The 69,582-nt window shown below is 34.1% G+C and overlaps 9 protein-coding genes across 17 annotated transcripts; 6 read left to right on the top strand and 3 right to left on the bottom strand.

Annotated features, from left to right (window-relative positions):
• Positions 1-1,398: 1,398 nt before the first annotated feature.
• Positions 1,399-2,191, top strand: LOC144572881 (zinc finger protein AZF1-like). The gene has a single exon (XM_078322564.1). It carries the CDS (start codon positions 1,402-1,404, stop codon positions 2,041-2,043), a length of 642 nt encoding a protein of 213 aa, XP_078178690.1. The 5' UTR covers positions 1,399-1,401; the 3' UTR covers positions 2,044-2,191.
• Positions 2,192-4,063: 1,872 nt separating this feature from the next.
• Positions 4,064-8,103, top strand: LOC144572391 (uncharacterized). Of its 3 annotated transcripts, XM_078321950.1 has the most exons (4): positions 4,064-4,474; positions 6,071-6,250; positions 6,736-7,048; positions 7,139-8,103. In XM_078321950.1, the coding sequence occupies exons 1-4, from the start codon at positions 4,157-4,159 to the stop codon at positions 7,540-7,542; spliced, it is 1,215 nt and encodes a 404-aa protein (XP_078178076.1). In that variant the 5' UTR covers positions 4,064-4,156; the 3' UTR covers positions 7,543-8,103. The 3 variants fall into 3 exon arrangements, with proteins under 3 accessions (XP_078178076.1, XP_078178075.1, XP_078178078.1); XM_078321949.1 differs by having other exon boundaries at positions 6,736-8,103; XM_078321952.1 differs by having other exon boundaries at positions 4,076-4,279; positions 6,736-8,103.
• Positions 8,104-11,033: 2,930 nt separating this feature from the next.
• LOC144572278 (putative WRKY transcription factor 57) lies at positions 11,034-13,999 on the bottom strand. Its single transcript, XM_078321778.1, has 3 exons — positions 13,595-13,999; positions 13,156-13,299; positions 11,034-11,498 (listed from the first exon to the last, which is right to left on the bottom strand). Exons 1-3 carry the CDS (start codon positions 13,843-13,845, stop codon positions 11,159-11,161), a joined length of 735 nt encoding a protein of 244 aa, XP_078177904.1. The 5' UTR covers positions 13,846-13,999; the 3' UTR covers positions 11,034-11,158.
• Positions 14,000-19,925: 5,926 nt separating this feature from the next.
• On the bottom strand, positions 19,926-22,219 carry LOC144572276 (uncharacterized). 4 transcript variants are annotated; one of them, XR_013517708.1, is made up of 5 exons: positions 21,982-22,219; positions 21,750-21,816; positions 21,571-21,669; positions 20,733-20,800; positions 19,926-20,359 (listed from the first exon to the last, which is right to left on the bottom strand). XR_013517708.1 is itself a non-coding variant. In XM_078321777.1 (4 exons), exons 1-4 carry the CDS (start codon positions 22,036-22,038, stop codon positions 20,232-20,234), a joined length of 312 nt encoding a protein of 103 aa, XP_078177903.1. In that variant the 5' UTR covers positions 22,039-22,219; the 3' UTR covers positions 19,926-20,231. The 4 variants fall into 4 exon arrangements, 1 of the variants encoding a protein (XP_078177903.1); XR_013517707.1 differs by having other exon boundaries at positions 21,750-22,219; XR_013517709.1 differs by lacking the exon at positions 21,571-21,669.
• A 4,699-nt stretch (positions 22,220-26,918) lies between these two features.
• On the top strand, positions 26,919-27,401 carry LOC144572816 (uncharacterized). Its single transcript, XM_078322489.1, has 2 exons — positions 26,919-27,255; positions 27,333-27,401. Exons 1-2 carry the CDS (start codon positions 26,998-27,000, stop codon positions 27,399-27,401), a joined length of 327 nt encoding a protein of 108 aa, XP_078178615.1. The 5' UTR covers positions 26,919-26,997.
• A 3,540-nt stretch (positions 27,402-30,941) lies between these two features.
• Positions 30,942-33,742, top strand: LOC144572475 (SNAP25 homologous protein SNAP32-like). Its single transcript, XM_078322064.1, has 6 exons — positions 30,942-31,182; positions 31,981-32,378; positions 32,534-32,627; positions 32,762-32,889; positions 32,995-33,092; positions 33,471-33,742. The coding sequence occupies exons 2-6, from the start codon at positions 32,004-32,006 to the stop codon at positions 33,568-33,570; spliced, it is 795 nt and encodes a 264-aa protein (XP_078178190.1). The 5' UTR covers positions 30,942-31,182; positions 31,981-32,003; the 3' UTR covers positions 33,571-33,742.
• Positions 33,743-37,330: 3,588 nt separating this feature from the next.
• Positions 37,331-43,021, top strand: LOC144572275 (ARM repeat superfamily protein). Its single transcript, XM_078321776.1, has 3 exons — positions 37,331-37,587; positions 38,743-41,171; positions 42,004-43,021. The coding sequence occupies exons 2-3, from the start codon at positions 38,755-38,757 to the stop codon at positions 42,200-42,202; spliced, it is 2,616 nt and encodes an 871-aa protein (XP_078177902.1). The 5' UTR covers positions 37,331-37,587; positions 38,743-38,754; the 3' UTR covers positions 42,203-43,021.
• Positions 43,022-54,055: 11,034 nt separating this feature from the next.
• On the top strand, positions 54,056-59,119 carry LOC144572261 (putative galacturonosyltransferase 14). The gene is made up of 6 exons (XM_078321752.1): positions 54,056-54,761; positions 55,561-55,619; positions 55,721-55,876; positions 56,402-56,986; positions 57,472-57,774; positions 58,339-59,119. The coding sequence occupies exons 1-6, from the start codon at positions 54,545-54,547 to the stop codon at positions 58,624-58,626; spliced, it is 1,608 nt and encodes a 535-aa protein (XP_078177878.1). The 5' UTR covers positions 54,056-54,544; the 3' UTR covers positions 58,627-59,119.
• Positions 59,120-60,814: 1,695 nt separating this feature from the next.
• LOC144572274 (heparanase-like protein 1) lies at positions 60,815-66,738 on the bottom strand. Of its 4 annotated transcripts, none has more exons than XM_078321771.1 (10): positions 66,347-66,738; positions 65,099-65,323; positions 64,941-64,977; positions 64,637-64,820; positions 63,775-63,923; positions 63,087-63,320; positions 62,289-62,478; positions 61,983-62,108; positions 61,694-61,793; positions 60,815-61,259 (listed from the first exon to the last, which is right to left on the bottom strand). In XM_078321771.1, the coding sequence occupies exons 2-10, from the start codon at positions 65,306-65,308 to the stop codon at positions 60,870-60,872; spliced, it is 1,620 nt and encodes a 539-aa protein (XP_078177897.1). In that variant the 5' UTR covers positions 65,309-65,323; positions 66,347-66,738; the 3' UTR covers positions 60,815-60,869. The 4 variants fall into 4 exon arrangements, with proteins under 4 accessions (XP_078177897.1, XP_078177901.1, XP_078177899.1 ...); XM_078321775.1 differs by lacking the exon at positions 66,347-66,738 and adding an exon at positions 66,006-66,143; XM_078321773.1 differs by lacking the exon at positions 66,347-66,738 and adding an exon at positions 65,985-66,141.
• Positions 66,739-69,582: the final 2,844 nt, after the last annotated feature.

Raw genomic sequence — 69,582 nt, 5'->3', positions numbered from 1 at the left:
CACGGTTGTTTTTTAAAAAAAAAAAAAAAATTGAATTTTCACGTGTTGAGCTAGTCACCGTGCTTGTAAAGAAACACTTTGGAGGTTGCAGAACAGAAAATCTCTCGTAGTTTTGTAAACCTCTTCAACTATTTGTATGATCTAGTTAGCTTCCAATTTTATGAAAGAAGGGACAAAAGAATTCAAAGAAAAATGATTTAAGAGAAGGATCGGAGAATGAAAAGTTAGAGCAAATCGCAAAGACCCGGTTTTTTATTAGCCGGTTCACTAGTTTTTTTATTTAAAACTGTTTAATAATCCGGTTTATAACTAGTTGTATTGCATGTTGGTCTTTTCAGTGGACCGAACCGAAAAAGCTTTCGGATTATTTTTTTCGGTTAAACTACTAGTCCGGTCCGGTTTTAATAACACTGCTTATTAGTATTATTTTAATAGTTTAGACTACTTCCTAAAACTACTCAATAAACCGATTTGCGGGCCCGCTTCATCGACTTTCAATAATTAGTAAATCAATTCTGTTTTATTTTTCACATCTCCTAAGCATAAATAGATAATGTTATTTATTCAGTAATCTCCTTGAGTAGATTTTCAATTTTTCATAGATGATTTGCCATTCAAACAAGTTCAAAGAAACAACAAGCAAGAATTTTGAAGCAGGGTATATTGACCATGCATATCACGTTGAGTCACTGCTTTCCTAAAATTAAAAATTCAGTACTACCAGAACACCCGGTCCATGCATTAAATTTCCAAAATCAGCACCTCCCTCCTCCCTGTGACCCTGTCAACCGTTATGAATTATGATTCACTGTAGTTTTTTAAACTAAAAGAAGGGAGGGCCCATGGTTTTCATTCACTCAGGTTCCGTTTACCGGAACTCTGGTTCTCTGTTATTTTTATAATTGCAAAAGCATGCCATGGTATTTGGGTGAAAATAAACACACTTATTGTTGATGATCTTACGAATCAATTACAACGGGTCAGACTTTTCCAAATTGTAACTGAAATTATGGATAAGCACTAGCTTGCACATATACAACACGCATTATACACCTTTATCTCAAAAAAGAACAAAAGACCAGTACCACGCTAGACTTTCTACTCTCAATCTTTTACTAGGGTTCATCCCCTATATATATAACATAATTTATAATGGCCCCAATTTGCCACCGCGAGTGTGCTAGAGAAATAGAGAGAGAAGGGGGTAGAGAGCGTGCTAATCAAAATTCCAAGCTCACTTGTCAAGAGAGAAAAGAGGTAAGTGGAACTCTTTCTCTAACCTTGATTAAAATTTTACTCATAGATTGGTTCTCTCTTATTCTTTGACTTCAATTTTAATCTATTTTTATACATTGCATTTTAATTTGTTGTTCTCTTATTCAGATGGAAGCTGGAAAGCGCATGTGCAAGTATTGCAGGAGGTGGTTCCCCAACGGCAAATCTCTGGGCGGCCACATGAAATCTCACCTCAGCTTGACCTATCCCAAAGGAACACCTGGAGCTGGTACCTCATCACCGCCTCAGAAGAAAAGGAAGGCCCCTCTTTCTTCTTCAACTAGAGAGGAGTTCAAATGCAAGGAGTGTGGTAAGGGTTTCTTGTGCTGGAGGTCTTACTGGGGCCACATGAGGTGGCACCAATTGAGACAAAATGACTCAAATAATAATATAGATATAAATGAGAATGCAAGTGAAGATGCTGAAATTAACCATGCAGCACATATGCTTGTTGCTTTGTCCAAAATGAAGTGTTCATGCAATTTTTTTCCTTGTGCAAATGTTGATCAAGAGAAATTTGGGTTAGAAGAGATGGAGAGAAAGCATGAGTGCCCGGTTTGTCGTAAGATTTTTTCAACCGGACAAGCTTTGGGAGGTCACATGAGAGCTCACATGCCAACGGTGCCCCATGGTGCCGGTAAAACTAGGGTTTTGGAGGAGCGGCCTGAATTAGGATTTGATTTAAATGTTGAACCACCTGAGGATACTAGTCAACCTTCTGATGAGGTTGTAGTGTGGGAACATGATGCCAAAAATGTTGATTATTAATTAGAGTCCGAATTAAGGTTCTAGAGATTGAAAAGAAGTGAATAAAGATTGTTAGGTTTTCTTAGTTTCTTCTCTCTTTACATGTTTTGTAATTGGAGATTTTAAGATATTATCCTTTAATTTGTTACTATGTGAACCCTAGTTCCTGCCAATTATATAATTTGTGAAATATGCATGTGTGTTTAACTGTTTATCTTGCACTCAGTGATGATATCTTGCAAAGTATATTAATGTTATTATAAGGAATTAATGTTTGATTCTATACCACTCTAAAGGATCCAACTAATCATTCAGCAGAAAATTAAACCAGTCTTTAACATTTCATGATATTCAAACAGACAGGTAAAATAAAGGATTAAATTATTTATTATCTGATATTTTTCTTCAATGTTTGTTGTATTCCTCTTTTTCCTGTTGTTATATAGGCACTTCCATGGGCAAGACGTGATGCTTCAGTGAGTTAACAAGCAAAAAATAGTGATAAAATGTTAAAATTATTCCCGCTTTGATAAATTTCAGCTTGTCAACATTTCTATATTTTTTAGGCTTGATAACAGCAAAAAACCGCTGCACTAAATCAGTTAGCTAATACTTTCTCCACAGTAAACTAGCATGCGGAAACACAGCCTCAAGGATAGGAGTCTTTACCAGACTTAGCTTGATCTTATCAAAATATTCCAGAACAGGAAAAACTGACATCTTAAAAATATTGACACAAACTTAGCATTGCCAAAGGGAATATATATTCCTTGTTTCTTTTATTATTGATAAGCTTCATTATGCGCATTTCATAGAGTGCCAACATGGATGTGTTTGAATTGCATGCATTACGTCTGTAATTGTTGTTAGAGCTAAATTTCAGATTGCATTTTTGACACGTCACGTTGACTTGATCCCATATTAACTCGGTGACAATAGACTTGATTCTTTTTGTTTTCTGCTTCTCTTTTTTTAGTAACATGGATAATGCAACTTCTTCTGATTTGGATATCCATAATCCGTAACTGCTGCATTTCAGCTATTACACTGACATAAATTAAGCATTTGTACTTTCAGTACTAACTAATTAAGCACGTGCTTATTACGTATGGAACGCTAGGTCGGTCGCCCTTTTGTGTGTTAATATGCAACAGACAATTAGCATGTAACGACTGAAACAAAAGGTACCTTTTATTATTCAGTTCTTACTATATCTATCTAGCATTCATATATGCGAAAGGTCGATGTAGATGCACATTTAACATGGCCAAAGCAAGAAAATTACTGCACTGTCTTTTAAGCCATATACCTTGAAGGTTATAGTACTTCATTATTCACCTTTCGGAGAGCTCGGTTGGGATAAAAATGGTTTCCAAAGGGAGCGTTTTCATGGATGCTTAAACAGATTAGAGGGGCACATAGTATTGGCATGCACTGATTTCTCTGCTCCTAGAAGCACTTCAGAAATAATTAACCTACATGAAGTAATTAAAATCTACCAGCAGAAAGCTATAACCAAAGTTATGATCTCATAATTCAGTGCTTAAATCATAGTATTCTCAATAGGCAGAATATTTCGTTTTAGAGCATTTGAAGGAATTTCAGATATTGTATTGTCATCACCATCATGTCTCATTTGCTTATTCATATGGGAAATATGAGTTTACAATGATATCTTATGCTTTCCAATACTAGCAGAATATATAGGCTGATTTATTTATTTATTCATCTGACAGATCTAATTAATATACTTGTATTGAAGAAAAGAAAAAAATTAAGACGGACAATGTTGCATTCATAGGGTTTTGAAAGAATGTAAAAAGTGACCTTGGGTCTACTGTTTTATTTTCTTTAAGATTGAGCCTCAGGAAAAAAGGGGAGATCCAATATACCAGAGTTCACGCACTAAGGCCCAAAAGCCCAAAAGTTTTGGCAGATAAATGTCACCTTTTTGTCTTTTCCCATTTAAATTAGACACGTCATCAATTTAGTAAAAAATTTGTAAAAGTTTTGAGTGGGTTAAAAAAATCAATCTAATAAAAAAACACTTCCAGAAATGTAAACCTTTCACTCTTCGTTCTTTTTTTCCCCAAAGAAATTTCCTTTTTCTTACTTTATTTTTTGGTGATTCGCCATGGATTACAGTCACGAAACACAAGCGTCACACTACGCTGCACCTCCGGCCTATTACCCCACTTCCACCTCCGCTGCGGCTGTTATCGGCCCAGGACCTAACCCTAACCCTAGCTACGACCAGGTACAGGTTCAGGTCCCGGTCGCAGTCTCGCAGGGAGCTGACGCCTCCCTCACATTGCCTGCTGGATACACCGTTTCTCAATACCAGGCTGACCCGTATGCCTCCTATTACGCATCCATGCCAGCAGCCGCTGGCGGTGTTGCCCTCGGTGCTGCTTATATAGGCCCCATGCCAACTGTGGACCCAATTCATCCAGTGAGTTCTCTCTCTCTCTCTCTCTGTCTCTCTGGATTGTAGATTCAGCTTAGTGTGGCTTGTTGTTGAATTGCTGATCTGTGTAATTTCTACTATTATGCTCGAAATGTGTGTAGCAGACAATTCACAACTTTGATTTTGTATTGGGGATATTTCGTTAGATAGTAGATAGATATCTAGTTATTAGGTTTATGCAGCTTATGTAGGTATATGCAATTCTACTAGCCATTATATTTGTGTTATTTCAAATATATACTTCGAATATTGATTTGATATAAATGCTTGTTGTGTGAATGGCATGTATTTTACTTACGGATATTAACTAGTATTCATTAAAGTTGACATTTACTAAAAAGAAAATTAACTTCAAATTAAACGTGCTTTGGCATTGTGTGTTTATAGTATAAAATTTTGTTTGGTTTAGTACTTATCTGTGTCTGCTGTGAATATTCCAATGATTTTTCTGTTTGTCTGATAAATCTATTCTCTTTATTTTATTATCCAAATAGTAGATAGGTAGGTACCAGCCAGTATGTACTGTTGGTCTAACAGTGTAACATACTGATCCATGCTAGTATGTACCTATATGCCAAGTTTTGGATAAGCATTTGTGCCAGTTGGAAACAAGATTGTATCATCCAGTTATTGTATGTTGTGAAACATGCGAGAATGGTACAAACTTGCCCAACTGGTCCAAATTGCGGCCTTTTGACCTAGGATTGGCCCCTTTTCCAAGGTTCTCACCCCTTCTCAACCTTTCTTTCTAAAAGCTCCAAGGGGAGTGCCTCTACGTTCGAATTAGCTGATGCCCGGTATGTATATTGCTTTTCCCTGTTTTTTTAATATTAATATTATTTTCTCTTTTTGGATTTCCATTTATTAAGAGAAGTCGTTCTCACGAGTTTTTTTTTCAAAATAAGTAGATTCATCTTGTAATTGGTTGTTTTATCATTAATCTATGTAGAACAGCCTATTAATTTATACTTATCTTTAACCTACCTGTTTGTCTGTTTTATTAAATAATCTTCGATCAAGTCTAAAAACTGTCATTAGCTTGTGGATTACATCAATGGGGCAAAAATCTTACTCGATTTGGTGAAATTCCATGTATTTTCCTTTTGTATTATCCTTTTAAAAAATAAGTATTTCCAAAACAAAACGTGATAGTTTAGTCCTCTCACGAGTTTTGGTTAGAAGTTCACTTATTCATTAGACGGGATGAAAATCTGGATTTAATGTGCAATAAAGACCCCGATTTTTGGATAAAATTGTATGTTATAGAACTTGGTCTGTAGGTAAAGAAATTTTACTCGTACGTATTTATATAATAGAAGTCATGGATATTGCTTTAGTTGTGAGAACAACCTAGTTTCAGCTACCTCACCAATTTACCTCAGTACAGGTTCTGTAGTTATGCAGGTAATTGTTCCATCAAAACTCCAAGTATGCCTCAATGAACCTCAAGAGTGCAAAGTTGATTACCAATAATGTTGAGCACTAAGAGGAAACCAAAGGGAAAAATGTTGGCTGGCATTTGCAACATGGCCCCACCATCTAAAAAACATTTCTGAAATTTGATGTATTTTTGGTAAATAGTTGAAGAAAAAGAAGGCGAACCATGTAGTAACTGCACAGGATCTGGAGTCGAAGAAGCAGAAACTAATTGAAACCGGTGCTGATGCCAATTCAGTTCGTACTTGCACCATCTGCAATGTCGTCTGTAACAGTGACAAGGTGTTCGCATTCCATATTGCAAGCGAGAAGCACATCTCCAGGGTGGGTGGCTAACCAATTGCCAAACTCCCATTCTTCTTATTTTTTATGTTATCATGGTTTCTATTGAATGTTCTGGATGAATCTAGCTTTGATTTGATCTAGAATATGCATCCCTTGTTTGCATGTTGACTTGCAGAATTTTCTTTTTTCCTTTTAACCATGTTTGTAGGTTGGCCTGAAAAAGGGAATGGTTTGAAACTAGGATTGCCTTTTTGGTTGGAGATCTTCTTCTCCCTCATTTGAAACATAAACAGGATGTTTTGTGCCTTGGCATTACTGGAATAATAAAAAAAATCTTCAAAAAATGAGGAATTTAGACAATTGAACAAATTTTAGACGAATTTGCATATTGGTATATTGTGCATGCATTCAATTTGTCTTATCTTTTTCCACAGCACCTGCATGATTATATATTTTCATCCATTTGTTGAACCAAAATATTTGATATGGTTACAATTCTTTTTCTTTCCTTTTTTCATTTTTAGGTCAATGGAATTCCGCTCAAAGGGTTGACACAAACGTTCATGGGCCAACAAGCAGTTTACTCAGCCAATGTGTCCACCCCAAATAAGAAACTTAAAAGAAAGAAAAATAACGCGCCGAGCGCTGTGAAGGCCCCAACAGTGGCCCAATCTGTCTATTGCGACGTTTGCAAGATAACATGCAACACACTCGAAATGTATAACAACCATGTATCTGGCAAGAAGCACAACAAAAATATTAAAAACCTCACAGCAGGCGATATACCAATTCAATTTGTCCCAGTGAGGAGCCCCTCGCCTGGGACCCAAACACCAGGTACAAATGATAATGACAAACAATTTATCTTTTGCGACATATGCAAAATCACTTGCAACACCCAGGAGATGTATAACAATCATGTGTCAGGCAAGAAGCACAACAAAAAGATTAACCACACCATGGGTGATAGACCCATCCAATTTGTCCCAGCAACAAGCACCTCACCTGGGACCCAAACACTGGCTACAAATGATAATGACCAAGAGCATGTGCCTGCTAGTTCACAAATGGAACCAAAACCAAAAACGAAGAGCAAGAGTCTGTCGAAAGAGGATCTTGAGACAAAGAAGAGGAAGGTGTTAGAAAGTGGGGCCAATGGTGATGCAGTCAAGGTATGTGACTTGTGTAACATAGTTGTTAACGGCCCAAAGGTTTTCGAGTACCATTGCAAGGGGCAGAAGCATAAAAGTATGGTTAAGAAGCAAGCAGAGCACCTTGGTGGTTCAGCTGTGGCACATGATTCTGTGGCCTCTGATGTTGTCTCTGTTTAGATGACTGCTGCACCTAGCTAAATTTGTTGGTGACTGTGTAAATGGTGTAGTTTGCAGTTGTGTTTATGCAGTTATTTTAGTGTATTTGGTAAGCATGAAGGTGTGGTTTGTGGAAAGTGAAATCACCTTGTTTTGGAAACTAGAAAAATCTATAACAATGGTTGCAATCCTGTTTTGGTGCGCAGACAATATCTGCATCATCAATGAACAATGTTGGTGTTACATTTTGAACAGCAGACAATGTATGCGAACCAAAAGGGTGCACAAATTATGGTTGTGATTTCCCTAGTTTTAAAACTTCTGGATTCCAAGATATGATTCCAGAGTTTACCTTTTTATATAATAAAAAAAAATGTTTGTAGCAGAGTTAGAAGCCCAAATATGGGGATAAAGGGTAATGGTTTGGTTCTGTTTTCCTGTTTTTGTAATCTGTGTTTGCATTAGGCCTTGCTGCTTTACATTCTGCTTTTTATTTAGTGAAATGCTAGATATGCGCTACTCCTGTTGCTGTTTAAACTTATTTTTTAACTATGTTTTGATTATCGTAAGTTTTTTATTTAATTTATGGAGGTCCTGTATTGATTTATTTTTTTATGACGGAGAAGGCTTACAAGTATTTCACTATATTATCTATCGGGATTTAAACTCGAACATTTGGAAAGTCAATAGCTTGTCATTTGAACTGCTAGTTGATTCAGGAGTTCAAATTTTTTACATCTAATATAGCTGCATGGATATTTGATTTTTGTATACCTAAAATAATACTTATCTTTAAGCTTGAATTATCATTAGTCAAAAACATTTTTATAATTTACTGCATCAACTTTAAGTGTTTTATCATTTGGTACGCGGTTTCAACAAACCAAGCTGCACTCCAGACGGAGGGATGCGGAAGAAAGGAGAGGGAGAATGGTATGAGGGAGATGCTCACTTCAGATTGGCCCTGCTTAACAAATGGTACGAGGGAGATGCTCGCTTCAGACTGGTCCTGCTTAACAATTTCTCTTGCTTCAGAAGAGAAGAATCGGAGAGAGAACAGAGGTGAAGAAGCACTGTTCGGAGGGAAGAAAAGCTGTGTGGTGTTGATTTTTTGAGGAGTTCTGTCAGACTGTCACCTTTGACTTAGGGTGTTGATTTTTGACGAGTTTCTCTTTAATGAAAGGTTTACCTCTTTGTAATATTAACACTAGCTATTAATGCAATTAATGCATTGCACGACCGATAGCAACCAACTCGTCATGACGGAGACTGGACTAGGGGTTTTCACACGGTGTCCAGCTCCTTTATTCCAATTCTTTCGTAAATGGCAAGATACAAGTCCGAAAGTTTGCTGAGACGACCTGGAGATGACTTGGAGCTGATTAGATTCAAAGAAAAAGAAGAATCTGGATTTGGAATTCGTACCCCATGAGTTAACACAAATTTTGAATTTAGATCCGAACTGTCCAATTTAAATCGTACGAATGCTAAAGGATTATGTACATTATAGGCATTGACCAGATTGATCCGAATTCTAATCAAATGGTACGGAGTTAAACTCAAACGTGTATTAATGTAGATGATGCGGGCTCCTGGATTTGTTTACCAAAATTCCAAATCTTTCTTATCGGGCGAGGACCTAATTTTTCCTTATTAATAACATGTTTGTTCTTTGAAATTAAAAGTTAGCAATTGTAGGAGCGGATCATGTTTGAATGAAAAATTCTTTCAACCCTGCCTATTTTTTCTTTGGCTAAATACAATGTTTTTGTGGAATATAGCTGGTTCGAAATTCAAATGTGGATGAAAATTAATAGTTGAGTGGTTTGACTCTTAATTTTAATAAAAAAAGGAGGTTAGGACGGAGATTTCATTTTAGTATGGGACAAAAAAGTCTATATATAATTCTAGTTCGTGCAAAGACAATTTACTTTCCCCATTCTATCTATTTTTCAAAATAAGAATTCAATTTATAACAATTTAATTTTGAAGTAAAATATTACTATTAATTAAAAATAACTCTTATTTATGTAGTAGACTTCACCCACTAAATTTATTATATCAAATAAAAGAAGCGTACACAAAATAGGGGAATATTTATAAAAAAAATATCAGCTACAAGGAACCTAAAATGTAAAGAATACAGCCTTCTCTTTTTTTTTAAACTGTACAGTGTACATGTACAAGTTTCTAATAGGGCCCCATACCAAATAGACCGAAATTTTTATAAATGTCCAAAAAAATAATGAAATTACGGAATCTATCCCGGTTTGTAAAGAATTTTGAAATCTACCCTATCCGGTTACCCAATAACCGGAATAAGCCCTTCTTTCCGGTCACCCAATTCCCGAATTTATTACTTTGGTCCGGTTAATGGTTAACCGGAAAGAATTTGAAATTCATAAGGTCCAGTTGATGGTTTACCGGTTTTGTAAATTTTGCTTTTTTTTTTAAACAGAATTTTTTTTATTTGTTGTATTAAAATATTAGAAATGTTGTATATATTTTTCTGAAAATAGATGGAATACAATATAATTTGATTTATTAGAAAGACTGCAACAAATAACCCGGATCAATATTTTTTAGGCTGGATTTTTCGCGGCTGTAAGAAAAATTAATATATTTCTTTATGTGTTATTGGAAAAAAAAATGCATGGATTGTGAGTTATTGATCCCGGTTCAAAAGTCACTTCTAGGTAAATCCAGAAAATATTGTCATGCTTCTATTACATTTAATTTATAAAAAGTTGTATCTATTTTTACAAAAAAAAAAAACTTTTAGCTATTTAATGATTGTTATTCAAAAAGAATTATCAAAATAGATACAACTTTTTATAAATTAAATGTACTAGAAAGATCACAAAATTTTCTGGATTACCTAGAAGTCACTTTTGAACCGGGATCAATAACTTAGAATCTAGGCATTTTTATTTTTTTCCAATAACACATAAAAAAATATATTAATTTTTTTTACAGCCGCGAAAAATTAGGCCTGAAAAATATTGATCCGGGTTATTTGTTGCAGTCTTTCTAATAAATCAAATTATATTGTATTTCATCTATTTTCAAAAATATATATTCAACATTTCTAATATTTTAATACAACAAATAAAAAAAATATAATATTTCTATTTTAAAAAAAAAGTAAAATCTACAAAACCGGTAAACCATCAACCGGACCTTATGAATTTCAAATTCTTTCCGGTTAACCATTAACCGGACCAAAGTAATAAATCGGGGAATTGGGTGACCGAAAAGAAGGGCTTATTCCGGTTATTGGGTAACCGGATAGGGTAGATTTCAAAATTCTTTACAAACCGGGGTAGATTCCTTAATTTCATTATTTTTTTGGGCATTTATAAAAATTTCGGCCAAATAGCTGGTGGGTGAAATTAATTAGGAGGGGGGGGGGGGGGGGTTAACTTTTAAGCATATACTATTTTGAATAAAAAAAATATACAAATATTCAAAGTTTCCATGAATTATTTTTGTTGTATCTAACAAAAACTATCTACAAAGAGCAAAGGAACTTAATATTGATCCTGTCGGTAATATCTAATTCTGTATCAATTCCTACCTCCCGAACTACGTTTACCCCATATTGTTTAGACTGCTAATTAAAATGAAATTAATTTTTCTAGGCAGGTGGTAAGCCAGTAAATACAATGTTATCCAATAGACCTTCACTGCCTGAATTTCCTACTACACCTCCAATTTCCTTTTCAAAATAGGGCTGCCGAGCATGGTAAAATCCTTGGTAAATTGCTTGCAAGTCAGTCTGTGCTGCTGGAGCCGGTGCAACTCGTTCTAAAGTAAATGCAGTTGCATTTTTCATGTATTCGTTGCTACGTGGAGTGATGGGTGTGTAGTGGCAGTGCCGACCTTCATATGTTGTTATGACGATTGATGGGTCATCAGCGGAGCGCTCGACCCGCTTCTTTACGGTGCATTTGTTGATCGTGCACTTATAGTAACTCCTGTTTTTTAATCAAAAGATAAAAGCAGAATTGTTAAGACATTAATTATTTAATTACAACAAATTGGTTCAACGACCCTTCGAACTATAATAATACATATTGGTAATTTTTTTGAACTATCCAATTGAATAGAAGTACCTAATTTTATTTTTTGTCGTATCCTTTACATGTACATGTAATGCTACTAAGCTAGCCAAGAATTGTTGCTAGTACGTACATTTGAACAGTAGTAGTTTTCGGTAAGGACTTTGATAATGGTATATTTATAGCGGTAATAATAAAGTGGTACTATAGTGATTAAGATTGATGATGGTATATTTTTTTCATCCATAAATGAAATCTAATGTGCATGAGTGATTGGGATTGATGATTATGATATCACCACCAAAAAATTCTTTCACACTTCTTTTTGTGAGGTCCTTTATATTCTCTTTCTCTATATGAGTGTAAAACATGCAATGACAGCCGTAAAAGTTGCTACAAATATCATTAAAGAAAAGTAAAGCGCGCACTAAATTCGAGATATATTTTTCTAGTTCAGTGTAAAAAAAGTATTAAAAAAGAAAAGGTTGTATATATGATCAATGAGGAGGGTTCAAATGCCTCTATGTTTTTGTGTCTTCATCATGTCTCTATCTCTCTCCATCATTTTCAAAGTTCAAACAGTCGATCCGAACTGTTTAACCTAACCTCCATACTCAAATATATTTGGAGACCAAATTTTATATTTTTAGAAATTTTTTTACTATTTCCTTGGATAGTTACAAAATCAGTAAATCTGAACCATCTAAAAACAGTATTTTTTTTACCTATCTAAAAAAATAGTAAAAAAATTCCTAAAAATATAAAATTTGATCTCCAAACATATTTTAGTATGGAGGTTAGGTTGAGCGGTTCGGATCGACTGTTTGAACTTTGAAAATAATGGAGAGAGATGGAGACACAAAAACATGGAGGCATTTGAACCCTCCTCATGATCAATATATGTTAACCCCTGTGATTAAACTCCTCGCTAAATGTTTACATTAGAAGTATATATCTCCATTGTTCTAGCCTTTTTCTTTTCTTACAATCCATTTAAATTTGGTTAGACAGCTGTACTAAATCATATTGCTAACATAAGAACTAATATTTAATCTAGTGACAAAGGCACATGGTCTCTATATAAGAAATCATGAGTTTGAAATTCATGAAAAAAATATTTTATTATAATAACAAAGTTATTAAGCAGTGGATAGCTTGATCTTCAACTTTACTCAAAAAAAATCTTATTGCTGTCGTAAAGATATTGACAGAGCTAGTTCGACTTCATACTAAACCGTGCGTTACACGAAGCCAAATTAGCTCTTTCAATATCTTTATCCTTGGGATTCACTAAGAACATAAATTTAAAGCTAATTAAAGGGGTGCATTTACTGCCGTTGTGGGGTATCAGAGAGTACTTCTAGTAAGATCTGATCTGAAAATTTATTATGAGTACTTTTACTGCAGTTGTTCACTGCTTTCTTTCTAATTCCTCCATTGCCGTTGCTTCTTCCAAAATGGGAATTTATTTACCTTAGAATCCTATTGAAAAAATGTAAACGTGAATAACCGTGTGTCAGTGTCCGTGTACACGTGTCGGAGTGTGTGTGCGAGAGAGAGAGAGAGAAAGGACCTAGGAAAAGGGCTGTTTTTAACCGACTTCTGGCCATATTTTCTCCATCTATAACCATCTTCTAGATGATCTATCTCGCTTTTTGTCATGAAAGCATACCTCTCTTCACGCCTTCTCTTCTCACCTTTCTTCCTCTTCATTCCCCTGTATATATATATACACACATAATTGATAATTCCAAACAACACATGTGTAGGTAATAATGTGTTAATTTAATCTATATGGTTAACATTTCTAACTAGTTCAAAACTTCATACTGTAAGTCAATTGCACTATTTTTGGTAATTAAATTTGAACAAGTCAACTAGTATAGCACAACTTCAAAATTCACAAAATCTCAACCCAGTGATGCTTACCCGTACGTACACGAGTGTTAAAATATACTACTTTGCCATAGCCGGAGCTCAGGCGAAGTATATAAGCAGAAGCTTACACTTACTCTGTCTGATCCGATTGCTTTGTGTCAGAATGGTCTTGCAGTTCTTCACTGCATCTGGACCCCACCACAGGACCCGATGATCGCACATCTGGCTCCACCATTTTCTCCCCAGTTGATCTACTTAATTCCATGAGATGGCACGCCGGGAAAGGACCGGATTCAATCATCTGGCCCCACTGGATCCCGTCTCCATCCCTCCAGTAGCCATCCTCCACGTCGGATTCCTTAAAGGGCCGATCCGTCTCCCCCATCAGAAAGGCGCCTTCTAGCGATCTTCACTGTCGAATTTCGGATCTGCTGTGTTTCCCTCGCTCGCTCTCTCTCACTTTCGTCTCTTCCCCGCTTCTTTGCTCCTTTTAGCTTCCTTAGCAAGATATAAGACTCAGAGATTGACTCAGTTTGTCTGTTTCGAGCTTCGTTCACTTTTCTTTCATAATTTTATCTTCTGTTTGTTCTTTTTATTTTGTTTTTCTCGGTGTTTGGAATAGACGCGTAGAGGCTTTTGGAACCTTCTGTCGCTACGGTATCCCTTCACTCGGTGGCCAAATCAGAAACTAATTAAGAAATGTAATTGTTTAACGTACTCCGATAGGATGGTACGATAGTTTAACTTAGTTTAAAGTAAGCTAACAAGCAAATAATATATTTAAATGCACAACATTAATACGGATGGCTTATTTGTTGGTCAAACCACATGGAGTCGGTACGGACACGTCCTCGCGTAGACGGCGTTGAATTTGGATCGATTGGATCGAGAATTCAATTTATCTCCAGTTTTGATACTCCATTTACCTCCAGTTTCTTTTATTCTATTAACAGAGCAAATGGAATTCAAGTATTCAATAGAGAAAAGGACATCTACGGTTTAAACTTTACAGTATTTTAAGAGGGATGCGCTGGTTGTGAGCCCGGACTGGAGAGTGTACAGCTGGGGATGATGTACTTTTCTGTACGGCGATTTTTTCTTTATGCCTAATTTTAGAAGATAACTCGAAAAGTTGAAATTATGTTCGTTTCATTAATGAACCCAGATTAGGTCTAGCCTGAGGAATTCAGATCCAGTATAACACCTGACCGTGTAGAATGAGATCCAAGTTGTCGGTTTTAATCTAGTATGAATTTCAAAACGAATCCTCTCATATTTCAAATAATTATCGAATTAATTTTAGTCCGATTGTCCAAATTATACATGTCTAGATGTCGCAAACGATACTCACTCTAATTAGAAGAGCACACGGTAGTGTAATTAAAAAGTATTTTTGTTAAGAATTTTTTTTATAAAATACAAAATAATAATTATAAGAGGAGAATTCAAATGTCTCTATTTTTTGTGCTTTTATTTTTTTTAACTTTAATAACTCAAAATTTAAAACTTAAAAGTCAAAATAAAACTGTTAGATATGATCCATGTTATATGGTAAAAGAGTGACATAAAAATTAAAAGAGCTAAACTGAATTTATATTTGTTTTCTTCTCTATCACTATGACGATAGAAGAGAGGAAATTAAGAGATGCAGATAAGTTTTTAAAAACTATTCTTTGAGTCAGGTATTATTCTCCTCTTCAACAATGAAAAAGAGAGTGAAAAGGTATGTAAATATAGTTCCGTTTGTTTTTAATTTAACAATGATAATGTTGTTGTTTTCTCTCCTTTTTTTCTTCTATATATGCCTTACTATTAGTTTTTCTCTTTCTCAAAAATTCCTTCTCCTTTCTCTCTTCTCTCTGCAATGTACCATCCTCTCTTTCTTCTATAATTCTCTCTCCATAACCTTCTCTCTTTTCTTTATTCCCTCACAATTGCACTCTTTCTTCTTTGCATTTGTCATTTTCTTAATTTGTTCTTTCTCCCTTCACTGCGATATTCTCATTGCTCGGGTGATCGTCTCGTTGATGACGATTCTCGACACTGATCTTGATTCTCATCTCCGAGAATACCCTTCTAGTTCCTACCAGTGTGAACAGGGGATTAATGAATGTAAACACTCTTGCCAGTGTGAACAGGGGCTTGATAAATGTGAACGCTCATGCAATATGAAATATGCTCTAGGTCCTAGGAATGTGAATAGGGGTGTACTAGCTAGCTTCAGCTTTGAGTGCACGTATGCACCGAGCGCAGTTAGCTAATATGGGCAGCGTAGTCTGACTTACATCTCCAAGCCTGTTGTCAGTCCAATTTTAGTTGCATGTTTAAGGGTTTTTACTGTTGTGTTTAAATCTATGTTAGACGTTTGAAAGAGTGATTGAAAAATTTTATTTTCAAATTAAAGAGAAATTTTATCAAGAATTTTTTTTTTCTTCTACTTTTTTCACATTTTCAAATAACAGCTTTATGTATGTATGGTAGTTTCTTTATCCAAATAACATTTTTCTTCGGAACAATGCTAGAAAAAGAAATTGCTAAATAATTCCTCACAAAGTTTTGAACTTTTTGTTCAGACCGGACTATATTAGGTTGCCAATCAGTGCAACCAGCTGTAGTTATTGATTATATAAAAGTTCCCGAATAAATTAATACCAAATGAATTTCTTTCGGAGAACCTATGTTTACATTTCCGCTTTGGACAATCCTATGTTGTATTATTTTCCTTTCCACTAAAATAAGATATGAAGAGGTTATTAACAAACCATTAAATGCAAGCGTGATACAAATTCAAAATTATCAACTTCTCTATTAGAAAATAATTAGTTTGTTCATAGGGCAAGCGTTTAACAGAGTTTGACAAGTTTTCAGATCAAAATTAAACTAAATTTGAATTGATTTCTGAAATCAAGATGGACGTTGAATTATAACGGAATACTCGGTAACATTTTGTATTCTATTAATTATTATGATATTTGATTTTCTATATATCATTTCAAACTATGTTAGAGAAAAGGTAAATTTATTTTCTTTTCAACTTTTTTAGTTCTTATTAAAAAATGAACTAATTTTTTTACTATAATTCGGCCATTCAGTACTAATAACGTCATGAGATTTTTATGTTTGGATGAGAAATTTCAACAAGTGAAGCCTACAGATGAAATGGGCCACAAAAAAAAAAGTAATTGGACGAGCCCGTTGAACTAATTCAATCGGTATTTTTAGATAGAGGACCTATGATCCATTAATACGACTAAAAAATGCCGAAGAGTCTACAGAGTATGGCTAGTTGGCTACCGATAACATATGTGTCATTTCAGTCTATATAATATCAATTTCAAAACCTATCTAATCGATTTCAAACGATGAATCCAAACCGATCTACTTCATTAGTTGTACGTTTACATGTAAAATTTATAACTTTTTGAATTTATTTGGTATCAAGTCAAGCGGTCAAATGTGTGAGTTTTTAAGTTAATCTTAATACATTTATTTTTCAATTTTAAAACCGCTTGATTTGATACTAAAATAACGCGAAAATATAAAAAGTTTGCATGTAAATGCATCACTCATAAAGTAAATTGGTTTGAACAGTTTGAATTAATCATTTGAAGTCTATCTAATCAATTTTAAAATTAGTGTCATGTGACACCGTGTTATACTAGCTGGACTCGAGTTTATAGGCTTCGTTTTATCCCCTTGCTTTGAAAGCTAATAAGTGGGCTGTTTGAAATAGGAAGAGCTTTCCATTTTTTTGGAACAAAAAATATTTTTCTCCTTCTACTTCTGAAATTCTGATCACCTAACTTGTTAAGAGTTTGGATCGACTGTTTGATCAAAATTTGTACGAATATTGAAGGAGTCTCTTAAATTTTATCTTAGACTAAATTGACACGAATTTTGATCAAACTGATTGAATCAAAACTCAAATTTTGAGTTACTTTAGAGGATCCGAACCCCTATTTCTGTCGCTCGTGATCATGATTCATTTTTCACAGATTTTTGTGATTTGTCGAGTGTATTTTTCATATGTGCATTTTTTTTTGTACATATCTTTCTGTTCTTTTTTTTAATAATATTTTGAAATTTTATCATTTATTTCTTATCTTTTAGGAGATTCTAATAAATCTGCAATTAATACGCAAGAGATTCAGCTATGATATGCAATTTTGCATAGAAATATTCATAATTAGAACAAATATATGTTTTAATATATAGTACAAACATATAGTTTTAGAATAAAAATCAAGCTAAGTATCTTAACAAATTTTTTATTTTATTTTTCACTTTCAATAGTATATATAAACACGTATTATAATAATACGAACATCTGACATAGTAGTATAAATACCTGGTTCAAATATATAACACCTACACTGGCCTTAGTTTATTAAGAAAACAACTCCTTATAGTCCACATTTATCAGTATAAACACGTGTTGTAATAGTATGAGTATTTTTTGTAATATAATAAAGGGTAAATTTTGCGGTAGGTCACTAAACTTTGTTATTTGTCACGAATTGGTCACTCAAGTTTGATTTGTCTTTTTTGAGTCACTCAACTTTGCTATTTGTCCCAATCAAGTAACTCTATTCTTTTTCATTCAAAATTTTAATGGAATATTCCTATTCAGTTCAAAAAATTAACGGAATATACTTATTCCATCCAAAATATTAACGGAATGAGCATATTCCATCCAAAATACTAACGGAATTAGCATATTCTGTTAAAATTTTGGATGGAAAAATATAGAGGGACTTGATTGAGACAAATAACAAAGTTGAGTGACTCAAAAGGGACAAATCAAACTTGAGTGACCAATTCGTGACAAATAACAAAGTTTAGTGACCTACAGCGAAATTTACCCTATAATAAATATATCAATCAAAGTTTCATTACATTTTTTTTTTATTGTTCTCTTATATTATAAGCATTTATCGTAATAGTATCAACACGTGCTTTAATAACATAAATATTTAGTTCAAAAATATAAACATTGGTCTAATTATTTTTAAATATAATTGTTTTTTAAGTAAAGGTTGGAGTTCAAGCCACTTAATCTATTTAATATTAACAAAAAAAAATTTCAGATTTGGGACCCGCAGCCTTCTGTGTGAATATTGACTTTCTCCTAGACTCGAAATTTTTAAAAATACCATCTTTCCAAAAATGATAAACCAAAAGACAACGATTATGTGAAATTTCGAAAAATAGCATGGCCGCATCTAAAAAATGCGGCCACCTTTTTTTTTTTTTTTTGCCTTCTCGTGCTGCAGTTCAACTTGAAGGAAAAAAAAAAAAAGGTGGCCGCATCTAGGGGATGCGGTCCGAAAAAAGGTGACCGCATCTAGAAAATGCGACCATGCTATTTTTCAAAATTTCTCGTGATATTTTGATTTATCATTTTTGAAAAAATGGTACTTTTAAAAATTTCGGCTCCTAGACCTCACAAAATGGCTTCTTTATTGTCCCCTTTTATTAGTATTAATACATGTTGTGATAGTGAAATATCTGAGTAAAAAATATATGATGTATGTGGGACGTTAACCACGCAAGTTTTTGCTGAAAATTTTATTTTTAGAAATAAAATATTACAATTCGCTACTTGATATAATAAACAATCAAGGAGACGTTTCTATAGAATGGGAGGCACTAGAGAGACTCTCTCTAAGGAATAAAAATATAACACTTTATATGTTTTTAACGGAATATTTATTAATTTATTATTTCCGTGTTTGATGGTGATAGGTTAATTTTGACATTCCATAGCTTAATTCTTTTTTCTACTCTAAGATTGAGTCAGTTTTAAATAAAAAATGCTGAAAATAATACTTGGAAAACAATCGCAAAAAATAGATCACCGATCACTACTAGAATCTCGGTTTGTTGCATGAATAAAATTTGGCTTGTTGCAACGGCTTACCCATGCAACAATCCCTAAAAATGTCAGTTGCATGGGTTACCCATGCAACAAGCCCCAAAAAATACCGTTGCAACAACCCCCGTTGCAACTAATAAATTTCGGACTTGTTGCATGGGTTTACCATGCAATAACTTCTGGAATACTTGTTGCAACGGTGTGTCCATGCAATAAGTACCCATGCAACAAATCAGTTGCAAGAAGTAATTGCAACGATATAGCATTGATTAGTTGCATGGATGAAGTGTGTGGGTCCCATGGATTAGTTGCAACGATAGAGCATTGAGTTGTTGCATGGATAAAGTGTGTGGGTCCCATGGATTAGTTGCAACGATAGGGAGTGAGTAGTTGCATGGTTAAATTTCGTGGGCCCCACATGATTTGTTGCATGGATAATTAACCTATTAGTTGCATGGACAAAGAAGGTGGGCCCCACCAGGTTATTTGCTAAGATATTGTCTGGTCCCCATATTTGTATAGATTTTACGATGCAAAAAATTATCGTTACCAAAAAAAAAATTCAGGCCCAATTCTATAATTCACCTCGTACCAATTTGGTACCTGTACCGATTTGGTACCAACCCATAAGCAACCAAGAAATCTTTTACATTACACATTGAAACATAATAAGAAGAACAACACAATAAAACATGGAGAGTAACATTTTAATTATCATTAATTATTATAGTAAATTCAAGCTTTCCTTGAAACATAAGACCAAAAAGAATTGCAACCACATATCTATAAATAACTTGTTTCTATAACCAAATTATACGCACAACCCAACTCCAAAAAATCTACAAATAGAGGCAACCTTTTATAGCTGTAATATACTATTTTTCTGTGATAATGGTTTACAACACCCCATTATCACATAAGGGCTGGTTGTCCTGCCTTTCTTCCCCGAACCACTCGGTGTCAGCACCTAGACATGTTGCCACCTCTTGTCCAGATTGCGCATTGAGGAGTGCTCCAATAACACCTGAAAGTGGACTACCAAGGAAATGTATTAGCTTTAAAAAGAGCATGGAAACATCTCATATAATACCAACACCTATAATAAGCTATTATACATGTACAAAATTAGGTGTTATTTTGGAATGAAGCTGAATTGGGGCTCTAACAAGAGAACCAATCCGATATGTATTTAGAATACACTGACCCAAATTGAAGCCCTTGGTAACAACAAATTTTCTATCAATTCTGACCTAAATATAGGTGGTAGTACCCACAAAATCGAACAAATCTAACGAAACCTAAATATAGGTGGCACCTTCTCTTTTCCCACATCACATCTTTAATAAATTAAGAAAACTGGTAGTACAACTAAAATCTAAGAAGATAAATTACAGGACCTTGCTTTGATACTCTCTGATCAGCTACTACTTGATCAATGTTAGGTGGAGAAGAATTTGCTGATGATCTACATTGGAGCAAAGAATAAGTCATATTGCAATAAAAGAACAAAATTCAAGTCTTTACCATTTGTGATGATAAAATTTAACTAAACGGGGACATATTATAAGAGAACTCGGAAAAAAAAACTTGTTCAATTTTTTATAATTCAATATAGCCAAGTAGTAAACCAAGAATCTATATATATAGATTGAGATGTTTGGGACAAATGACACTAATCACAATAGATTTCTTCTTTATTGACATAAAAGTGTGAGGATTCCTGAGGACCAACATCTCACATTCTTTCTAATAATCTAATAATTTTACTAATTTTACATAATGTTATAATTTAATAATCTAAAAAAGTTAACAAATCAGTTACATTCATGTTATATTTTTTCATACAAATGCACAAAGTAAATAAGGTAATTTATAACTGAATAGCAAATTCAGCCTTTTTCTGGTTATATAGAAATCTTTGATATCTAAACCTGTATTTTTTTTGGGGGGGAAATGAAAACAATTCATGCTTCAAATGCATTCATAAAGGGTAAAGCGGGTTCAATGATCTCAAATAATATTAGTAAATAATGTATTCATAAAGGGTAACTGCAAAAGAATGTTGGTTTCAGAAAAAAAAAGGTTAAAACTTCAAAATTGATAGTAACAAATTAGCTATATTTTGTGTTCAAATTCCAGCTACCACACATGCATTTTACGTTTCAGCCCCCAAAAAATCTATATTTACCAGTTTCACCCCTGTTCCTTGGGGTCAATTATCACGGAAGGAATTACCTTGTAGAGAAAATAAAAGGTCCATGTTAAGACAGCAGCTGATGTTTCATGACCTGCCATAAAGTCATTAAATCATCTCTCAGTTGTTTGCTAGAAACCCTACAAATGAACAGAAAGTTACATTCTCCTTCAGAAAAAAAATTTAATGAATTATGTTAAAAGTAGAAAAGTACTATTACATCATCATCAGAAGCCAAGAGAAAGTGGAGGCGTGTTTAACAGCTCTCCTAGCTTCAGTCCTCCTAGCTACATTAAAATTACAGGAGTGAGAGGCTAACAAGAGATTCAAATAGAATTTTTTTTTTTATTAAAAGCCCGTAGGCATGATCATTTTATTGCCTAGTAAAATATTACATCCATTCAAACATAAGTGAAAAGCAACCCTGAACTATACAAATAAAAAAATAGTACCCTTCTACCTACTGTATTCCATCTATTGAGAGAAGATTGGAAATGTAAAACCCACATATGATAGTCTTGCAATTCTAGCCCTGTTTGCCAGACGATGGGCTAAGTGATTATTACTTGCTGCTAACCTTCAAAAAAGAAAAAATGAATAGATTCTATATCAAAGTCATTTTTATTGACAATAACTTGATGGTCTTTTTATTGGCATAACTTCTTTAACTAATCACAAAGTCATTTTCATCTAAAGCAATAGATTATATATCAAGTTCTTTATAAAAAGAAGGAAGTATCATAGACACCTTATGTTTTTTTTAAAGTCTGGACACCATTACTTTTGACATTCATCGCCGATTGATCAAGGGTACAGCTTAAACTACTATCAACAATCCAAAAATTGATGAACTGGTACGGTAACATTTAAGGCAGGTACAAAGGTATTAGGGACTGGTACATAAATATTGAGGACTGGTACAAAGGTGATGTAACTCATGTAATCTTGTGCATCAGATTTAGTCTTTTATCAAAATTAATGATTCTAATTTGAAAAAAAAAATGAGAAAGGACAGCAACTCTTTGAAAAGAAAAACAGGAAAAATAAGTTTAGTTCAACATCATTTAAGACTCATGAGTGGCGGCAGCCGTACCCCATCCCGCCTGAGTTCAACATCATTTAAGACTTACCAAGAATGCAATTAAACTAGTGATTCCAGGGATTTGTGTGTAGATGCCCTAAAGCTTTCAGGGACGTTTAGTCTGAAATTGTGGCTGGTTTTCCAACTCGTGAAAAGGCTGGTTTTTCAAAAGTATACGTGTAATTGCAGTACCTTCAACCTTGCAAGTACCTTCAACTCATGAAAAGGCTGGTTCTCCACATTTTCATTTATTTTAGAGAGCTACATTCTTTAAACCATATTTCCAAATTCTGGTCATTACATTTGACAGATTCAGTTATTTGAGTGTGCAACTGATTTAGGTTTGATTTGTTATGCAATTATACCACAATGTAAGATAAATGGCAACAATCTCACAACAAAGGTTTTCATTTCAAAAGCAAGGTGCAAAATTTGCAGAGATAAGCACGTAACACATAATCAATTTCCAAAAATGTTTGAATTTACCTCAAGAGGAGGGTAATGCCAAAAATTTTGAGGGTTGAATCTACCTCCTAGAATTGAGAGAGCTACCTCCGGTGGTTGAATCTAACTCCTGGTTGGTCGGTCAATTTCTTGGCGAGAGTGATTCAGAGACGGCTAGCCCGAATCTCAAATCCTCTCCATGACCTAACGGAAAGAGGGAAAGAAGAAAGAGGTGGGTTTTAGTCGAAAAGAGAGAGAGGCGGCTAAGTAATAGATCTGAGAATGTCGTGAAGTAATTTCAGAATTTACATCCTCTCCATGACATGATAAGTAGAATAACCCCGTATTAGTATATCTGGACTGTTTATTTATAATTACAAGAATCTCAAAGCCCTTTAATGATGGACCCCCCGCTTGCCCGAATCTCAAATCTGTTAGAGATTTAATCTCAAACCGTGAAGTTAGTGTAAGAACGCGCGTGTACCTGAGAGGAACAATCCCTATGAAAATCTATCGCTGGCCAAGAAGGGGGAAAAAAATTTCGCAAAGTGATGTTATTGACAGAGAGGTTTTTCCTTTCTTCAGTTTGTCGGAAATGGATTGTATATATAACCCCCCAAATATGATGTGCTGCTTTAAATCAAAACTGCTCTGTTAGTAAAAACCCCCAAATTTGAGAGGGAAGTGAAATACAACGCCCGGGAAGTGTTGTTTTGGTGATAATTTTTGCGTGACACGTGTCTGGTGCCTACTGGCCAGTAATTTCAGGGCCCCTAAATCAGTGATATATGTTCCAGAATAATAAGAAGTGGACTTTTAATATAATTACATGTGAATTTATAAGAATATATATTTGTACATATGTTATAAATTTTGTGAAAGATGTAATAATTATATTTTGTTATTTTTAATTATATCACTACATGTCATGACTATTTGATTCACATATTCAATTTATTATGTATTATTTGTTGTTTGCATGAGATGTGATATTTTCCAATTAATGAAGAAAATTGCAATCTGTGTGTTAAAAAAAATGTATTGAAAAATATTATTAGTAAAATTTACACGATAGTGAATGTTAATTGGTGTTTTATGTCTTAGTAAGCAATTTAGACATGTAAAATAGTGCGTTAGTACATGCATGTTGTGTTAACAACTCATATACTATATACTTGTCATGCAACAACAACAACAATTGTGGAAGCTAATGAAGAAAGAAGCAAAAATATCGTGCATTGGTCGATCGGAACCGTTACAATTAAAGATTACTAGCTTAAATTGTCTGTGTAAAAATTTTGCCGAAATTTACGTTGATTTTCACATCCATCAAGCTTACGGAATATTATGCCATCGAATGGCTATAATCACATCACGTCGGATCGAAGCTTACACATAACCAAATTCAAAATCAGTTCTATTGTGTATGTTAAGGGTCCTCCCTTGATCATTTAAAAGTTAAAATTGAATCATTTAAAGAAAAATCAACCATCGATTTGACACGTGAAAATGCACGGTCCACATTTAATAACACTATGACAAGAGCCAAATAATAATGAAATTGTATAAATTTTATATTTGTATGTATATTTGTTCACATAATATGGTTAAATTTTTTTTTTTGTTTTTTGGAATTTTGTGCATATAATTAAGTGTGCAATTATTATCTTATTGGCTACTGAGTTAATCAGAGCCCTCTGATGTGTGATGAACTGTTCAGATTTAAAAGGAGGCCTCCATTTTAGTAGATGAATTACTTGGGGACATTTTCTCTTAGGTAATACCATCCATCAGATAGAAATCTGCCCCATCGTGAAGGCTATCTATCTTTAGGATTTGTGCTACATTAATCAGGCAGCTATACTCGGTATCGTTAATTTTATATTAACTCAGGTAACAAACGGAGGGGAGTAAAGGGGATCATGAGTTACAGAGAGCCTTCTCTGTGTGACTGTGTAGGACAGCGTTTTTGAAAATCAAATACGAAAAACCCTTCTCCTCCCTCTCTAAGAAAACCCTTCTATTAAGCCGCTGCGATTTCTCCCTCAGACGCAGCCGACTGATCGACCCCCTCTTCTCCCTCTCTAAGCAAAGCCGACCAATCGACCCCCGTCTCAAACCATTCCATCTTTACCGCCGCTCGGACCTCCGTCTCTTACCTGTACCGCCGTTCTATCGACCAATCAACCCTTCTATTCAGCCGCCGCTCGGACCTCCATCGCTAACCCGTCTCTAATCGGTCGAAGATCGTACCCATCGGAGGGATAGGTGCGTAGTTTTGTTCAATTTAGGTTACTGTAATTTAGGTTTTTGTAATTTAGGTTTTCGTAATTTAGGTTTTTGTTATTAGGTTCAGAGAGTTTGTTAGAATTTAGAGAGTTTGTGTATATTTGATTGAAAGGGTATGATTCAAGCACATAGTAGTGTTCCTAGGTCTTTAACATATTCTTCTTTTCTCCTTCTCTGTGTGTGTACTGTTAGAACCATCAAAATACCAGAATCAGCACTGTGCCAAAACAAGTAATAATACCAGTCCAACAAAGTGCTGGACTTATATCTGAAACTGAACCAAATATTGTTAGGTTTAAACATTTGTTGTTAAGAGATGATTTTCTAGATGGATATAAGATTATTTGAAATAAGATAACCAAAATCTATTATTTTCTTAAATATTGCAGCAATACAAGTTTAAAAACATATATATCTTTTTTTGATACGAGAAACTTATATATCTTGAGTATTATTTAACAAGAAAGTGAAGAAACATATTGCTTTCAAACTTATGCATTTTTAATAAGAGATGCATAACTGGAATTTATTTTTAATAAGAGATACATATTGCTTTCAAACATATGCTTTCAAATATTGCAGCAATGTTTTTTTTTGTAAATTCTAAGAGATGCATAACTGGAATTTATATAAATTTAATAAGCATATTAAAGAGACTTAACAGGCCAGTTATAAATTCTATTCGGCACCAATCATTTATTTTTTCAGTACTAAATAGCCTATTCGGGACAGACAAGGGTGGCACTATTTTTAGGTCTTTTCTTGTACTGCAATTTTAATTTGTTTTCACTGTTTTTAGGTCTTTTCTTGTACCAGCAAGCATAGAAACAGCATATATAAAAACTATACTAGCAAGCATATATAAAAAACATGAAAATCATAGAAATCTAAGTTTCACTCTTTTGTCAACTGGTCTGATACCAGCAATCATTCTAGAGCTTTAATGCATGAGTATGGAAATAGTAACTATAGCATGAACATTAATAAAATATATCTCTACTGCCTTGTCAGTCTTTGATTTGGTGGAATTATGCAGGAAGGTCCTTGATATCCTTTTTATTGCCTTGTAGTCTATGAGAAACATATATAAAATACTGCATATATATTTGAACTCCCATATGTTTTAGACGTCATATGATCTTCCTCTAGAGTTGGTTTTTTTTTTTTTGTTGTAAAGTAAAGTTTGATTCTTTTTAGAAAATCACTTCTATAGTAAATGCACCTCTTACGCACCTTAGGTTTTAAGAACTTTTAGATTCTTTTGTCTTAAATGCACCTCTTACGCACCTCTGTACCAGTCCTAGTACCAGCACCTTTGCACCTTTGTACCTTCCTTAAATGTTACCATACCAGTTCATCAAGTTCTGCCATTGAGTAATAATTTAATTCAATCTTCTTGAATTTTTTCTACAGATTACATGGCTGAACCCCATGATGATGTCTCGCAGTTCGAGGCCATTGTTCCCCGATCATCTCCAAGGCTCACTAAGAGTCATGCAGCCAAACGCGTGTTGTCACTGGCCAAACGCATTAAATTAAGGGTTGGACGATGACGTGATCTGGGACAGCTGTCAAGGGAGAGGACAAGAGAGGTAGGTTGTACGGCTTTGGCATTCGGTCAAGAAAGTCAAGAGCCAATTGAGAGCTGGAGGCAATGGAGGCATCTCTATCACCCACCAAAAGCTCTACCACCTCGACTAAAAAAAACCAAAAAATATTCACGGCTGAGGAGGTGGAAGCGTTAATAAAGGATACACTAGCCGAGGCACAAAAAGGGTTTGTCGAGAAGATAGCTGATCAAGAGAAGCGACACAATGCAGAAATGGAAGTGAATAAAGAAGAAACTAATTACAGGAGGATGTGTATAGATGCGCTCTCTAAACGTACAGGATTTCAACCTCCTAAATTCCCTGTAAGTCAAATCACCCGCTAAATGTAGTGTAGTTTATACCTCTGCATATTTATCAATCTTTTGCTACATTTTGTTAGGAGGGGACATCAAATGTTGAGGCACCTGGTGGTAGTAGGGGCAATCAAGAAGGGGGAGAGGAACCTTGATCCGGGAACTCTGTCATTGCCAAGCCGCTACCGTGGTTTTAACAATTCTAATGCAGTAGTTGACAAAATGCGCTAACAATATTAAGTAGGATGTGTTAATGTGCTTTAAATTTATCAATATGTGATCAATTAAGTAGGATGTGAACAAAAGACATGTCTAATTGAATTTTCTTGTTATGCATTTTCTTATTGTGACAAGTGTTAAATATAAATGAATTTTGCTGACTATATGAACTACATAATTTCATGCGTACAAAAGTGGGTACGCAAGAAGATATTTTTAAAGTCATAAAAGAAATGCCACTATTTCTATCGGTCTGCCCATGGAAATATGAATTGCTCTCTGGCTCCAAAACGAAAACAATCTCACAGACTCCCTTTGAGCATTATTCCATTTTCATCGACATCTTCCTCGTATTTTGGCAATATGCGATAGTCCCTCCTCTCCCTCTCTCTCTCGCTCTACCTCTCTCTCTCTCTCTAATCTATCTTGCTCTACCTCTCTCCAAATTATGATGGAGGCAACAAGGTTGCTCTCTTTAAGTGTATTTGGTTTGACATTACAAATGGAGTAAAAAATGACAAAAAAACATGAAATTTTCGAGGCGAAACACGCTTCTCGGCTAAAAGGTTTTGAGCCGTATGTATTGGCATGTCAAGCAATTCAAGTATTCTACATTCCCTATGCATCGGATACTCCTCTAAGACGCCAATGGTGGGTAGCAATGAAAACAAGCCCGGAAGGCAAGTTTCGTGTCGAGGAGGTTGTCGATGAAAACCTTAAATTTTACCAAGAGAAAATAACGGATAATCCGATATTGGAACCAAATGAAGAGGGCTTTAATTGAGACAATGAGGTAATTAGAGAAAATGAGTTCGAACTAGTAGACGATACGATGGAGATTTCACAAATAGTGCCGGATAACGAGAACCCTATAGAGGAAGATAATAAAGGTTATGACACAGAGCAAGAGTATGACATGCAAGAAATTGAGGAAGGACTTGGTTACGGCCTAAACCTCGAAGATCAATCCAATGAAGATGGTTATTAATTGGTAATTTTTTGTGTAATGTGTTGCATGGCAATTTGCCAACCATATAGTATTACTTATAATAAAAACAAAAATATATATTTGATATGGGACTTGTTAAAGCAGAACTGCATGATTGAAAAGAATAGCAAGTTGATTAAGATGGTTATTATTTGAAATACTTACAGGAGAAGGCAAGTAATGAAGGAGCGAAGTCATCGCTTGCTCGTCCTCTCAATAACTTTCTAATGTTTATTCTCAAGACCAAAATTTCAAGATTCTACAATTTAAGTTTTCGAATTATTTGTGTATCTCTTTTATTTTGTAATATACTGCTCTAATTCTTTTTGCTATGATTTACAAAATATATTCAATTTAAAAGGAGAGATCAAATTTCCTTCTAAATTTGAAGGATATTAAGTAGGATGTGAAGAAATTAATATACTGCTGTAATGTATCCCTTGTTGTAATTTATAAGAATATATTCAATTTGAAAGGAGAGATCAAATATATATAGAAAAGTCACTGTCCAGAAATTCAATAATTGTTGCATGGGTAGGCCCATGCAACAAATAGTTCAAAAATATCGTCAAAACTTCTTGCATGGGTAATCCATGCAACAAATAATTTGCAAATAATCCTCCAGACTTGTTGCATGGGTTACTCATGCAACTGTTTAGTCTAGATTTTAGAGATTTGTTGCATGGACAAGTCCATGCAACAAATAGTTCTCAAATAATTGTTGCATGGGTTACCCATGCAATAGTTTAGTCTAAATTTGAGAGACTTGTTGCATGGATATGAAATGAGTTGTTGCATGGACATTCATTAAAATATACTTTCTATTTTCGCTGATGGGTCATGGGTCATCAAATATTTGTTGCATGGATAAATAAGAGACAGTTGCATGGTTAACTATCACATTTGTTGCATGAGTAACAGTTGCATGGGACTGTCCATGCAACAAATTTAATTGTGTCAGAAATGCCAATACTTGTTGCATGGACACTACTTAACCATGCAACAATTATTTTTATCCATGCAACAAACCTAGATTCTAGTAGTGGATGTTGTAAACTCTATTTTGAATCAATACATTGAAATCTGTTGCAAAAAAAAATTGCGATGACTCATGTATCAAATTGAACATTATCTATATATAGTAAAATAATGTTGAGTTGAGTTGCAGAAAACTTATTTCAAATTGTCTAAAAAAAATCAATTATCAAAATATTTAGGAAAATTTACTTATTTAATAAGATCTCATTATTGGTTTACTCGATTAAGAAATTAATACAAATTCGTTATTTTAGATAAATAGCACTCAGTAATATTTTGGAATCTACGCATTCGTGAACAATTGAACGATGACAAAATTATCAAAGATTGGTAATTGTTTTTCGATTTAATTTATGCATGATGTTGAAACAAATTCCAGGAGCCGTCATAACATAAATTCGGGACCATGTTATAGCACTTTTGTATGAGTTTAAGGTGTCCCCTTAAATTTGAATAAATGACAATTAATACAGCCAATGTAATGGAGATGTAAAGCAATTGTTTTTTAGTTTTAAAATAAAAAAATGAAGACGAGAAACAATCTATGAGGCCAAATGTATTATATACAATTGCTCTTCTAGATATTGTCTCCGAAGTTTTTAGATTCAAAAGTCCAAATCCAGGCTTGGTCTTAACTAATCCCGTTTTAACAAATTTTTTTTTTTTTTAAGAAAAAAGCCCGTAGGCAGCTACAATTATTTTGTTAGTTCTTTTTTTTTCCCATTTGCATCATGTCCTGGTGGTGTTTGCGTTGGACCAATTCCACGATAATAGAAAATGGACTTGGTGCACACCGTCTAGGAAGAACTACAGTCCACAGATACAAGAAAACCCGTGTTCGGATTGGGTGGGGTCCATTTCTCAGCAGTAGGTTTCTTTTTATTGGAATGTTCGTGGATCAGCCATGTTTTTGTCTTTATTAAATCAAAGAGAGAAATATTAATTATTATCAAGTCAAGGTCTTCTGGAATAAGGGGAATTTTCTTGTTTATATCCTAAAAAACATTGAATTATGTATTTTTCTCTCCTAAAATTGATATTATCAAATTTAACCTTTTAAATTTCAGCAACTGATTTAAAAAAGAAATAGTTTATTTTTCTACTTGTAACGCATACACAATAATATTTAGGCAATGCTTGTTTGTGCGCCATATGTAAAACAAAGAATCATTTGTTCCCACAATTGATCAACTGAAAGATTGGACATTTCTCTTGAACAATATATATTTTTTCAATATTTTAATAAAAGAAAAAATTGACATTTTATAAATCCAATACGAATTTTAATAGAAAGGCCAATGAATTGGATGAATTTTGTGAGTTTTTGAAACTTAGAAGGGTAAATATGATATTATGAATTTTAGATAGATAAAAAGTAATTTCAAAGATTTTGAAGGGTATACATGGAATTCCTCTTTGGGATAAATCAGGAATTCGCTTTCGAAGTATCAAAATCTTGCACATACTGATGAAGAAAAAAATGAAGTCTCTCCAATCCTACTTTGACCCAGATGGCGCGTGTTTGAAGAAGAAACAGTCTTTTCTCCGGTGCCTCTTATAAACCTCTCTTCTCTTCTCTCTCTAATTGTAACTTCCTCTCCGCGCTTTCTTCGACGCGTCTGCTTAAGTTAGTTTTTCTTCGCTCGGAGGGTTTCTATCGCTTGATTCTTTCTTTCTCGATCTTTAGTCTGGTAAATTTTTGGTTCTTTTTTCCATTTTTTTTTTAATTTAGTTATTTTTCTAAGTGGTTTGGTATATATTCTACTGTATGGTTCACATACAAGAGGTGATTTATCACTTTTTTTCGATTTAGGACTGTTTTTCCTTTTTTTGGTTAAGGCTCGATTAGGATTAAGTTAAAGGGGGCAACCAAATTTCTAATACAGACATGGTTTATTAAAAGCAATTGGAAGAGGTGGGACAAAAGTGGGAAAATATTAGTACCTTCATTTAAAGCATTTTGATTTCTTTGGTTCAATGAAATTCACTCTAGAATATTGATCAATTACCAATTTATTTTATTGATTCTTTTGCTCAACCAAACTTGACTAAGGCTAACTTGATTCCAATCAGTACCAGATGTTGTTAAGTACCTGTTGGGTACTTCAATGTTTGTCTCTATATCCCCTCTAAAAAAAGTTTATCATGCTGGTATATGTAATGGTAGGTGTTGCTTGAATTTCTGCTTTTACATTATCATCGTGGTTTATTTGTTAAGTTTAGGGGATTGATTTCCTCCAGTTGATTGAGCCCTAAACATTTTATGTATCCTGAACAACCTCATAAAAAGGAACTATACCAGTATATGAGCTATTTATTTAAGCTCAAGTATTTATCTTCTATTTTCTAAGCAACTCAATGAAAGTCAGGTAATTGTCAAGTCCCAGTTTTGGAAATTTATCTTCTTGCTTTTGGTTGTCATTAAATCATAGGTAAATGTTTCTGCTAGAAAACACCAAGCTCAAATCATACTTCTATTATTTCTACAGATATCATAATCAAAGTAAAAACAATGTCAAGATTTAGTACATCAAAAGCTACCAACCCATTTGATTCTGACTCTGACCCTGAGGTTGATGTTGCCCGCAATTCTGTGCAACCCTCACATGGGTCGTCTTCTTATGGGACCTCCTTTGGCGACAACAAAGCTCGATACAAGAATGATTTTCGCGACTCTGGTGGGATAAATAACCAGTCTACGCAAGAGCTGGAGGGTTATGTTGTTTATAAAGCAGAGGAGACGTCACAGAAGGTTAACGATTGCTTGAGGATTGCAGAGGAGATGAGAGAGGGGGCGTCAAAAACTCTAGTGCAATTGCACCAGCAGGGCCAACAAATTGAGCGGACTCATCTGACAGCCGTTGATATAGACCAAGACCTCAGCCGAGTAGGCTTTCTCATGCTTCTATCTTTTTTTATTATCATTAGAGAAAAACTGTTGTATTAAATACAAACAAGGGAATGACTGTTTAGTTACTGTTGCCATGTAATTGGTCATTTAATTATACTAATGTATAAATTTTTGTATTGTTTGTTTTCTAGGGTGAAAAACTGCTAGGGAATTTAGGAGGAATGTTTTCTCGGAAATGGAAGCCTCAGAAAAATCGCCCAATTCAGGGTCCTATGCTGGCTCGAGGTAATGAAAGGTCAACTTGGAGTTTCATTATTTTTTGTAATATGATTTTATCTTGTCAGGATATGAAGAACAAATCTTGTCCTTTTATTTTTTAATTTTTTAATTAACAAGTACTGTTGACATTATCCTTACAGATGATGCTTTTACTACAAAAGGAAGCCACATGGAGCAGAGACAGCGTTTAGGGTTAAAGGATAACAAAATCCGATCAACTCATCGAAACTTGCCCACTGAGCCTGCATCAGCACTTGAGAAAGTTGAGGTAAATAATGTCTGATTCTTTTATTGGTTTCGTGATACATTATATATATAGCTTGATACAAGGTTTTCTTTTATTTATTTATTTATTATTTTATTTTGTGAGTAGGTTGAGAAGATGAAGCAAGATGACGGTCTTGACGATCTCAGTAACATTCTTGGAGAACTTAAGGTGATGGCCCGAGACATGGGATCAGAGATTGACAGGTATTTGACTTTATGAAGTCGTGCTAGTTTTCTTTCCTCTTTTGTTTCTCAATACCACATCTGCTTCTGACATCCTATAAATTTTTGTAGTTGCACTATTTAGCAGAAGTTTCTGATTATTTGTTGAAACACTGAAATAAAACAATGACCAAAGCACCCGACATGTTTTTACAAGTATGAACAAACCCATTAATTGCGACGAATCTCCAAGATTTTACTTTGGTTAGAGGTTATTTAGAGGCGAGACCCAATAATTACATTTGTTGCAACCAACAGAAGCATAGGCACTTTTATTTTTTTGGTGGGTAGTTTGCGAATAAGAAGCACTTGTTACAAATGTCTAAATTGCCCCTAATGCATGTATTATGTTTCATACAGGGGAACTGTAGCTTTAGGTCATGTGGAGAATGATGTTGACGAACTGAACTCCAGAGTTGGAGGTGCCAATCGTCGTGCTCGCAAGCTGCTTGGAAAATAGACCATTCTATTTTCATATTCATCATGTTTTATTATACACATGATATTTAATATTTTAGAATAGCTTTTCAGTATGCTCTTCTTCTTTTTTACTTTTTTGTTAAAAGAATTTAAACAAAATGGGTTTTGAGTCATTTGATGCGACTAGAATCTACTTGTACATTGTTATTAAAGTGCTGGCGCTTATAAGGGTATTATAGCAATAAGTTTTTTATTTTGTAGAAATTGAGATATAAAAAAAAACACAGAGAGAGGCGATTTGGCAAAGTAATACAATTTCGTATATGGTTTGTGTGTACAAAATACTGAAGTGTTTAGTAGGATGAGAGCCTGAAATAATGGAGATAGATTCTTAACAGATCCAAATTGAACCTAATTTTGACCTCCCGTTTAGAAAAAATATGCTATATCCTAGCAGCTGGTGTTAATCTTTAATATGACCTATGGATGCTATGAAAGTTGCAGAACGTATTACATAATATAAAACGGTAAAAGACTTGGGCAAATATGTTATTTTACATAAAGATGACACGAAAATGACATGAAAAAATATATATGTTAATTAATCTGAATATGTGATGAGTAATAACTGGTATAAGCAAGAGGATAATACATGCCACATCCGTCTATTTTTAACTATAATATTTAAGATCTAGTCATTGTCGTCGGTAAGAAAAGTAAACATGTTCGTTATAAATTAATACATGACATTTTCTTGACACAAGTAGAATTGTTATTTTGTGATGATTTGAATTAGAGCTGCACAAAAAAATTTGTAGTTCATAATTCGATTCAAGTTTGATTTGAAATAGTTCGTAAAAAATTTGATTCGAAATAGTTCAAAATTAATTCAAACCAAAGTTAAACTGGACTTGGTTCATTTGAAATAGGTTCACGAACTATTCTAGTTCGAAATTCAAAATAACGTAAACCGTTGATTTCTTAAAAGTTAAAACATACGATCACCCGGCCATAAGTCATAACTCGTAAGTTGTAACTCTCGTTCTCAATTCTAAAACCCTAGACGACTTTCATCTCTCCCTTTCGGTGACTATGATCACTCTTTCTTGTCGTAAAAATGTTCGTAAAAGATTCAAAATTGAGTTCGTAAAAAATTCGATTCGAAATTAATTTAAATTAAACTTAGTTCGAAATTAATTCAAATCAAACTCAAATTGAGATAAGTTGAATTCGGTTTGATTCGATTGCAGTCCTATTTTGAATCATGTGATGTATGTCTATTAGTAAGAATGAGCTGGCCCTCTTTTCAAAAAAAATTGAATGCTATTTTTAACTATTATCCTCCGTCCCTACTCCCTAATAATGTCTCTCAATTAGTCTCTAATATATCGCTCTTCATATATATAAAGCATTCTAAAATCAAATTTTAGACATTCTTTTTTCACACGATATTATTCAGTAAATCCTGTATTTTATCAACTATAATATCATTACTTTATACCTTATTTGTACTAATGTTTTGGCTTGCTTTCGGTTCTAATACATTCAGGTGGCAGCAGATGCTCAATTTTTGTATTGCAGTATTGGATATGTACCAGGCTGACCAAATATTCGATACAATATAAATTGGTTTTGCAGAAATTACATACAATGTTTGTTATCTCTGCAATATCATTTATTATTAAAGTCCGCTTGTTCCAATTTGTAAATATGACAGCATATGAGAAAATTTCTAGACTTTCAGTTTTGTATCAATTACTCTATTTTCTTTTTTACTGTCATCTCCGTCTAACACTTTTGTTTTTATCTTTTAATTTAATTGAGAAAAATTGTTTCTGAGCGGAAACATTTGCGTATAAATTAAGGCCAGTTTATCGAAAAAAAACAAAACGGAGCCGGAAAAGGAGAGGAAAAAGAAATTGCGGTCATGATAGCTAACAACTGATTACCATTATAAAAAGATCGGATCCACGTTTTGCCCACTCTGAAACCGGCCCCGGTTTCCTTTGGATCTCCTGTGACCTATGCGGTGTCTATCTATGCTGCCAAGTGTACCAAGTTACTACTCTTTCTAATTCTAAGCACAATATTTCAGAACTCACATCCTCTCCATTACCTGATAAGGGAATCTTTTACAATTAGTAGATCTGGACCGTTCTTTTTAACTTGACACGAATCTCAAAGTCCAATAATATTGTTTATGCGTTAGCTCGAATTCCAAACCGGCTGAGATTTAATATCAAACCGTAAAATGAGGATAATCATCTACAATACTTGGAAGGATACGAAGATTCCATGCCTGATCTATTTGTAGATAGAAGTAAGTAAAAGATGTCAAAAATTATTTTGTTGAAATCAAACTTCAAACTTCTTATACTAATTTTAGTTGATGAGACAACATTACTAACTTTAGAAGTATTATGATTCAATTGATATCATTTATTACTGAATACATGTATATTATGTTAGTTTAGAAATTATAGGAGATTCCACGAGTAATTCTTTGATATATTTTATATGAATACGTAGTAGATAGAAGATCATTTTTTGATGATTTTTGAAAGTGGATTGATAGATAAATTTTTTACGGGAGTCTTAGATATACAGCTCAAGAAGATGGTGGCTTTTGTCACAAATTATGTTTTTTTTAGTTTTTTTGAGAATTTGAAATTATTATGCTCTCTTTGCAATTGTTTGTTGGTATGATGTGAAAGCATGTCGTTTAAATGTGTTGTTACAAATGACGTGTTAGTTCTTGTAGAAAACATGTATGTCCACAAACACTTTATTAAAAAAAAAGTAGTTATTTATTTGTTATTTTTCTCATATATAGAATTAAATAACAATAAAGACATGAAACAACAATATACTAGATATTTTTCTAAAATACACTCCTTAACTATAATATTTTCCTAAGTAGAGGCTAAAAAATTAAAATATTATGTTGAGTTAGTTTTTTCCCTAAATTATTACTTTATATTTAAGTAACAAAACAGATATTTATAAATTGAGGAAGAATTTTTTCATTAAATTGCATAGGACACAGCAACATGAATTTCTAGTATTATAGCAATTCATTATTTTAAAAATGTGAATCATGTATTTCTAAAAATATTCATTAAGTTGAGTAGAACTAGGGTATGCTGTGCTTAGCAAAAAAATTGATAAGCATAACTTCAAAATTTATCGGATTGACTTCAAACAAGACAAATTCAAACTGTTAAAACCGATCTACTTCACGAGTGATACGTGTATGTGCGAATTTCAAATTTTTTGAATTCATTTAGTACAAAGTCAAGCGATCAAAATTGATGAAAAATAAATACATTAAAATAACTTATAAAAGCTTCATTTAGTGCATTTATTTTTCATTAATTTTGACCTCTTGAATTTGTACTAAATGAATTCAATTTGTTATAATTTTGCATGTCTCTCAACAGTTTAAATTTGTTTTGTTCGAAGTTAATTCGATAAATTTTGAAATTATACACACAAAATATTTTGTTGAACACAACACATCTTGGTTCTACTTTTGTAAGTTTATACTGAATGGTTCTAAATTTTATACTTTATACTGAATAGTAACGTAAAATATGCTATTGTCAGATAAGTGTAAAGTAAAAAATGTAACGTGTAATTGTTGGCAAAACCTCTCACAATTCTGGTGAACAGAGTTAGTTGAAAGTCAGAGCATTTACATGGTGAATATGCAAAAATGGGCCTCAGAAGACCAAGGCTCCTCTCTCACGCGTTATATAATGTAGACCTGGAGTAATCGTACAATATAAGGCTCGCAACTTTGTAAACTTTGGACCATACCTGTCTCACGCGTATACTTGCTCCCTAAGCTCCCGCGTTAGAAGTCGAATAGAGTCTAGCTTTCCTGTCGCGCTTTATTCTAGGGTGTATATTATACGGTGGAAGCCAGGTCTACCCGAATATTATTCCGAGTACATCCCCATTCCACTTTCTTCCGCCTTGCCCCTCCCTTCTCTCTCTCTCTTTCTCTCTCTCCGCGCTGGAATCGATTCAGACAGCTGATCTCTTATTCCGCTCTGTAAGTGAAATTGTCTACTAATTTTCTAGAACTCATGGCTTTTAGTTTGAATCAATAAGCGATCCGCAACCTTCTTTTGTATTTTGTATCTATATCTATTGTTGGATCTGAATGTTTCCACTAGGGTCTCTTAGATCTACCGAAATTATAGATAAATTATATTGAATTGGGGCTGGATCTGTCTACTTCAACTGTTTGATCGAGTTGTTATTGTATGAGGCGGCCTTTGTCTTTATTTATTTTATTAAGTTAATTTTATTCGTTTCAGATTGATTATCGAGATACTTAGTTATTCCAAATTAAATTAACTGATTTGTTGATTAATCGTTTTGCTAATCCGTCACTTGATATTGGAGTAAATATATCCATTGCGAGTGCTTTTATTAAATATTGGTACTCAAAGCTCAATTTTGTGACTGGTTAAGAACACTGAAGTTTAGTTCTCTAAATTTTGGCTCAATATGCTTTTAGCTCGTATTTTTTTTTCATTTTTTATTTCAATTAAACTTTTGGAGTATGTATAAACAAATTTGAATCCGTCATGCATTTTCTGTAGTTTTCTAAAGTGTCCTAACAATTTTAAGTTTTCTAAATTTATTGGCCTCAGTACCATCTATCAATTCAACCTTTATGTGGTAATTCAATCTGATTTACTGCTGGAAACTATTTCCCCTGTCACAAAATAAAAGAAAAAAAGATGTATCCATTTTATTTACTTAACCCCTGGTTTGTCCCTCTGAGCCTACAGTTAGATGTCAACTCAAAATGACAAATTAATTTATTACTATAATAAATAGCTATGCTAGGAAGTATCTGATGCCCTCAATTTTGCATGAGATGGTTTTACAGCCAAGCTTAGTTTAAACAAAGTTTCTGTAGTTCAGGTAGATCACACTAGATAGTATGAAGATATGGATGCTAATGCTCTTTTGCATCAATGATTTCTAAGAAGTTCGATTATTTTTCTTCTTTGTTCCTTTTCTTCTCTGGTGTAAACAAGACTTCAGTATTATGTTCTTTTTTATATTGGATAGGTGAAGTCACTATTTCTGCAGCTTAAACAGAAAAAGGAACAAAAGCAAATAAATATGCTTGTTTTGAATGGTTTCTAACAAAGGCTAATTTATTTTCTTCCCTTTGTCTTCTCTTTCTCAGGTGTAACAGAAGATGGCACTGGAGGTAACCCAGTTCCTCCTAAATGCACAATCCATAGATAGTGCTACCAGAAATCACGCTGAAGAAAGTCTCAAGCAAATCCAAGAACAAAACCTCCCCACTTTCCTCCTTTCCCTCTCGTCCGAATTAGCAAACAATAACAAACCGATCGAGAGCCGAAGACTTGCCGGTCTCATCCTGAAAAATGCTTTGGATGCAAAAGAACTTCACCGAAAAAATGACCTATCACAAAGATGGTTATCTCTAGACCTTGCCACAAAAACCCAGATCAAAACCTCATTACTTCAAACCCTCTCATCACCTGTTTCTGATGCCAGATCGACTGCCTCCCAAGTCATAGCCAAGGTGGCGGGAATTGAGTTGCCGCACAAGCAATGGCCTGAGCTGATTGGCTCTCTATTATCCAATATACACCAGGTTGAGACACATATTAAGCAAGCGACACTGGAAACCCTAGGTTATATATGCGAGGAGGTGCCACCTCAGGTCGTGGACCAGGACCAAGTGAACCGAATTCTGACAGCCGTAGTCCAGGGCATGAATGCCACGGAAACCAGCTCTGATGTACGACTCGCTGCTACGCGGGCCCTGTACAATGCTTTAGGATTTGCGCAAGCCAACTTCACAAATGACATGGAGAGGGATTACATAATGCGGGTGGTCTGCGAGGCTACCCAGTCATCTGATGTGAAGATACGCCAAGCGGCTTTTGAGTGTTTGGTCGCCATCTCTTCAACTTATTATGAAAAACTCGCGCAATACATGCAGGATATTTTTAATATAACATCAAAGGCTGTCAGAGAGGATGAGGAGCCAGTGGCACTTCAGGCAATTGAATTTTGGAGTTCAATTTGTGATGAAGAGATTGATATTTTGGATGACTATAGGAGTGAATACACAGGCGATTCTGATGTCCCGTGCTTTTATTTTATCAAACAAGCCCTACCGGCCTTGGTGCCCATGCTATTAGAAACCCTTTTGAAACAAGAAGAGGATCAAGACCAAGATGAAGGTGCATGGAATATAGCCATGGCTGGTGGTACCTGTTTGGGTCTTGTGGCACGCACCGTTGGAGATGATATTGTCCCTCTTGTGATGCCGTTTATTGAGGAGAACATATCAAAACCCGATTGGAGGCGGAGAGAGGCTGCGACCTATGCCTTTGGATCTATCCTAGAGGGTCCTTCGCCTGGTAAGCTTGCCCCTATTGTGAATGTGGCTTTGAATTTCATGCTAGCAGCACTGGCAAGAGACCCTAATAACCATGTTAAAGACACAACAGCATGGACACTGGGGAGAATATTTGAGTTTTTACATGGTGCGGTAGTTGAAACCTCTGTCATAACACAAGAGAATTGTCAGCAAATTCTGACAGTTCTTCTCCAGAGCATGAAGGATGTACCAAATGTGGCTGAAAAGGCATGTGGAGCCCTATATTTTCTTGCACAAGGGTATGAAGATGAGGGTTCAGTTTCTCCCCTGACCCCTTTCTTCCAAGACATATTTCAGATGCTCTTGTATGTTACTCATAGAGAGGATGCCACTGAGTCAAACCTTCGTACTGCAGCTTACGAGGCACTAAATGAGGTTGTCAGGTGCTCCAATGATGAGACAGCCCCTATCGTGATGCAACTCATTCCTGTTATTATGCTAGAACTTCACCAAACTGTAGAGGCACAAAAGCTGACCTCAGATGAACGGGAGAAACAAAACGACCTTCAGGGGCTCTTGTGTGGATGCCTCCAAGTTATTATCCAAAAAATGGGGTCCATTGAGGGTTCAAAATATGCCTTCATGCAGTATGCTGATCAAATCATGGACCTGCTTCTCAAAGTTTTCGCATCAAGAAATGCAACTGTTCATGAAGAAGCAATGTTGGCTATTGGTGCTTTGGCATACACTGCAGGCCCCAATTTCGCAAAATACATGCCCCAATTTTACCAGTACCTTGAAATGGGCCTCCAAAACTTCGAGGAGTACCAGATATGTGCTATAACTGTTGGTGTGGTTGGTGACCTCTGCCGAGCTCTAGAGGACAAAATCCTTCCATACTGTGATGGCATCATGACCCAACTGTTAAAAAACCTTTCCAGCAACCAGCTCCACCGATCGGTGAAGCCACCGATCTTTTCCTGCTTTGGCGACATTGCGTTGGCAATAGGTGAGAATTTCGAGAAGTACTTGGTGTATGCCATGCCGATGCTCCAGAGTGCTGCTGAGCTGTCGGCACATGCGGTGAGTCAGGATGATGAGATGTTGGAGTACACGAACCTGTTGAGGAATGGTATCCTAGAAGCTTACTCAGGAATTCTTCAGGGTTTTAAGAGCTCTCCGAAGACACAGTTGCTGGTGCCATATGCACCACATGTTCTACAGTTTATTGACACCATGTATGGTGGGAGGGAAATGTAAGTCATCTCTTGTAATTTAGGTTTCTATTTACAAAATTTCCTACATATCCACTATTTTCAGAAAGCACTTGTTTTTTATGTCGAGAAAATGACCTATTTTTAATTGGAGGACTCCATGATGGATTTTCTTTGTCTGAACAAGGGAATATTGCTGGATCCAATATCTTTGAAGAATCTATCTTTTATTTCACTGTTCCTATTAGTTAAAAGATTATGGCTAGGTTCATTTTGAGTCCAGAGGTGTGGATAAATCAACACATTGGTGCAATGATCAGGGGTTTTCGAGAAATGAGAAAAAAATAATAAGATGGAGAGAAACAAGTATTAGTATAATTTGATTAGAGGCAAAATTTAATTATATTTGGTAGTATGAGGTTCAGATGCTTTTAACATATATTGGCACATTCAGATATGGGTAGTCCTCGTTTTGTTTTTATTTTTTGCTGAAAATACTGCAAGCAATCAGGGCATATTGAAATAGTCCCCTTACAGCAATGTTATCTCACATTGCCTAAATGGTTGTGTAGGACCTTAATTCCTCTGGGTGAATTGAGCCTAGAAACTTGGATATAATTTATTTTTAAGTCATATTAAGAGAGGAGAAAGTTGACATGGAGAATGGCATAATAGTGTTTGTTACTTCTGTTACGTAAATGATACCCACTACAAGAGCATATAAATCTTACATTCATGTTATGGTTGACTGTTACTTCATCACAATTGTTTTTCTGAAGGTCTTTTTAATATAGTATGCCACAACATAATTTCTTTGAGGTTAATTTTGACATTTAAACCTAGTATCTTACAACCTTTGTTGTTTGATATCCAGGGATGATGCTGTGATGAAGTCAGCACTTGGAGTACTTGGAGATTTGGCCGACACACTTGGCAGCCATGTGGGACCCTTTATCCGCGATTCTTCTTCTAGTAAAGACCTCATAGAAGAATGCATGGTCTATGATGACCCATTGGTCAGAGAATCTGCCGAGTGGGCCAAGCATGCCATTAACCGTGCTGTCTCTGGTTAACCGTGCTAGTCAAGTCGGGTTAGTCGGGTCAGGTCCTATGGGGTGGTTGGTTTGGGTCATATTTGGGTCCCGCATGAAGCATTTGCATCCGTGACTTGTCGTGTCTGGTCTGGTCTGGGTTCGCATCACCAACCATATCAAGTTTTAAGCAGTCCTTCACTAAATGAACCCACTAACAAACAGTGGGGTCATTTATATGCTAACATTGTGACAGCCAATGCTTCCTGTCGGCTGTCTTTTACAAAATTGGAAACAAAATGGAGGAGTTCGGTTGTTGTATTTCTTAAGGGTGAAATTATAAAACACAAGAACTCTGGTCTGGTTGGTTTTTGTACATGGCCTTCTATGGAGTCATTTTTTGAACTATTAGATCTTGAAGTGGTCTTTATTAATAGGTTTGAGACATTTGAAAGTTTTGTTGTTTTGGGTTGTCCCATGTTTTGCATTGTTTCACATTGGTCGTTCTGGCATTGTTGTTCTCTCTTTTGTTTGTATACTTATATAAGTCACACATCGAGTTGTTTATCTGTTGTGGTTCGTTTTGAATATATGAGGTTCTGTACCGTGTTTTGTTTTTTGTTCATAATTATCGGCAGAGCCTAAAGCATTTATGCACCACACGGGCCATTTTTGGAATAGTTCATCAGTCTTTTCTGTGAATGTGGTTTCTTATGTTCTAGGCCTTTTTTCCTTTTTTTGTGGGTGGTTGCCAGAATACAGTGTATGATAATTTTTGTATATGCACGAGGTAGTATATACCTCTAGTTTGTTGTAAGACCTTGTTACTTTTAATCAATAGATCAAATGCAATTCTTTTAATTATATATACGTAATATTGAACTATCTATGAAAGGAAATTTGTCCTGTAGAGGCCGCAAAGTTGAGATATAATATTTTGTTTAGGGAACTTGATACAAAATTACTGGGTGCCATTAAGCATGGTTCGCTCTAGATGTCAAAGCTAATTATTTCTAATTGTAGACATAGGTTTTCTGAATCGATTTTTTGGGGGTTTTTTAAAGAATGTCGTGGGGTTTCTTTTCTACAACCGTTTAATGCCTTTACAGCATACTGCCTCGTGCTGGCAAGTTCAACTAAATTAGTTACACCCGGAAGAAAATCGTACTAAATCTACGTCAGTTGTCACTTGTCAGACTTTTTAGTTTATCTCGGAAGATATTGAATTGCTTGGAAAATATTCGCCAAAAGAGAAAGATTATATGTCCATCTTCATAGTTTGTAAACCACCAGAACAAAGTAACAATGTATTCATTATTTGGATTTGATGTATGGAGTTCAGAGGAGAAGCTTGGACTTACCGACAGAAATTATGTCTGATAATTTTTTTCGGAGGTCAGGAAACTTCACCTCAAATTCAATTTAGTCCCTAAAATTAATTAATTCAGCTTTACTCAACAATTTGATATTTGTTCAAATTTAATCGTCATGTTTGGTTGGAGAGGAAAAGGAGAATTGTTTGGGAAAATGTTTCTATTGCAGCTGAATAAGTATGGAATTGAGTAGAATTGTGAAAATTGGAAATATGAGTCGAGTATGAATTTTTGCAGTCAAACCTTTGCTTTTTACAAGTTGGTCCATCCTCTATTCCGTTATGAGCAAATTCTCAATACCATGATGTGAAATAGAACAATTGTTTTAACTCTTTCACTATTTCATTTTTTTTTACCTTCAATTGAACACGACTAAAATACTGCAAAATAAAAACATATTTCGAATGTCACTTTTCTTCTATTCTTTTACTATTCTACCTATATCCGTACATCTGAAGATGCCCTTAAGAAATTAGCCATTTCGTAAACATTCTTTCATTAGAGGCTCGTTTCGTACTGTTACTACGGAGAATGTTGCAGCAGAAATTAACCAATAACGAGTCAGTTCTACTTAAACGGGTGGGGGTACGTAATGACCAGGCCAGCAGATCTGTTCCATTGCAAGTGCAAGTTATTAGTTGGGTGTAAATATTTGGGCTATATGCAGAGGCTGCTAGCCCATAAACAAGGAACCAAATCTTTTTTTTTTCAAGAAAAAAATATATAATTCGTACCATACGATCGAATGGAACGGATCAGATTTGTATAAAAAAATCTCCTGAATTTTAATTTGCATCGATCCAATCCGTTCGTTTTATATCAGCAGCTAATATAATTTTACTTTTTTTTTGAAAAAAAATAAATAGCGAATACGGAATCATGAAGTAATTAATCCAAGGGTGGTGCAAAGGTCGATTATATCTAACTAGTATCGTGCTCGTGCGTTGCAACGGAAATATATTATAAGATTGAATAAAATATAAAAAGACTTTTTTATTTGACATTCACACAAAATTAAAAAAATATATATTTAAATGAAAATAAAAGACACAATGAGAAAAAATAGATATCTAAATAATAAATAACAATAAAAGAAACAACAACAAATGAAAAAAAAAATCAAATATAATAGGGTTAATTTTCTATATACCCATCAACTCTACTTGATTTTCTTATTTCTCCCTTGACACTTCAATTTTTACTATATGCCTCTCAACTTTTGAAAGCTTTTCTTATTTACCCTCCTATTAAAACATTTAAGTTAACCCTTATATAATGGCTGAAAAGCCCTTATTCCTCTTCTCTTTGTTCTCATATAGAAAAGAGTAGTTCGGTGTAAATATCACAGGTTTGATTGGGCACTCATCTCTGATGATCACATACACACATGTTCTTGTTTAGAATCTCTCTTCGTCTCTCTCACTTTCTAATTTAACAATAAGTAATATCTAACTGTGTTTCATGGACATTATAAATGAAGCTTATTTAGTCTGAATCAGAAGCTCTCCCTCCGTCATCTAACCTGAATCACAACTTCACAAGTTTTCCCTCCATGTGAATCCCTTCAACCAGGATAGTACAACTAAAATTTTATTTTCTGAAATGATACAATACTTGAAATCTAGTATTTTTTTTTTAAGGTTAGTATTTGAAATATAGCAATGAACCAGAAATAATTAGGATAAATCTGGCACAGAGGACACCACAACCAAGAGAAGATTTTGCTAGTAATTTTAGTGCGATGATTGCTGTACTAATTAGTCGATAGGTCAATTGTAACTATTTTTTTTTCCTTTTCTCTTGATTTTTCTTCACATTATCCTAAATCAGAGTAATGAAAAAACTTCTTATTTTCCCTTCTGACCTTAAAAAATAAAATCTTAAAAAAAAAGTATCAACCGATACTTTATACACAAGTAAACTCCAATCTAATCACAATTTGCATCGGAAATTGTTGATTATTTGATTTGTATCCATATTTCATACATAATGAGCTTCAGTGATATAAAATACAAATTAATTTTTCTTGGGTAAAAATTAATTAATAAGTTCGTACAAGTGGGATGGACAAAAATGATGGAAGAGAAACTTATCCATAGCAAGGCTCACCAAAGGAATGGAGCTCGTGCAAATGAAGTGGTAAAGAGAGTTCAAAACACATGCCTTTGAAGTCAAAATCAATGTTTGATCTGACGAAAACAAAATAAAATAGAATCATAAGAGACAAGAGCGGAGATGAAATTCAAATAACAAGGAGAGGAGATGGGTATAATGGGGATTTTAAATTTACTTGGCTTGTAGTTAATAAAATGGATAAATAAGAAAGACTTTTAAGAGTTAAATGGTAAATATGACAAATTAAAGTGTTGAGGGAGAAATAGGAAAATCGATTACAGTTCAAGGGCATATAAGAAATTAAGCCAATATAATATAAAATTTTTTTTTGAAGTATCATTGCGATTTAATATCTAATTTTCTCCACAAGTAAGATAGGTTATTAAATGACTTAGATAAGAAATAATATGTAAATAAACAAAATTGGAAACGATATGATTAAATGATTCAAATAAGGATTTTCTCTACATATATATTTAGATTGAAAAGATATGATTGTTTCCATTAGTACAAAATCTATTATTCATCTATTCACAAAGATACAATAGTCATAAATAAAATCCAAAAAGATATGATAGTTTTCATTTTCATTGTCGAAACAATGGAGGAAAAGGAGAAATAAAATGGAGAAAACAGATAAATAAGGAAATAATTTAATTGTAGGAATCGGAGATAGTTGTAAAGAAAAATAAGGAAACGGATCGCTAGAAATTCATTCAATTTTAATTGTGACAAACAATGTAGCAGTTCTTGTGGCGAGTTTATTTTTAACTAAATTTAGACTTCTACACATAAAATAAATGTATTTAATCAAAAGAAGATAGATTATGTGATTAAAGGGCTAATATTCAATTTGAAAGTTCATCTTTCAATCTCAGCCGTTGGCGAATCAGGACAACTACGTGCATAATATAAGAATTGAGATTTGTTCTTTGAGACATGTTGTGCATTTATTGTGAAAGATAAGAAAAGTGCAAAGGTCGATTTTTCCCTTCTTTTTTTTTCCTTTTTCTTTGATCCATCCTTAATTAATAATGTTCATTGTTATTTTCATTATTTGCTCATATTTTATAATGAATACTTGATGACCGTATATGCTCATTTTCTTGTCAATAAAGTTGTAGAAGAATGAAAAACAAATAAGAACTAAAGCACTGAGGACAAAAAAAAATGTTAAGTACAATTTAGATATTTCTGAATTTAATTTGGGAGAGTTTTATGATTTTAATCAAAATGTGTTAAGTACAATTTAGATGTTTGACACTGTGGAGAATTGTCAGATACATTAGTTATGTTTTGATCAAAATGTGATGTGACTGCCCAAATTTGATTACATCTGCATTTTTTTTTTTTCAAATTTCAAGCTATTTAGGAAATAATATATAAAAGAAGTACAAATGTGATTTTTTTTTCTCTCTTTATAAAATTAAAAATTAAAAAATAATATAGTAAAAGGAATTATGTGTAAAATAAATATTTTTTTATTGAATTTAAATTATTAAATAATGACATAAATTTATGTTGTTTCATTGTTGTGTAATCGTGTATGGTTATGGATAGTGTCAAACATAGTGTCGTGATTATGTTGGATCATGTATTGTGTCGAGTTATTTTTTTCTAAAAAATAATCATAATATATATTTAAATAATCATGACACGTCACACGCGACACACAAGTCACATTATATGACTAACATGTCGTACTGTGTCGTGTCCAGTCACATGACCTTTTACATCTCTATCTTATATCAACTTGAAAAATGAATAAATTTCAAATATACTAACGCATCCTTCAGTTTTATATATATATACTCAATTCTCTAGCAGTGGAAGTGGCACGTGGTCTAATGGATATCAGATCAAATTCAGTTTGTTATTCGGTCAAAACCGCATGATTTGCATTAAAATTTGTGCGCACAACTTCAAAATTAGTGTGTATCAAGTGTGTACAAATCGTGATATGAATTGAACGGCTCCTACTGAATATGAAATCAAATTTGATCTGATGTCCATCGAACCGGCTCCCACACACCCTAGCAGTGAAATACCTGGAGAAGAGACAGTGATGTGACGGACCTGCTGGCTCTTCCTTAGACCTTCCTCGATCAGTCGGGCGATGGTCGTGCTAGCGCAGAGAGGAAGGGAAGGGGGCTGTGGCTGGCGGTGGTGTGGCCGCTCCGTCTAGCGAGCTAGTGGCGCAACGAGGGAGGAGAGTACAGCGAGAGAACGGGAGAGAGAGAGCGGCTAAAAAAACGATCGGATCGGGTTAGGGTTTCGCGCGAGGGAGGAAGGTCTGGCGCGCATTTGGAATAAGAAAAAAAATACTTTCTGCGACCGGTGCCTTCGCCGGTCGCAGATACGGTCGCAGATAGTCATCGTCGCATTTGTTTTTTTGTTTTTGATTTTTTTTTGGGGGGAAACAACTATCTGCGACCGGCAGAAGCGCCGGTCGCTGATAACGGTCGCAGAAAAAGATTTCTGCTGTAGTGCAAGCTACTTGGTAGTTGGCACCAGTATTGGTCCACTAGGTTATTTGTTATCTAAGTTTAATTATGGACTACAAAAAGGTTAACTTGAGAACATTATTGAATTACTAAATGCTAAAAAAAAGATAAATAATTTTAACAAAGATCACGAGCTAATGATCTAAGACTAACTAAATATTAATCGTCGAATACTCGAATTGCATTATAAATTTTCTTCGTTTTGCAATTTTTTTTTTTATAAGATTACTTGGAAGATTGCAATAAAATTAACAATTTTGTTCGTGGAGAACCCTAAGCCCAAATGATCTCGTTATTTTTTTAAAAGCAAGTTCAATAAACCATCTGAGATCTGACGTAAAAGTTTGATCCCATTAATTTCTTGCTAGAATTTTTCCTTTTTTTTAGACACATCTTTAAATATGTCCTTTCAATTGCAACCCCAATCCACCATTTTTCTTTTTCAGATTGGCATTTATGCTAATTAATTAATCACAAAACAATTCCCTGCGCCTGGACCTAGCTAGTTCTATTGGACTGACCTATTCGTAGTTTCGTACCCTTTGCTTTATAGTTTGTATCATTCAACAATGGTGGTCCGGGTCCAGGAGCAAATGAGTTCTTCCCAATTCAGGGGGTCTCTCGTCTCTCGCCCTAGACTTTAAATTTGCCTCAACGATCTGTCGCTCTCTCATTTGCAACCTCCAGTGACCAAGAGCTACTAAATAATTTACAATTCTAGTACCAACTGCTATTATACCCCATTTCTAAACTCTCTCTCTCTCTCTATCTATCTACACAAGAGCACCGACATGGAGAACTCTTCATCCTCGTCACATCTCTTCTTGGCTCTCATCGTTGCATGCATTCTCCTATGGACCCCTTCATGGGCCCGGCCTTTACACTCACCCGTCGTCTGCCGTAGTGCCGATCCACCGACTTGGTGCATGAGATTCCAAGAACACAAAATCCGACTAGCTATAGCTTCGCTGTCGTCTCCGCTGAATTCGAGTTCATCGAATGATACCGACCTGAGATTCGGGATGGAGAAACGGGTTGTGCCGACGGGTCCCAATCCACTTCACAATTGATGTGCCTGAATACACGGTTCTTCAATGGCTTCTTGTTCTATTCTTGGTTGCTGGTGTATTTTATGTTTAGGTGTTAATTAATTAAGGTTTGTTATCTTGGTTTTCTTGTTTATTGCACTGGCTAGGATGAGGACTTAATTGGCTTTTAATTACTAATAATTAGGTCTGTTTATTTGTTTAATTGTGTGTATATATTTTAATATAGCGGACGTGTAGTTATAGAATAAGGTATATATAGTGTAATGTAAGAATCAATATTAACTTTTAATACAGAAATTAATCCTGAGGTGTCTATTTCTTGAGCGTATGCCGTATGATGTCATTCTAATTTCAATTTCTCTTTAATTTTTTTATTCTTCTTTTTCTTATTAGATCGGCTCGGGTTCCTATTCTCAGAGAATACAGAAATTGCAATATGCTGTTTGTTTTTCTTTCTTGTGTGCATGCAACTGCGCATGAGCTCATTAAATTTACTGAGACAATATTAAATGCACCTAGAACTTCTTGGTAGACTTGTACGACGTCGTACCTTACACGGCTTGGAAACAAATCTGCTGTGATTCTTCACAGGACTGTTATTTCACATCCATCTCTTCATATTTTTTTTTCAGATGTGTGCATAAAAAATAACTTATTTTGAGATTGGTGCATTCCAAAAAATAGAAAGATGGATTTAGAATAACAGGGCCTGTTAGATTTATTTCCACACGGCTTGTGAGTTGTGATGATGTGATAATACTTTGTGGGTCGATATTTGCTGCAAATAATCATCTTCGATATAATGTAAAATTTGCTTCTTGTGTCTCCCTCGTGTTTTTATTTTTAAAAATTTTAATAATTCAAAATTTAAAACTTAAAAAGTTAAAATAAAATCATTAGATATTATCTACAAAATTATGATATTTAAATTATGTTGTAGTTGTCATCAATAGTTTGTAAAAATGTATTAATGTGAATAATTTATAAATGTTGATTTTTCAACTTTTTAATTGATTATTTTTATGATGACACATAGAGAAAATAACATACATCGATCATATTTAAAGCTTTTATTGTGACGTTTATAATGTAAAAATAGAGACAAGATGAAAACACAAGAAAATGAAGGGATTTGAACCCTCCTTGTATCACATAAAGATATTTACTTTGAAAAGACTATACGAAAGTGTGGTGATATATGTGCATATTGCTAATTAACGGATCTATATCTCTATTTATAAGAAGATCTGAACGGTTAAACATTATCTTCATATAAAAATGCACTTGAAGATAACATTTTATATTTGTTAGATTTCTATATAGATAAAAAATCACTTGATTTAAAAATTCTGACCCATAAAAAAATAGTAATTTTCTATTCATCTAAGAAAATAATAAATGAATTCTAAATATGTAAAATTTAGTATCCCAGTATATTTTTACATGCAAATCATGTTTCATAAATATGTTTTTTAAATTTTGAAAATAAAAATATAAATTCATAAGTCTCGTTATTAGTTTTTAAATAGTCAGCCTACATTTTTTTCAGATTTCATTTTTCTTTTGTTATTCTAAAAATTGGTCTACAGTTATGATTTCTAAAAAGTTTACATATTGCATACCTAAATTTTAAATTGACTGGGCCTGGCCCATTAATCCCAACCAAAGTTTGATACAAGGGCTTTCTGAAAAAGGCCTTTCTCAGCCCATTTATATATTTTTAGTACATACGAACGTTCAGTTCATTCCATTTTGACGGAAATAAATCTGCTACGATGCCAAGAGATTGTAGGGTCCTACAATTCCAAATTCAACCTTTCATTTGTTTTAAAATTTGTAGAGAAAAAATAACAAATAAAAGGATGAATTTGGAATTGTATGGACCCTACAATATTTTAGGATCGTAGCAGATTTATTTCCCATTTTGTCAGCAATATTTGCTGGTCTTGAATTAAAGATAAAATTTTCAATTTCATGTTATTTCACGTAGGGATGTAAACATCGTGATCGGATATGGCACGATGCGGTACATGTACTGGTTATATGATATAGTTTGTGTCGTGTGTTATAATATTAAAAAATGATAACACAACACGATCCATGAATTAATCTAGTGACAATACGATACCGTACGAGATACAACACAGTATGAAACATGATCATGTGTGAATATTTGTGATCAAAATAACATAAAATTTGTATCATTATTTATCTTAAATAACAATTCAAATTTCTAACAATTTAAAAAATGAATGTATTGTTTTTTACATAAATTTGTTTACAGCATTATTTCTTTATTCTACAATTATTCATTTTTTTTTTTACTTATTTTCTTACTTCAAACTAATTTAAAGTGCACAAAAAAACAGTTACATATGACTAACGTAGTCACGACGTAATTATTGTACCGTATTCTTTTGTGTGTTTTGTGATTATTTCTCAAAATTTAATTACGGTATGTACAAAAATTTGATCACGGTGTACAAACTGAGTCAAGTTACGGCACAAATTTACATCCCTATTTTTATATATTTTAATATTATATGATAAACGCATATATTGTAGACTGTACGCACACACATGAGAGCGTGGTTAGCACGGAATACCATCAAGGTATCAATTTTGAGTCTCGTGAAATTAAAGCCTTCTTAATTTGATTCAAGTTGCTTGGATACATGCGTAAGTGTACCCTTAATTAAGCTTTGTAACACATTCTAGAGGAGGCAAAATATAATTGTTCAACATTTCTTCCCTCTAGAATGCATCACATGTCAATATTTTTTTTTCTATTAAATGCAAAATCAACTGTCAACATTATGTAAATAATAGATATAAATTTGACACATATTTGAATTTGTATAAGGTTGGCATTTATATGTGTTTTTCAAGAGGAGGGTTCAAATATTTTTATTTTTTGTGTCTCTATTATGTTTTTATTTTTGAAAATATTAATAAATTTAAATTTAAAACCTAAAGGTCAAAAAAAAAAAACCCCGTTATATGTGATCTATGTTATTTTCTCTATGTGCTCATAAAAATATAACATTTTGATTTTATTTTTATGCGAATCAATTATTTGAAAATCCAACACCTACAAATTATCTATATCAGTATATTTTTACAAGTTTTTGATGACAACTAAAACAAAGTTGAAATGTCATAATTTTTTACACGTGCATAGATAAATTTTTTATTTAACAATAATATTAATTTGTTACTAAATACCTAGAAATTTTTTTCTTTGAAATCTTCGCAGAGCTTGCGAAGTCATGAGCGGAGCTCAAACTCTTGACTTTTGACTACTAAACACCTAAAATTTAACGGAGAATTTTGAGAAGTATGAAGATTGAGGTTGTGAACACTGATTTCAGATGAATTCATATCATCTACAGTAATTTAAATTTCAAGCTATCCAATAAAGAATTCGAATCGCTCATTTAAAATTAGCACAAAATTTATAAATGCTCAATGAATTTTAAATTAGTCCAATTTAGTTTAAATCTGATTAAATCGTTTAGATTTAAAATTCAGATTTTACTTATTTAGAGGATACGGTTTCAATCTGAAATACACTTTTCCTATTTCCATAATTTAAAAGAAATGAAATTGGAGTCGGAATTGCTAAGCGAAATCCATATTTGAATGATAAATATTAGTTACAGGCAACCCAACTTTCTCGTTAGATTTATCTAGATATTTACTTTCGAACTAAATGATTAAATAATAAGTACTATTTATTGAATAAATAATGCGCTATTAGCTACAAATACTAGGTAAACAAAAGCATCCAGCAGAGAACAATAATATTTTCGGCGTATTTAATTAATTATGGCGCGAGCATCCAGCAGAGGTAAGTTAACGATAAATAATTCTGACGTGAGCATTTTCGTTTTGTTCTCTTCCAATCTTGAGATCAACCGACAAAAATGTGAGCATTTAGTTTACTTTTCCTCTTGATTCGACCGACAAAAATGAGACGAAACAGCGAACCAATTTCGATCAATTGTTGACCAGCGTACTGGTTTTGCACCGTTGACACGTCGACAACAACCTTTCAATTTTTATATATATTCTAAATATATTCCCCAACCATTTAATGATTAGGTACGTAAATTAATGCATTGTTAATTTTGGAAATTATTTTCGGGAATAATTAATACTGAGATATTTGTTTCCTGTATAAAAATAGGCACTTTCTTGGAATATATGTCCCTGGCAGGAACAAATAATTTAATTTCTTGATGTACTCTAGAAATCGTAGCACGAGGTCTGCTACTTGTAAGACATTAGAATAATGTCATTAGTTTAATTCAACTATAGACCTAATTAGACCACCAACTAATAAAATAACAGCATAATACACATCATCTTCACCTAAAATTCATACAGGGTTGCGTCAAACCACTTATTAATAGTTAATACAAGATAAAGATAATAACCTCATTGATTTAATTTAGCTCAGGTGTGCATCTTTGCCAATTAATTCTTTCGCATCAATTTGCCCCACACACATTCCTAATTTCGTGTGACCTTTTCTTTACAGATAAATGTATGTTTCTGTCGCAGAAAACCTTAAAATGATAAGTGCTTGGTACAAATTACTAGTGGGGACCCATGTTTAACAACCTGCCACAGGAAGGGAAATAGATGCTCTTACACAGAAAGTCAAACTCCAGGTCACCATTTAGCCCCTCAACTGCTCCCCGACTTTCCTTTCATCTATCCTTTTTTATTACTGAACAAAGGGACCCATGGTCCTTAATAATTCATGTAATCATGGACCGGGAGCATGCAGAATTTCTCGCCTAAACGTAGCTTTCTTCCTTTCCGAATTTATGTGTGTAAAATATAAATGAAATTATATCATCAACCCTTCATCTGCCAACTCCTCCCCCCTTGGCCCCCTTCCCTTCTCCCCCCTTGTTTCCCAAAATACACGCCTTTGACTGAGAGGGGAAAAAAAGTGAGAGAAAAAAAGCAAATAATTCCGGAATTCCTAACTAGCAGCTGGAAAAATCACCCTCCTTTCTCCCGATCGAAAATATCAGGAAAAAATCAACCAAAAAGCAAAAATATTATCTAGTATTTTTCTCAGCATCGTGGCGAGTTTTCTTTCTCACCCCCTAAAAATTTTAGGAATCACAGCTCAGTCCATCTTCGTGAGAAAACCAAACCCCAATGCCGGATCCAGAGGACCCGGCTGAAAGATCAAATACCATTTCTGTCTCCATTTTTCTGGGCGTGGGGTTGTGGCCTTTGGAAAAATCCCACTGAACTTCTTATTGTTCTTTCGATTGACACGTGGCGGTAGCACGGGAGGGTCGACGTGGCGGTGGCGCGAGGATGCAGATCCGGCTGTCCCCTAGCATGAGAAGCATCACGATTTCTAGCAATAATGGGTTCGGTTTAGATTTGACTAAGGTAAAAGGCGCAGCCGCGCGCCATGTCTCATACCGAACCCTGTTCTACACCGTGCTGGCGCTGGCGTGTTTGTTGCCTTTCGTCTTTATTCTGACAGCGATCATGACTCTAGAAGGCTTCAATAAGTGCTCCTCTCTAGGTGAGTATTGATTCAGATTTAGATCTGTTTCTCTTAGATTTTTCGGCAATGTGATGGATCTGATTAGAACGATTGGTCTGAATTGGAATTGGTATTTCAGATTCTGTTCCATGGATTAGGGAATTTTGAACTGGGATTTCAATTTGATTTTTACTCCTATTGGAATACGAACCATATGAAGCTGCATTCTAATTTTTGTTTGAACAATTAAGCTAGAATTGTAGTCTAATACCAATTAGGATCTTGTTTTTGAACCAAACAATATTTGTAGTAAAATTATGGTTCTAGTTCTTTGATGTTCTTGGTTTTTTTTGTTCAATGTAGCTGGAATTCTGTTCCCTTCGGACTAATTGAAAGAAAAATACCTATTTCATTTACTGGAATGTACACCAACGTTAGCTTCTCAATTACAACAAATGACATAATGGGTATCAAACAAGGAATTTAGTGGTTTTGTCATTTGCTACCCATGTCATTTACCAAATGCGATTTCCATTATTAAACACTGCAGGCAGGTAGTCTTAACCTAATGACAATATAAAAGCTATATAGAAAGTTCTTTGTAGTACATACTGTTATACAGGTCTAGGAAAATTTTAAAACAACTCAGTTATAGTTTTGTCATATTGCACTGTAAGTTTACATCTACCTTCTAATTTCCAAATGGGTTTTTAATAAATATGGAAACACGAGTAGAGTCTCATATACTTTGGTTACGGAGATGAGCTTGATGTTTTTGGTTATGATAACATTGTGTAAACACTCTATTATTAATTATTATTTTATATTTTGTTTCCAGATTGTTTAGGTAGGAGATTAGGTCCAAGCTTTCTTGTCAGAGTCGATGATGGTTCAACGGTAAAATGTCTAACTACAACTCTTAAGTTAATTCGCAATTTTTGCAATCAATATGGATTTCATTCTGTCATTATTTTTATGTTTTCTTTTTCTTTGCTCAGAGAGTTGTGAAGGATTTATATAAGATGCTAGATCGAGCAAAATCAGAAGAAGTCCCATCTGGATGGAAGATTCCAGATTCATACCATGAATTTGTGGCTGATGTGAAAAGTAACAAATATGATGCAAAGACATTTGCACTTAGATTAAAGGCTATGGTACTGTTTCTTACTATATACACATTTATATTAGATGATACCTGAGAGTTGTAGCCCTCTTTGCTATATACACATTTAGGTTTATTTGCCATGGAAATGTATCGTGGTCATAATGAAGCAAGGCTTTTCTAGCTTGCCAAGATGCCATGAATATCCCTGATAAAAGCGCGCTATAATTTCTTTAATTCTGAAAAATCACAGGATATGTCACGTATAATGAAGAAAGTACTTTTAGAAGAAAAATATTTGCATTCTCTTTTTAAACCTCAAAACATCACGTCTTCTATTCAAATGAGGAAATTTCATCCAAACATTTTAACTATTCAAGATTATTTAATTGAACGAGAACTATAGATTTTTTTTTTTGCTTATTTAGAGGAACTATTGACAAATTTGAGGTTGTCTGATATTTTTTACGTTAAATCAGCTGTAGTAAGTGGTGTATAAGAGTTTTTTATGGTTAAACATGAAAGTTTCCCTTTTCTAGACCTTATCTTTACATACTACTTCCAATAACAAATTCAGATGGATAACATGGATAAAGAGATAAAGAAAGCCCGACTGGCTGAACAGCTCCACAAGCACTATGCTGCTATCTCTCTCCCAAAAGGCATCTACTGCCTTTCGTTACGCTTAACTGATGAGTACTCCTCCAATGCTCATGCTAGGAGGCAGCTTCCTCCCCCCGAAAAGGTCCCCCTATTGACTGACAACTCACGTCACCACTTTGTTCTCCCAACTGATAACATTCTTGCTGCCTCAGTTGTTGCCACATCGCTTGTCAAAGCATCCTTGAACCCTAGTAAGGTGGTGTTGCATATCATAACTGACAAAAAGACATACCCAGGGATGCATTCGTGGTTTGCTTTAAATTCCCTGGGGTCGGCGATTGTGGAGGTGAAAGGAGTGCACCAGTTTGACTGGTTGACTAGAGAGAACGTCCCAGTTATTGAGGCAATGGAGAGCCAGAGGGATTTGAGGAGCAGATATCATGGGGATATCTCAGGGATGGATAAGGAAGACAACCCCAGGGTCTTTTCTTCCAAGCTCCAGGCAAGGAGCCCCAAGTATATCTCCTTGCTGAACCATATTCGAATATACCTTCCGGAGGTAAGTGAAACTAAATTTTAAACTCAAATGCATATGCAATTTTCTGGGTTAAATCTGGTGTACTAATGTTATGGAAATGGAATACTTGTTCTTTGTCAGTTGTAAATAAACCAAATAATATTGTATCCTTCGCAAAAATTGAAGAGTAATTACTATCTATCCAATTTTGTGGGCAGACATGGACATATTTCCCAAATGAAACTGCTTATTTATCAAGATGCATACAATGTAGTCTGTCTTTTTTAAATCCCACTGGATATAAGAATTAAATGATTACCTAGGTAGACAAATAAAGTTAGGAAAATAAACTAATAAAATTAGGAAACACAATTAGATTGAAAGAACAAGAAAGTATAGCAAAAGGGATAAAAAAACAATGTACTAGGACAATGCTACTTCGGATAATTGTGTTCTATTGTTCCCCTATAAAGTATCACTCATAGGGTGTTGCTAACATAGTGCTATATATAACCAAAACTTTGCAGCTATTTCCTGCCCTCAACAAGGTAGTATTCCTAGATGATGATGTAGTGGTGCAGCAGGACCTGGCGCCATTGTGGGATATAGACCTCTCTGGAAAGGTCAATGGGGCAGTCGAGACGTGCCGTGGTGAAGATAGTTGGGTCATGTCGAAACGATTCAGGAATTACTTCAATTTCTCGCATCCTCTTATCAATAACAAATTTGATCCTAAGGAGTGTGCCTGGGCTTATGGCATGAATGTGTTCGATTTGAGTGCTTGGAGAAAGACAAATATTAGAGAGACCTTCCATTATTGGATCAGAGAGGTATCTTGAATATATTCTATGTTCTTTAATACAGTAAAATATCATTTATAATCATACAAAACTGGAAAGAGATGTTATATGCAGCATTTTCCCTTTCCCTTGTGATTTAATTTGAAAGGTGCTCAAAATACCTCCTTCCTTATTACATGATGTTTCAATGTTTTGTGGTAGTATGATAAGTATGTACATTAAAAGCCCGATCAGTTATAAAGTATGATGTTTGGTGCCTAATTTTAAATACTTGCTCATTTGCGGACCTTTCGGAAAACAAACAAAATATGAATTGAATTAAATAAAAGATATATCAAATTAAGGAAGTTACCATCAAAAGAGACCTTTTATTTTGGGTTGGTTCGGTATGGTAGTGACACCAGGTTTGACAGGAGGCTTGATGGAGAACATCAAGATTGAGTTATGTTATTTCATGGACATTTTTCAAAATCTATTTACCTGTAAATACCAGGTAAATACCAGTTTGATCTGGGACTAAACACAATGGTATTATTAACTAATGACAACCATTAATGAATTCTCATGTGTGTTTGATTGTCAATTTGAATGCAGAATCTGAAGTCAAACTTCACACTATGGAAACTTGGCACACTACCACCTGCTTTGATAGCATTCCGGGGCCACATCCATCCCATTGATGCATCATGGCACATGTTAGGGTTAGGCTACCAAGAAAAAACAGACTTAAGCAGTGTCAGAAAGGCGGCAGTGATACACTACAACGGCCAATCCAAGCCCTGGCTTGATATTGCTTTTCACCACCTCCAACCTTTCTGGACTAAGCATGTAAACTACTCCAATGAATTCATCAGAAATTGCCATATACTAGAGCCCCGATAATAGAAATACGATATTGATTCCATTCTTTCTCTGGAGGTCTCAATACTGATATCATTTGTTCTTTGGAGGTCCAATTGCCATATAGCAGCACCTCCTTTTTTGTAAAAATAGCAAATGCCTATTTTGGTGTAAATGTCAACGGTCGGAGATTTAGCTACATAGAGAGCAATATGAGCAGATTCACAGGATCAGGAGAGTACTATAATTGGGGGTTGTCTAAAGGCGCTCTTCAGAGGGTTCTTTCACACGCCTCTTTCTGTTTGTTCTTTTCTATTTTGGTTATTTTTTTTTTCTTTACTCTTTCATTTGATTCTTTATTGTACGAGTTATGTTTTTTGGCCTTCTCTATTCATCATTTGTTTAGACAGAATGGAGATACGAAGTGTGATAGGCACTCCCCATGCAACATGTTAGGGGAACATTGGATTTAGGATATCTGTTACTAGAAATAAGATATTAAATGTGCAGATAATTCTTTTCATGTTTTTGCTCTCATGCTTTTTTGGCGCTCCTTGTATTTATCATTCCAAGTTTTCTTACTCTTTTTAAGATAATAGATGTGCAGATATTTTTTTTTCATGGTTTCGACTTTAACTTCAAAAATCACTGGATCTAATTTTAAATTAACGAATTCAGCAGTTCTTTTTGATATACTTTGTAACCAAAGACAAGTTCAATTATTTTTAAGTTTGTTTTACACAAATTTTATTTATCGAAAATCTATTTAAAAATAATAATATATATTTCAACCTCTTGTTTGTCTTTTTTAAACAGAATGAACTCAAAACGCTACAAACATTGACTCGTATAGCAGATCAAAATATACAGGATTTATAGTTCGAAATTGACCCAACGAGTTCTGATATTTTTTTAATGAACTCTATTGAAGTTGGCTTTATTCTTTCATACATGAGGCTATGAGGCTATGCATAGTGCAGATTGGTCCGTACTACAGATTATTTCTGTTTCTAAAGTTTTAATAGTTGATTTGAATGGTTCAACTTGATCTTCATATGAAATGTACTTGTTCACTAAATTTTTATAGTTTTAGAATCTTCACTATTTTTTTAGATATGTAGAGAATCACTACTTTCAAATAATCTAAAATATTTTAGATCAAGTAATTTTCTATCTTTCTAAAAAACTCTAAAAATATAAAATTTAATTTATAAGTATATTTTTATATATAAATCATATTGAACAGTTTAAAATTGGTTGTTTGGATTTTAAAAATGAAGATATTGATTTTGGTTGTTTGGATTTTAAAAATGAAGATATTGATTTATAGTGTAGACTATTATGTGCTACACGTAGTACCATAGCCTCACTCTGTCACTCATATTGTTTAATTATTTAAATTGCAGATTTCGAAGTAAAAAATAAAGTATTTTATTTGTGTGCATACACATGCAGTGCTGGTACTATTACTAGTGTTGTAAATATGTAATGTGATGTTACAAGTAGTAACTTAAGCACGTCTGCACCTGACATGACAAAGATATTTTTTTATTTAACATGACGTGTCAAAGTTAGTGAAAAAAAGATATGCCACATCTATAACACATCACATTTAGTCAAATTTATTACATATGCTAGACTGTACTAATTGTCAAATTTTAAATTGTAATTGAAAATATTTAAGAAAAATGTCAAAAATTTGGAAGATTTGCAAAATATTGTAAATTGAGAAAAAAATGTTGGAAACTGTTATTCATGTTAAAAAATATTAAATTTTTTTTTCTTCTGAATTTTGAATTGCTGATGGAAAACAATATTTAAAGTTCATAAATTGTGAAAAATATTGAAAAGTTTCTAGACTAACACGTGATGTGTCAAGACTTAAAACTAATTCGAGTGATGTGTCATGTCATTTTTTTGCTGAAAGAAAGCATGTCATACAAAAGGACATGTCAAGCGACATACAAGTCACATCATGTGATAGACGTGTGCCATAACATGCCCATCACATGCCGTGCCATTCCGAGACGGAATCCGACACGGCGTGCCATTTTTTGTTCACCAGCTATTATACACATCAAAGGGCACATGATATTATACAAAAGACGTGGGCTAATTATGCTACCTTTTTTCCTTTTTTCTGATCTTATTATTCTCTTATGAAAACAAAAACAGCTTACAGGACCAGCTATGGTCAAACTACAAACCCCTGTTAAATAAACACCTTATATCATGAATTGACTATATACGAAAACACACTAGGAGAGCCAATTTGATATCTGCATTTAACTATTGCAAGCTTTCGCCTCAAAATTAGGAAAAACAACAAAAGCAATAGACAAAGGTGAGACATATATTGGCGAATTAACTGGTACAAGAACAGGATTTAAGGGCGGTACCTCTCCCTCATTCATCTCCAAAGGATCTCCGTTTAGAAGCATTGTTCTACTAAGTTTTTTGTTATCTTTAGCTGTTAGGCGGTATTCTTCTCTCATTTCAGACCCATCAGAAGCTTTGCTACCAACCCACAAAACCGTTCGCTTCAGACTATGCAAGAAGAAATTATCCCTCTCTATGCCAAACCCGTCGGCCATGTCAGCATTTATGTCATTTTGTACCGTTACAGTGAATGTGGTAGATTGGTTGAGGTTGAGCAAGAGAACTGTTACACCTTCCTGCTTATTAATTTAAAAAAAAAATGATTATTCAAAGATACATAAATGTTGAATCAAATTTAGGGTCGTTTCTAAAAATTGCCCTCAACAGATATCCCATTTGAAAGTTATTCAGTATTTTGCAGTGCACAATCCACAATGTAAGACTTGTGTTTTATGACAACCAACTGTTAGATAAGTGATGCGAAAGGTAGATTAATTCAATTTAAGAACTTGCCCTTTCCAAATATGAGCCTTCTCTTTTCCAACACCAAGCAAATATTATCCTCTTAACAGGTCCCACGTATTAGAAACATTGACACATGTTTGCAAAATTTGTAAATTAGACCGCACAAGACCAAAAATTGTAGCAGAAGGTGCAACAATAGCATAGTTTGTAGTGTATCCAAAAGGAGTAATTATAATACTTAATGTGAAAAACAGAAAACGGTAACCTTGTTCTTGGTACAATGAGCATAGGCACGTAAATATGGAGAGCCACTAATGTCAAGAGAAAGAACACCCTTTCCCATTAGTTGATGCCACAGCAAAGCACTGTAAGAGAATAAAAATAATGAGCTTGTCACAGTCACATAACTTGAAGGTGGATTAAAACAACAGCAACAATAACAATGACAACAAAGCCTTTAGTCCCAAACAAGTTGGGGTAGGCTTGAAATGAAACCCAACCGGAGTCATTGAAACAAAGAAGCAATAAAATTGGTTCATTGAAACAAAAGTTACCTGTAATAATCAGGATTAGGGATGAAAGTTTCAGTGTCGAGAAGACCGTAATTCCCACCAATTAAGCTCTGTCTACAATACACCTTTGTGTTATACTTAGCAGATAATCCTAGTTGATCCAAGTACCTATTTTATTAGTCAGAACCAACAAAGAATAATATATTAGGAGCAATTCGTGCACAGTCCTGTATAAAAATTGCTTCATCATTTGCTTTATCACATGTTTTACTGAGGAATATAAGAGATTTCGTTTTACAAGGGCATACATGAAATTTTCAGAGCACATGTTATAGAAGTAGAGATTACCAAAAGCTGTTAAGGAAAGAATTGGAGATGAGGCGGGACCCACTGTTGTAGGCACCACCACCCTCGCCAACCCATGCATTGCTCCATGGGCCATGTCTCTGGATAGTTAGTGCAAGATCTCTAAATGTGTCTGAAAAACGATTCAAGTAATATGGATCCAGTATCCTGCTTGCTAAGTGCGGATCATCACCTAGGAGACAATATGAAAAATAAAATAAATTAACAAAATAAAATGAACAGCTGATCCCAATGGTTCGTTTTTGAAATAAATTTATTTTTATTTATTTATGCCGAAATCATATACTTGTGGGCTTACTGTGTAGTGGGGCAAGTAACACACACATTGGCGACACCTATGTAGTGGCACAATTTTATTTGAGTAATGCTTTTATGAAAAGAATGGTCACTTGGTGGTGCTTTAACTTGACTATTTCTTTTTTAAATCAAGTCACAGAAATTCCAAACTACAAGATAAGTTCTAATGCTTGTTGAGTGTAAAGATATTTTACATATAAGATCCCATTCAATTTGAATATCACACGATAATCTATCAAAGCTTATTTAATGTAGACCATTAAAAATTTAACCATTTCATGAAGATAAAAGTAAAAAAATCCCATCATTTTTCATATGCATGATATGTAAACCATATTAATTGCATACAAAATATTTCACTCTCTATTTTGGGACAATGGTCAGGACTGTCAACATGCAGTGTTTTTAGATGCCAAGAGATCCTAACTCTTGAGGAAATATAGCAATAGCAGACTTAAAACAAAAGTAGAATTTTGAACTCACCTCCTCCGAGATTGTAAACATGATGTGTTACAGCATCAATGGCACTGACACCAGAAACCTGGAGAAGCTGTGCGTACCATTTCTGTTCATAGAAGCCTCCTGGAGCTACTAATAGTGGTTTTATTTTGGAATTTTTGTACAATTCATTCAGCAAGGTTCTAAGGGTAATTACGTCTTTTCCGTATTGCTCAGCCCCAACACTTGCACCAACACCACTGCCGCTCAACTCATTTCCTAAAATTTGTGAAAACAGTAAATTATTTACAGGAATACACTTCATAAAGAACACCCTTCTTCAGGGAATAATGCAGTATACATTGTACCGTCCCCATCAATACTTGCCCTATAAAATAAGACATTATTACAGCCACCAAAATTTCCAGATGTCAGATGAAATCTAAAGATGGTAATAAGTAAATACGAAAATAACTGCTCATCAAAATTTCCAGATTTCAGAAATGAACTACTTTGTGAAAAAAAAAACAAAGGGTAATTTTGTTCAAATTAAATGACAGGCATTTATTCATACAAGCAAAAACAATATTCTCCAACATATATGTAATTTGAAGATTATATGTGGCTTACAATATTGCATATTCGACCTAAACCCGTTTTGATCTTATAATTCATGAACACTTCAGTTTGTAGGGAAAAAAAAACACTAATTTTGAAATCTTGTAAATTTTACCGAATTCCCAAGAATCAACAGGGTAATTTTTGGTGATGGTATATTTAATAAAATCCCGTGCATTGGTTTGGTTCCATGCACCACTCCATTTTCCCTTTCGAACTAGATGCCTCCCCTTAAGCGCGTTAAGCCCAAATGTCATAACTGCTCTGCAAAATATAAAACACAAACTCTCAAGTCTTGGTTTTGTATATACCAGGCATATTTAACAAGTTGGGGCTAGATACAAGTTCTTTTGGCTTTTTATTTATTTTCTTTCTGTTTTTTCTCTTTTCTTGATCTTAATGTTTTGTTACTTATTTAAGCCCCAATAAGTAACACGCTTGTGATTTTTTAGGTACCAATACCATATGACCAAATACACAATATACATATGCTACTATGCATAGCGCATAGTGGTCTGTACTATGGATCAATATCTCTATTTTCAAAGTTTTAACAGATGATCTGAGCTGTTCAACATAATCTCCTTATCATATTGTACTTGTAGATCAAATTTTACATTTTTTAGATTTTCAGATAGGAAGAAAACCACTTGATCCAAAAATTCTAGACCATTCAAAAGTAGAATTTTCTACCTCTCTGAAAAAATAGTAAAAAAAAAAAATTCTAAAAAATGTAAAAATTTAGTCTGAAAGTACATTTTCAAATGGTGATCATGTTGAATGGTTTAGATCGACTGTTTGAACTTTAAAAACAAAGATATTGATCTATAATATGAACCAATCTGCGCTATGCATAGTACCATAGCCTCACTCATGTTACATTCTCTCAATTTTGGAAATCTCTTGTTCATTTTAGGTTTGCTCTTGCTTATTCACCAAAAGACAGGAAAGACCATTACAACTGGTAATTATTGTACCCAGTTTTTAAGAACAAATCGTTGAGTTCATCCCATCTTTTCATGCTGAGACACCCATGAGAAAATCCAAACAAACCGCTGGACGATTTTTGGAAACCAGTACATTGGTGCTCCGAATTTGATGTTTCATATTCGACTTGGTCCTGCAAAGAGCCCCCTACTCTTATACGAAGTGAAGCAAAAGCTGCCATAAAAAGTTGTACCATATCAGGTGTTTGCCCTTTGTAAATAACTATACAAGAAAAGAAAAAAAATTTGAAATAAAATAAATTGAAGATATAAAATAATAACAGTTATACAGCACCTGCAATGGCTTTAGCAAGGGTAGGATTTTTCAAGTCCTGTTATGAAAGATAAAACAATAAAATATCAATTGACCATTTTTTAAAAGAATACTGCAAGCTGGTTTTCTTAAATATATGTAAAACATGCCATTGAAATGGAACTAATAATACAACTTACCAAGTTTAGAACAGAAGCTTGGCCCCAGGGGCATTGGTTGTAATTACACTTTTCCGGGGGCCACCAATCAATTGTAGCACACACAAAATCCTCATTTGTTTCTCCAAGTAAAGAAGACCCACTTATAATTACTGCTACATCGCTGTTATCCTGAGATAAAATCCCGGTAAATATACAAAATAGAAGAGATAACAAAAGTGTCTTTCCCATGCCGCTGGTACAATCCTGTGCAAATCAAAATTTAGGAAAAGAAAAATTGAGTAAGAATAAAAGAGAGGAAAGCAAAAAGTTAACTAGTCACAGCAAAAAAAAGATTGGGTTGTATTGCAAATTTACCTTTATAATACAGAGATTATGCTTTAAACATAGGTTCTAGCACGCATATATATGTGCATAATCAGGATATTATTTTTTAAATATATGACAGCCACGTCACTGTTTATCGGATAGATTATCTTTGCTTGGAATTTAAGCAAATACCAAAAATACTTTTACACAAAAATTATGACGCCGACTCTAATAAATTTGCACAATTAAAGCATAGTCTCTTGTCTATTTTGCTTTACAATTTAAGATGGTTCCCTATATGTGCATATGTTTTGTAAAATATGGTTTAACAAGAAAAAAGTATACATATTAAGAACTTGATTATCGTGTGACACAATTTGAGCTTAAAAACCAAATTAAGATCGAACCAAAACAGCTACACGATCCCAAGGAGATAAATGTTTGTAAAATTGTAAATAGACGACAATATTTTGTCGCAGCAAATTTTAGGAAGTGGTGAAGCGCAAGGTTGATTTTATCAATCAAACATACAAGCAAACAAAGGAAAACTATAAATTTCACAACTTGTTAAAGAAAGGGAACAAATATAAATCATTACACATATACTCTAGTTCCTTACACGCGATAATCCTTTATACGCAACCACCAACTGGGCACGATGATTGAAAATTGTACACACCAAGAGAAAGAGAGACAGAGAGAAACTAAATCCTGCTCAAAGATCCATGCAATAGAAAAAAAGCAACAAATTTTGCCAGATAAAATAAAAATTCGACAACAGCCAACTCAAACGATGCCTTGTAAGTCCAGGAAGGACAATATTCTTACAGAATCGTAAAGCCCCAGTATTCAACAAAAATACTACCAACCTCTAAAAAAAAAAAAAAAAATCGATCTCTCATTCAATCCAGTATATCTATTTCCCAAAAAAAAAAGAGAGAGAGCAAACTGAGATGCTACCTCTATTGTCTCCTTTACAGAGCCGCATCACCCAATTATATATAGTAGCTATGTAAAAATGGCACTTTCCTTGTCTAATGTAGAGAAGCGACCTTTCCCTTTGAACCAAGCTCGTCACCTTGATTTCTTCCCGACAAAGACTAGGCCGCGAGAATAGACCCGAGAAATTGACAACAATTGAGTTGGCAGCAGATCTAATCTTCTACAGTGCCATCTTATCTAAATCTTATGTTTATGCTTGGTATTTCAATTTTCAAGATTTGGTGTAGGTGGTTTTGGAATTTTGGTTGCTAATAATTTCTAAAATATTTGGACTCGTATGATCGTATCTCGTGCCTTTCGGTCCCACTGACAAGTGACAACAACAGTAACAGTAACAGAGATCTGGTTTCGTTTCACATTCGCTCTCTCTTTTTTATTAAGAAACATTCGCTGTCATTCCTCGCTACCAGACGGCGCGGTAGCAGCATTTCAATCCGACGGCTGTGATCTCATCAGAGAGATCTCTCCTATGGTCCTATCATCCTATGTAGAGAGACTGAAGTCGTCAGGTCAAAATCGAAGGGTAGGAAATAAAATGATGCTGTGGATATATCATATATCCCATGCCACTCGCCAATTTTATAAGCAGGTGGCGCATGCTTAGAAATTAGAACAATTGGAGTTGGAGCAATACTTAATTTTAATTACTCTGACCTTTAACAGTTAATTAGTGAAAGAACAGTGGTGGTCGCTGACTAGCCGAGAGACAAACTAGCCAATTAGTTTATGTTTTATTTTGGCGGGTTAAAGAAAAAGAGCTGGAGGAATATTTTGCTTTGTTTTAACCTTTTTGGAAAGTGGATTTGTTGCAGAAACGAATTTTTCTATATAACTACAACTTGCGTATGTAGTGGAAGTATACGTTCAGATATGGAACTAAAAAATTTAGATTAGAAGGACTGAAACGTAAAATATGTATAGTATGTGATTTAATTTGATATGTTTTACCGAGGTCTGCAGTCATATTAGAGTGAGAAAAATAACACGGCGGAGTCGGTTCCGTTACATAATGGCACGGTTACAGTACGGAATGGTACGTTACATGTGTCAGTTACATGCAGTATTTTAATATTCGGTTTATATGCAGTATGTAGCCGCATATGCAGATTTTTATGCGGACTTATATATGCAAATTTTAAATGAAAATTCATATATATATATAAACTAATATACTGTAATATGTGGTATAAACCACTGTTAATATACTCTAAATCGGTATTTTTATTACTGTTAATATACTCTAAATCGTTAATATACTTTAAACCGGTAATATGTGGTATAAACCATTGTTAATATACTATAAAGCGGTATTTTTATCACTGTTAATATACTTTAAACCTGTAATATGCTTTGAACCGCATATTCGGACCGAATATAGATTTTCTATTTGGATTACGACCGAATAGGAATATTCGACTGAATAGACCGAATATTACTACACTGGTTATGTATCATGACTCGCGTGTTCCGTGCCATGATTATTCGCGTGACTTGATAATCTTTTGAAACTTTGGTACGACACGGCAGATGGTCACGCGAGTCACGTGTAATTAGGACCATTAGATATTGATCAAATAGTGAATTTTGAATAAACTAACCTAAATTATGATCAAATGGTCACGCGAATCACGTTTTGGCATGGCACGTTTGGGCACAGCGTGACCATTTGCGTACCATGGCTACCCCTTGACATTTTGATCACGGCACGGCACGTGAAAAATTAACTTGGTCACGGTACGACACAGCATAAGACCAAAATCACGATGTATTAGTCACAACACGGTACATTTTTTCCACTCTAGTCTATGCGACTATGATCTAATTCCAAAAAATTAACAATAATATATATAGAGAGAGAGACGGACTACGGTGAGTTGCGAAGTAAAACACGTTTATACTCTACGCAATATCTTCATTTTTAAAGTTCAAAACATCGATCCGAACCGCTCAACATGTTCTTCATAATAAAATATGCTTAGAAACTAAATTTTACATTTTTTTACTATTTATTAAACCACTTTGAAAATCTGAAAATCCGGGTGAACAGTAAAAACAGTAAAAAAAATTGGACCACCGGATCGGTTATTTTCAAAGTGGCTTAATAAATAGTAAATAAATTCCAAAAAATATAAAATTTGGTCTCCAAGCACATTTCAATATGAAGATCATGTTGAATGGTTCGGATCGACGTTTTGAACTTCAAAATTGTACAATATGAGTGTGAAGTAAAATAGCCGCTTTACTTCGCAACTCACCATTGTCCCCTCTCTCTCTATATATATATTTTATTATAATTTCTATTTCATGTAGTACGTTGTGCTTCTTTCTATAATATTATTTCCAAAACTTAATAAAAATAACTTTTCATTGTCAACAATTAAAAAAACAACTCGAAGTAATATTTATAATTTATTTTTTTAGATAAAAATGAGAGATAAAATGGTTTTTTTTCTCTTCTCTCAAAAATAATGGTTTGAAAAGTGATAGCATAAATTTAGGAATGCAATAACATTTTTAAGAAAATATCTATACATAGGCAGGAACTCCTCAAGAACACTATTCAATGAGTCTGCATTGTCTGCCTAAACTAAAAAAAAAACATCTTTTGAGTTAATGCATCTCAATCATCTAATTTTAAAAGGAATCAATTCCGTCACAGCTTATAATTCAAAGGGTCCTTTAATATTAGTGTGAATTTAATCCGCACGAATCTTAAAACGGATCGAACAGTCCAGATACATTAACTCAAATGAATATTTTTTTAGTTAAGGCAGATGATACGAATTATTATTCAATTATCAATATTTGGAAGGGTTCGTTCTGAAACATGGCATGAGATTATATTAAACTAACCATCGGGATTTAATTTAAAAAGGAATGTTTTGTTGGTAATGGCGCAGGTTGAATGGGGGTAGACCGGTAGGTGATCCGACTTGCTTTGGAATCAAATTGTCAATTATCCACCAAATCCTCTAGAACTCAGCGACGTGACAGTCTTTGATTTTTTGCGGCCAACCTTTAAATTAACATTCCTGCGGTCCCAGTTCGTTGCACATATTTTATTTCAAGAAGAGTTTAAATGTTTTTTTTTTTGCTTTTATTATGACTCAATTTTTAAAACTATAATAAATTAAATTTTAAAAATTAAATATTGAAATAAAATTATCAGATATAATCTATTTTATATTTTCTAT

Source organism: Carex rostrata, chromosome 20 (genome assembly GCF_964058835.1).
Source record: "Carex rostrata chromosome 20, lpCarRost1.2, whole genome shotgun sequence".
NCBI lineage: Eukaryota > Viridiplantae > Streptophyta > Magnoliopsida > Poales > Cyperaceae > Carex > Carex rostrata.
The sequence above is the reverse complement of the archived record's forward strand: the minus strand, read 5'-3'. Positions and strand labels throughout refer to the sequence as shown.

What these genes read in the sequence shown, in the direction of transcription:
- LOC144572881 (XM_078322564.1), top strand. Translation starts at nt 1,402, where the DNA reads ATGTGCAAGTATTGCAGGAGGTGGTTCCCCAACGGCAAATCTCTGGGC.
- LOC144572391 (XM_078321949.1), top strand. Translation starts at nt 4,157, where the DNA reads ATGGATTACAGTCACGAAACACAAGCGTCACACTACGCTGCACCTCCG. An exon ending in CTGTGGACCCAATTCATCCA is followed by an intron (nt 4,475 to 6,070) that starts GTGAGTTCTCTC and finishes TTTGGTAAATAG; the next exon opens with TTGAAGAAAAAGAAGGCGAA. An exon ending in GCGAGAAGCACATCTCCAGG is followed by an intron (nt 6,251 to 6,735) that starts GTGGGTGGCTAA and finishes TTTCATTTTTAG; the next exon opens with GTCAATGGAATTCCGCTCAA.
- LOC144572278 (XM_078321778.1), bottom strand. Translation starts at nt 13,845, where the DNA reads ATGGGGGAGACGGATCGGCCCTTTAAGGAATCCGACGTGGAGGATGGC. An exon ending in AAGCAATCGGATCAGACAGA is followed by an intron (nt 13,300 to 13,594) that starts GTAAGTGTAAGC and finishes ATATATATACAG; the next exon opens with GGGAATGAAGAGGAAGAAAG. An exon ending in AAAAACAGCCCTTTTCCTAG is followed by an intron (nt 11,499 to 13,155) that starts GTCCTTTCTCTC and finishes ATTAAAAAACAG; the next exon opens with GAGTTACTATAAGTGCACGA.
- LOC144572276 (XM_078321777.1), bottom strand. Translation starts at nt 22,038, where the DNA reads ATGTGGGTTTTACATTTCCAATCTTCTCTCAATAGATGGAATACAGTA. An exon ending in TCTTGGCTTCTGATGATGAT is followed by an intron (nt 20,801 to 21,749) that starts GTAATAGTACTT and finishes GCTCCAATGTAG; the next exon opens with ATCATCAGCAAATTCTTCTC. An exon ending in TCAGAGAGTATCAAAGCAAG is followed by an intron (nt 20,360 to 20,732) that starts GTCCTGTAATTT and finishes GTCCACTTTCAG; the next exon opens with GTGTTATTGGAGCACTCCTC.
- LOC144572816 (XM_078322489.1), top strand. Translation starts at nt 26,998, where the DNA reads ATGGAGGCATCTCTATCACCCACCAAAAGCTCTACCACCTCGACTAAA. An exon ending in TTCAACCTCCTAAATTCCCT is followed by an intron (nt 27,256 to 27,332) that starts GTAAGTCAAATC and finishes ACATTTTGTTAG; the next exon opens with GAGGGGACATCAAATGTTGA.
- LOC144572475 (XM_078322064.1), top strand. Translation starts at nt 32,004, where the DNA reads ATGTCAAGATTTAGTACATCAAAAGCTACCAACCCATTTGATTCTGAC. An exon ending in TAGACCAAGACCTCAGCCGA is followed by an intron (nt 32,379 to 32,533) that starts GTAGGCTTTCTC and finishes TTTGTTTTCTAG; the next exon opens with GGTGAAAAACTGCTAGGGAA. An exon ending in ATGGGATCAGAGATTGACAG is followed by an intron (nt 33,093 to 33,470) that starts GTATTTGACTTT and finishes TGTTTCATACAG; the next exon opens with GGGAACTGTAGCTTTAGGTC.
- LOC144572275 (XM_078321776.1), top strand. Translation starts at nt 38,755, where the DNA reads ATGGCACTGGAGGTAACCCAGTTCCTCCTAAATGCACAATCCATAGAT. An exon ending in ATGTATGGTGGGAGGGAAAT is followed by an intron (nt 41,172 to 42,003) that starts GTAAGTCATCTC and finishes TTTGATATCCAG; the next exon opens with GGATGATGCTGTGATGAAGT.
- LOC144572261 (XM_078321752.1), top strand. Translation starts at nt 54,545, where the DNA reads ATGCAGATCCGGCTGTCCCCTAGCATGAGAAGCATCACGATTTCTAGC. An exon ending in CAATAAGTGCTCCTCTCTAG is followed by an intron (nt 54,762 to 55,560) that starts GTGAGTATTGAT and finishes TTTTGTTTCCAG; the next exon opens with ATTGTTTAGGTAGGAGATTA. An exon ending in TTCGAATATACCTTCCGGAG is followed by an intron (nt 56,987 to 57,471) that starts GTAAGTGAAACT and finishes AAAACTTTGCAG; the next exon opens with CTATTTCCTGCCCTCAACAA.
- LOC144572274 (XM_078321771.1), bottom strand. Translation starts at nt 65,308, where the DNA reads ATGGGAAAGACACTTTTGTTATCTCTTCTATTTTGTATATTTACCGGG. An exon ending in TCTTTCCTTAACAGCTTTTG is followed by an intron (nt 62,109 to 62,288) that starts GTAATCTCTACT and finishes CTAATAAAATAG; the next exon opens with GTACTTGGATCAACTAGGAT. An exon ending in CCTAATCCTGATTATTACAG is followed by an intron (nt 61,794 to 61,982) that starts GTAACTTTTGTT and finishes ATTCTCTTACAG; the next exon opens with TGCTTTGCTGTGGCATCAAC.